This window comes from Osmia bicornis, chromosome 7, assembly GCF_907164935.1.
Source record: "Osmia bicornis bicornis chromosome 7, iOsmBic2.1, whole genome shotgun sequence".
Classification (NCBI taxonomy): Eukaryota; Metazoa; Arthropoda; class Insecta; order Hymenoptera; family Megachilidae; genus Osmia; species Osmia bicornis.
In genome coordinates, this window is record NC_060222.1 from 11,231,919 (window position 1) to 11,304,007 (window position 72,089).

The window sequence follows — 72,089 nt, forward strand, 5'->3', positions numbered from 1 at the left end:
TGAAGAGGAAACGCGCTGATAAAATACATATGGCCTCCCTCAACCGTTTGCCAACTTCGATTTTTCTAACTTCGAAAGCACAGCGCCCAGACCTATCGTAATTTCACCCTGCGGCTTTGAGCAGTTTTTGCAGGCGATTCTGAAAGAACTTTCCTGGAACAAGTCCTTATTATTTAGAAATACGGCGTCGGGCCGCTTGCCTGTTGTAAACAGTTTCCATTCAAACAAGCAATCCTTCGATTCCTAACAGCTGAGAGACCCAACATGGTCATCAGCCATCCTCGATCACCAGGCCTGTTTAGTCTCACTCACCCTCTTTCAAGACCTCACGCAGTCCAAGTCTCCATCATAAAGCGTACGAAAGCAAACTAGAGTCGGGTTAATTGCCCTCGACGACACTTAAAAATAAGCCGTCACTAACTATTTGCGATTTTGCGTGGTCTGAGGAGTCTGAATAAAACACGCCTGCGGAACGATCACTATAACAATGTATTTTATACAAGAAATATTTACACCATTCACGCGTAGTCTGAGTCTGTACAACTATTTACACTTATGACTACTTAAACTAATCTTAACTACAAAAGCACACGCGTGGACTGAACACAAGGTAGAAAATAAAGCGCGGGCTGAAACAATCTGCGTCGCGTGGGCCGAAAACTAGGTCATTTGTACTAATAGCGTTGACAGCAAGAACACGTGTTACTACGTCGAGCGATCGTACAAGAAGGACGAAATCTATCATGGCGTCGATCTTAGTGGTTCCGCGTGGGGAGGGGACCGCGTGGACAAAGTGGGCCCGAGAGGTGCTGCCGCTATCGGTAACGACGCACCAACGAAGTATTTTAGTTGCCAACTTCGTCGCTCTGCGTAGACTTGGGGAATTTCGCCAAGTTAATGCGCCCGCTATAATAAGAGAATCGTCTACTAAACCGTTTCATTCTTCGGAGAGGGTTTCCGGAAGGAGTGAGAAGAGAACAGCGGCAAAAAGAGAGTTTGAAAAGCAGGAAGTACGATGTTGGAATTGCAAGGAGAAAGGTCACATGTGGCGGAATTGCCCGAAAAAGAGAATTTTGAAGATTGGATAGAAGATCAACAGAAAGACGAGGATATTGGTTTTATTTACGAAAGAAAGAGAGAAGGTTGTAACGTCGCGAGTTCTCTCTCTCACTAAGTCCTCGTTGCTTATCAGAACTGTTAGCTAGGTGAAGGTTCTCACTTACCTTTCCCTGGCTAGCAGACGTATTGATGATAAATTGTTCAGATGTTGGAATGGTAGGGTAGATGGTTGTAGTGAAGATCACGCACTTACAAATCACAAGTATGTTTATTCACTAATTTTACAGTCTTGGCTAGTGTTTATAACTACCGAAGTCTTGCTCTGTCGAAGTTCTGGACTTCGTGGCAGAGTCGAACGGTACTTTGCGTATTGTTCGCGGATTTAAAAGAGTGCTTGAGTCGGATGAACTGCGCGCGGCGATGGCTTACGAACGGATCGTAATTTTAATCTGAAGACGAAGATCCGGACTCAGATTCGGACTTGAGTTGAAGACTGACTCGTTGCTGGAGACTGAAGAAGACTCGTTATGGAAGACTCGCGAATGTATTTGGTTGCGTTATTTTATAATAGTGTAATAAGGGTACGAGGTTGATTTGCTAACTCTGGTGAGCTACATTCATTTGGGTTGACAGCATTTTCATAATATGCCGGCCCAAATAAACTGCTCACTCAGAATTGAGAAACGATGAATTTGGATCGTGAAAAGGCTTCTGAAAAATGCGTCACAAGACGTGACACCTGGCCGCGTAGATTGTTGCATATCGGTAAGATATCAACTGTTACATCACGATTCGGTAATTGCTGTTGCCACCATTGATAAAGTATCTGAGATCGTAACTGAGGGGTTCTTGCCACGTCATCCGACTAGCCGCACAGGTGTGCGCCATTAGCATCGGATGAGAGGAGGCATGGCGGGCGGCATGAAATTGAAAAGATAGATAGTGAATGAGAGAGAGAGAGGGATAGGCGTTTCTCGTCTTAGGATCGTTGCCAGACTCTTCAGTGGGGCTATGACAATGATCTCTTACCCCAGACGCCATGGAAGTATAGTCTTGGAACTTCTGTATATATGAACCGAATGGTCGAGTGAGTACTTGCGAGAAGGCCGTACCTTTGTGTACGTTTAGTGCGCCATCTAGGCGGAATTGTATAGAGAGACCGACATTTATCCTGGGTCGGTAATGTAGGGAGGAATCGTACCTCATGTAGAGAAAACCACCATATATCTTTGTTCGGTAATGTAGACCCGACTTGAACCTTTGATCGGCAAGTGGGACGTGATGCGCTGCTGAGCCTAACTCGTCTCCAATCTCCTAGGGGAGGGACACAGTCGAATCGACGTCCATTGCGAAGGTTTTGATTAGAGATCTTGAGCTTTTTCTCGCTAAGTGAGATAAAATAATTTTTAACAAAAAACAAATCCGACTTCGAAATACACTAAAAAATGTCAAATAATTTCTGTTTCATTTATACCAATATTTCATAACTATTAATAATATCTACTTAATCGTTGTTAGAAGGGTATGGGTGAAATATATACTGCATATATATATATATATATATATAAGAATAGGTTTTAATAAGAGATACATTTATTACACGTGCATCCCATGCGTGAGATCGAACAAGACACACGATGGAAGAGAAAGTTCTCGATCACTCCATACACACCGAGGGCGCAGCGATCACACTCATTAGGGCGAATATCTAACAATCGTTAAATAGGATACCAAATACATTTCAAAGTTTTCGGAGGCGGCGCAAAATTAAAAATATCCGATTATACGATGCTGCCAATAACGATTTGATTGCGGTATTGCAAACCTGGTAATTAATAAGTCGTAAGTAAGAAAGAGAATTCGAAACGTTATAGATACGGCAGAAAACATTTGTAATTGTAACGCTTGTATCAGAAGTTGGTAGCAGTTCTGATGTACATGTATACTGCAATTCACGAGAGACCGTACTTAACTTGCGCAGCTCACTAGGTCTAGGGAGAACTTTAATAACGTGTGAGATTCCCCTCTACAGCTTGCTTCTTAATTTACGATCATATAAATGGTGGACAGAAATATATTACATACGATAATTGATAAGGGATGGTGATATGGTAAAGATACACGATATAATGAAATTCCTATTATTTTTCAAAGAAAAAATTATATGTTTAATTTTGCGCCGCCTCCGAAAAGGTTGAAATATAATTAGTATCCTATTTAACGATTATGTAGATTTTATTAATAGCTATTGAATACTGGTATAAATAAAATAGAAATTATTTTATACTTTTTAGTGCATTTCGAAATCGGATTTTTTTTTGTTAAAAATTATTTTATTTCACACTTTTTAGTGGAACGAGCAGTATTTTTAGGATGCCGTAATGTGGTTTACCATTCTTATTGGATAATTACAACAACAATAGTTATTAACAATAACGAATTCCATAAATGTTTGCAAGTGGGATCATCGTAGAAATATCTCCTATTAGATGTGAAAGTTGTTACGGGCAATGTGTTCAACGTGGGCATTTTGTAAAATGACCGGACATTGTGTAGATTGCACATTTTTTGGGGCAATGTATATGTTACCGTTAAAGTGCGGAAATCAGTTATTCTGCAGATTACCTAGGTAATGTGCAGATTAACTAGAGTGATCCGTTAATGTGCGGAAAATCATTTCATTTCTCACATTACCTACTAGGCACTCGTTAAAGTTAAAATAAAATCTTTGTTGGAACAACACCAACGTTTCTATACGCTTAAATTAATATAATGTTAATTACTTATTTTTCGATATCTAAAGAATCCAGTTAATACAATCAAACAATCAACAAATTAGTTGATAGAATCAGTGGTAAATCTACAGAATTACGGCTTCTGTGAAAACATCCCCCACGAGTTGAACTACATATTAAATCCGTTTTGCTGACCGGGGGGCTGAGCTCCCCAGACCCCTCTTATATACTACATTAACTAATACTGATACCCATTTTTAATATAAGGAAATAATAAACACAATATACAAAGTAACATATTTATTTAAATAAAACGATTATATTAAATTACATTATATCAAAAATGGGTATCGGTATTAGTCAGTGCAGCCTTTAGGGGCGTCTGGGGGGCGCAGCCCCCCAGTAGGCGGGGCAAATTGAATACTTTCAATGCTAATAACTTTTTTGCTACGCACTAGCAGCCAACGCAAATTATCAGAAATAAAAACAAATGGCGACGACAAAACACTAACGAAACCAAACTAAAAGTGGTGGGATAGAGGAGAAGAAATGAGGGAAGGAAATGGGAGAAACAAACTTTCGCACTTTAACGATACGGAAGCCGTTAATGTGCATATTACCTAGGTAAAGTGCGGAAAGCTCTTGATTCCGCACATTAACGGAGCAACTCAGTTAATCTGCAGATTAACTAGGTAATGTGCACATCAACGGCTTTCGCACTTTAACGGTAACATATAATGAGCAGGTATTTCACAAATGGTCCGGACATTTTATATAATACCCATGGTTCGTTGACATAAAACTTATTATTATTATTATTATTATTGAAACCATACATAGATGTGACAGGTTAGGATGGGCCACACACTTAAATCCGGCCGCCGCCGTGAAGCGGCCGGCATCGATTTCATTATTATTTAAACAACACTATTGTCTTAGGAAAGTGTTGCCGGCCGCCTTACGGCGCGCCGCGGCATGTATTCTGTATAATGATCGGACATTTTATAGATTGACCGAAACTTGTTACGGACATTTTGCGCAATGTCTTTTCGAACAGGCATTCTACACATTGCCCGGTCATTTTACAAAATGCCCACGTTAAACACATTGCCCGTTACATACGGTTTCATCGCGATTGGTTCATTCCTTGCAGAGTAACACCAAGAAATAAGCTTTTAGCTATAACAATAGTTATTAACAATAATAAATTCCGTACATTTTTGGAAGCGAGCTAATCGCGGAAATATCTCCTATTAGGTTGGAAAGCTTTCATCGCAATCGGTACATTCCTTGTGGAGTAACACCAGCGAATAGCTTTCTTGCTATAACAATAGTTATTAACAATAACAAATTCCACAAATTTTTACAATTGGGATCATCGCGAAAATATCTCCGATTAGATGTGAAAGGTTTTATAGCGATCGGTACATTCCTTGCAGAGTAGCGTTAAAGAATAGGAGTTTGCAATAACAATAGTTATTATATATGTACAGGTAGGTCTCGATTAGTGCGAGTAATAAATCCCAGAAATTGTTCGCATTATTTGAATTCGTACTATTCGAATATTTGAAATATAGGAATTGGTTCTTACAAATAGTTAAAGAAAATATACGATTCAAATTTTGAAATATACCTTTCATACGTATATTATTAAATTATAATAGCATAAACATGTATAGTATTTTAACAGTGTTGATTGCACGTTCTTCTGCTTTTTCATATCTCCGTATATGTGATGATAAACCCGCAGTATTTTATCCAAGTCTTTGTTAACTTGCATGCTTCGAACCATGTCTGAATCGAAAAAAGCCTCGCAAACCTCGCATTAACTGAATTTTTGTTCGCATTATATGCGACCTGGTATCATTTTAAAATTCCCACTAAACCGAATATCGCACTATGTGAACTAGCATAAATGGAGACTTACCTGTATACTGGTTTTTGATCGACGCGATATGTGTATAGAAACAGTAGAGACAGGCGATTGCATTCTGACCCATACACCGCCAGAGTAGGCGGTAGAATACACGTAGGCATACGTAGAATTCAATGTAGTAGTAACAATAGTTTTTCACGAATATCTCGGAAACTAAAGCTTTCCGTTAATTATGCATAATGAAAAAGTTGTTCAGAATCATGTCCCTGACAACATATTAAAAGGTCATTGAAATCGTCCAATCTTGACATTAAAAACTTCTTGTATTTTGTAATAACAATGAAAAAATGAATAATTTTTGTTCAATGGTACCAATCGGAAGACATACCCTACAAGATGCAATAGGCTTCGTTCCGATTGGTACATCAATCTCGGAATAATCGGCGAACACAAAAAAAAAATACATACTGATCAAATTGAGTAACCTCCTCCGTTTCGAAGTCGGTTAAAAAGGAAACCCATCAACATCCAACAAGACGCAGAAACATATCTTCAGATTCAGACAAAGAAACAAAAAGGGAGAAACAATCACATCAATACATTACACGACGAAGAGATACTTCCTCCGAATCTGAAAGAAGTATTACAAGGGGAAAAACCACACATCAGTATCATACACGCCAACGAGATACCTCATCTGATTCCGAGACAGAAATAAAAAAAGGAAAAACTACACGACAATACTATAAAAGACCACATGAAACAAGTAGCAGTCTACACCTAACAAATAAAAAACGTCTCAAAGAAAACGCTACCTCCAGTGAATCAGAGTACATATTGTGATACTGATGAATTTCAGGACGAACAACATAGAAAAAGGAGAAGAGAAATATCAAGCTCTGTACACAAACAGTTTAAGAAGAGAAGACAAAATGGAGAAAAAATTACTGTAGAGATCCATCAACCACCCAGAAGACAACCAATTTCTGAACCCCCTAACCAGCTCAAAAGAAAACGAAAACAATAATAATTGGTAAAGAAATTGAAGATTTTGAAGAAGGAATAACTCTACCTAAACACATATATAGAGAACCACCCAAAATAGGCTCCTCTTCAGGAACAAAAAAGGCATTTTCAGGAGCTAGAAAAGGACATTCAGAGCTAAAAAAGGAAGAAAAAAATGATTCAGAAAACACATCAACAACACGAATAACTCCTATCACAATTATAAAAGAAGAGGATCAACTTACCACACATAAAGTAACACAACCAAGAGTAATCAGTAACTTACCAGTCACATCCAAGATAACAGAAACAGGTGACCACCTCTGGATGAAAAAAGGAATTGTAATTGTATTTAGCGCCTCTTCCTCTAGATCATAGTTGTAGTACCCCTCCCCTCGCCCAGTGTCGCCACAATTTTTCAAAGCTAGGATAAACAAAACTGCCTGCTACGACGAGGTGGCCATGCCCGTGCGTGCCCTCGCGACCATCTTCATTCTTTCGCTTTGTGCCAGTATCGTCACATGGTTAATTATCTTTAAGCGAATAAAAAAGCAATTATGGATGGGAGAAGAAAAGGAGATCGTCGTCGCAGGACGAAGACAAAGAGAATCGAAGGAGGAGACGAAAAATTCGACGTTTGGAGAGGAAATTGGAAAAAGAAAAAAGAAAACACCATAAGTAAAGGATAACCTCACTCGTCGGCGTCCAATGGACGAGGACGCTTGGCGTCAAAAATTTTTCTTTTTGAAAAATTCCCAGAGGAAAAAACCAATAGGTTTTGTGTGCATACAATTTTATTGTTTTGCACGGTGCGCCTGGCGCTTACCAGACGCACCCCTTCATTTTACGAAGGAATAGGAGATCAATGCGATTTACGATTATGCAGGTAAGCGTTCACCGTCTTGGTCATTGTCGGCGTCGCAGATCTCTTCGAGAAGGCCGTCGAGACACAGTTCGTCGAGACGCTCAAGACCTCATTGGTCGTCACGTTATTCATCGCCTGGCAGTTCATACGAACACTCGCAATCTTACTCTGCGTCGAGATCACGAAGCGCGTCAAAACGACCAGAATTATCAAGTCGTCCTCCGTCTTCGTCAGGCCACTCTTCGAGGAGAAGACAGACGCCTGAACGCGTAGACCGAGATCGTCCGAATCAAAATGAGGAGACTGAAAATCAGTCAGAATGTCAGACAGATAAGCCGACAGATAAACCGATCGAGGAGAATACTCCGGCGGGATCGTCGGAAGAGGTACCAAAACAAGTACCTGAACACGAAATCGAGCTTGAAGAAGAGATCATTAATGTGTTAGGCGCGCGGCTCGAGACAGACAAGAAACCCGCAGCAGCGGTTCACAAGGACGTAGCGTTACGCTGGTCAGAAATTTTGCGGAAAGGGTTACCGACAGAAGAAGTAAATAAATTAGTAGAAAAATATCCGGCGCCGGAGAACTGTTCATTCATTGTCGTTCCGAAGCTAAACGCGGAAGCCAAGGCTGCGATCCAGGAGAATGCAATAAAAAGGGATAAAAGGATTGTCGAAAAACAGGAGCGTATCGCGGCCTGTTTGGCAGCAGTCGGTAAAGCAATTGCGATAACCCTCAAAATTGACGATTCAAAAAAGGTGGAATTGTTTGAAAAGTTGAGCGATGGAGGAAGACTGCTAGCATCGATACACAGAGAGGAGTCTTTGGCGCGAAAAGGTCTTATTTTGGCTAATTTAAATTCTTCGTTCAAGGCAACCTTATCCAACACGTCGGTAGACGAGTGGCTTTTCGGCGTCGATCTCGACGAAAAATTGAAGACAGCCAAAAACTTAGAAAAGACGTCAAAGGAATTGAAGCCTCTGACAAAACCTTTACAACAAATTAATGCGCAGAGGAACCTAAAAAACACGAGGGGCCCGCCCCGACAGTCGACGTACGGGAATCGTATGCCGGTGTCGGGCGGGCGTCGACCGACATCATCGAACATCCCCGAGACGAAGAAGAAGCCGTACCGGGAGCTAGCTCACCGGTCGCGGGATCCACTTCGATATCAATACAGGAGGCGTCGATAAATACACCAGAAAACGTAGGTAAACCGGCGGGGCGCTTAAGATTTTTTGTAGAAGCGTGGTCGAAGGTAACGAATGACCCAATGATTAGACAGTGGGTGCAGGGTTATAAAATCCCCTTCGATTCATATCCGACCCAAGAACGCATCCCGGTCGAACCTACGTGGACGAGGGAAGAGGAGCTCTTAATCGATAATCAGATTAGGAAATTATTAGGGAAAGGCGCGATTGAAAAAGTTAAGTCTTCGAAAAAACAATTCGTGTCAAATATTTTTTTGACCCCAAAACCGGATGGGTCATATCGATTGATATTAAACTTAAAGAAACTCAACGAGTTTAGTACGGCAGCACATTTTAAGATCGAAGACTGGAAAGTTGCCAAAAAATTAATTAATTCGCATGATTTTATGGCCACTCTCGATTTAAAGGACGCATATTACCTGGTGCCTATTGATCAGAGCAGTAGAAAATTTTTGCGATTTCGTTTCCGAGACGAAACATTCGAGTTTACGTGCTTACCCTTCTGTAACGACCCAAGAGTTTAACACAATATCTTTTTAATTTCATTTTTCTTTATTATAACCAATTTTTTTTTATACAGAATATTTTATTTTATTCTATTGTTAATATTTAATGTATAAATTTCTGTAATAAACGTTTTCATTTTTTTTTCGTCGATAACCGAGTCTGTTAAATACATCGATAAAAGTTTAGTCGATAAGTCGGACGGTAAAACAGTTTACCGATAAATTATCGACGTCCGACCACGCACGCGCATGCGCAACCCCAGTAACCATACGGTGGGGTAGTATTCTAGAGTGGGGATGCTGGACCACCACGTGACGGGAAAAACCCAGCTACCCCAAGAACTCTATGCGGAAAAAAAGTGCCGACTCAGCAAAATCTGAGTATAAATAGAGGCGTTCCGCACAGTTTCATCGCAGATCTTCTCAGACCTCGGTCTGAAACAGACAACACTCTGATCAGTAGAGAAGAGCTTGCGCTGAACTGTCTAGGCAGCGATAGAGCGCGAGCTACAGCTAATTCCTACTATTCCACTGGTGGCGTGCAGGACTACGGATCAGTGGACCTCCTATTCGCGGTGCGCAACGTGTTACACAGGTGTTACGCTAAGCCAACACTCAAGTGTAAAGAGCTAGCGAGGAGCGGAGCTCCTTGAAAGGCCTGCGTCTAAAACACAGCTCTGGTATAACCAGAAACCGATTGCGACCTATAGGAAAGGTTAACTCGACTCCGATAGTTTCGTACAAACCTCTGGAAATTTAGTTTCCATAATCGTTGTTGAAAACAAGCAGAGTATTGACTGTACAGAAAGATCACGCCGCATTTGCGTTAGCGCTATCAATTTTTACAATTATTAATTTCTACTTACATATATTAATTACTAATTACATATTTCTAATTGCATTCCCAATCTAGGGCGAACTAATTATAATTTCTTACTGTATTCCTATTTCTAGCCGCACTTATTGTGATACTAGCGATTTTGTATTATATTTCAATATTCACTTACCTTTCTATTTTTGAATAAACATATTTTCATTCAGTTTCTAGCACATTAGTGTTTGGATTTCACTCCTTAACCGCACACCACACGAACCTATAATCCTTAACACATTGATTACGAGTCGCCTTCTAAGGGAACCGCTCTCCCTACAAGTCGGTGCAGTAACGTACTCACTCTGGGTCGTTACACTTCGGTTTAAACGTTGCGCCGCTCGTGTTTACAAAAATTTTAAAACCGGTAGCTGCTTATTTGAGAAAACGGGGTTTCGCGTCAGTTATTTATCTTGACGATATCCTTATCCTCGATAGATCAAGAGAGAGATGTATTGAAAACATCCAGGTAACGGCTACGCTCTTACAAGAGCTTGGGTTTTTAATTAACGCAGAGAAGAGTCTCACAATCCCCATGCAACGCTATAAATACCTAGGGTTGATTTTCGATTCGACGAGAATGACGATAGAATTACCAGAAGATAAAGTTCAAAAAACCATAGAACTGCTCGAAAGGTTTAGTAAAATCTGACGTTGTACGGTAAGGGAATTTGCGGCTCTTGTCGGCACTTTGGTTTCACGGTGTCCAGCGTTAAAGTACGGGTTGATTCATGTAAGAGCTTTCGAAAAGGAATTATCTCGCGCACTCGAGGACAGTGGAGATAATTTCGATGCAAACATGAGTATCTCAAAAAATTTGAGTCAGGAGATCGTGTGGTGGAAGGCGAACATTCGGTTAGCTAATGCACCCATAAACGAGCCAATATTCGAACTCGAAATTTATTCAGACGCGTCGCGCACAGGTTGGGGTTGTTACTGCAAGGGACGACGAAGTCATGGTCATTGGAATGCTATTGAATTAAAGTTACACATAAACGAGTTAGAATTACGAGCAGCGTTCTTCGGGTTGAAATGCTTTGCAAAAGATAAAAGACAGAGTAATATATTACTTCGCATCGATAATACGACGGCCATTGCATATATTAATCGAATGCGAGACAGCAAGTTTGAGGGCTTAAGTTGCTTAACCAAAGAAATCTGGGATTGGTGTGAACACAGAAACATCTGGATATCGGCTGCATATATACGTTCTAGCGAGAATACGGAAGCGGATCACGAATCACGCCGATTACAACCGGAAACGGAATTCGAGCTCTCCGATAGCGCTTTTCGGAAAATAGTAAAAAATTTCGGGCAGCCGCAAGTGGATCTATTCGCATTCCGAGCAAACGCAAAATGTAGACGCTACATTTCGTGGCAAAGAGATCCGGATTCGATTGCAATCGACGCGTTCACAGTGGAGTGGAACCGATGGTTCTTTTACGCTTTCCCCCCCTTTTCCGTTATTTTAAAAATGTTGAGAAAAATTGAGAACGAAGGTTCGAGCGGGATAGTCGTCGTTCCATATTGGGTGGCACAACCATGGTTTTCCTTGTTTTTATCGCTGCTCGACGGCGAACCGTTGATTTTTCGACCAAATATTAATCTAATTCATTCCTCCGACAGGGAAGCGCACCCTTTGTGGCGACGCCTTACTCTCATTGCCGGCAGGTTATGCGGGAAGCATTTATCCGAAGAGACGTCCCGTCGGAATCCGTAGATATTCTCATAGCCTCGTTATCAAAGTCATCAATCCGGCAATACGATTCGGGATTAAAAAAATGGTGGACATTCTGCGCGAACAAGGAGATTGATCCGTTTAGAGAATCCCCGAATAACGTGTTGGCTTTTCTCACGCAAGAGTTCAAAAAAGAAGCATCGTATGGAACGCTAAATTGCTATAGATCAGCGATTTCGCTGATTATGGGATCCGATCTGGGTCAGAACGAAAAAATACAGCGGTTCTTTAAAGGGGTAGCGAAGCTGAGACCGGCGACGCCCCGTTACGACTCAACTTGGGATCCTAAAGTCGTTCTCAATTTCTTATCTAAATGGTATCTGAATGAGGATATTAGTTTAGAAAAACTTTCGTTAAAACTAGTGACCATAATGGCACTAGTTACGGGACATAGGATGCAGGCGTTGGCGTTAATTGATTCGCGAAACATTTGTCGCGTTAACGACAACGCGCTGGAAATAAAAATTCCCGACATTATAAAGACATCTGGGATAATTAAGAAACAACCGGTGCTTCGATTACCGTTTTTTGAAAGCGACAAATCTATTTGCGCGGCTTCAGCGTTATTAGCGTACATTGAAAAAACAAAAGGATTTCGCGAATCGGAAGTAAAGTTATTTATTTCTTTCAAAAAACCGTATAAAGCGGTAACGATTCAAACTCTTAGCAGATGGATTAAGTCGACCTTAAAAGAAAGTGGCATTGACGTTAACGTATTCTCAGCATACAGCACCCGTCATGCAGCGACGTCGGCCGCTAAACGCAAGGGCGTTAATATTGATGTAATCAGAAAAACAGCGGGATGGTCGGAAAATTCTGAAACCTTTGCGCGTTTTTATGATAGAGAAATCCCTGCGGAGAACAGACAATTTGCAGAAGCGATATTACAGTAGATACTCTAACAACAGTCCCTGTAAGTGTTAGTATGTATGTTCAAAAAAAAAAAAAAAAAAAACAGCTCCTATTAAGGCTATATGAGTATTTTATTTGAGTTTAAAAAAAAAATGAAAATAAATAAATAAATAAATAAATAAAATACGGCTGTCGTAATTCTCACTTTAAACAGCTACAACTATGATCTAGAGGAAGAGGCGCTAAATACAATTAATGATTAAACGAACTTACCTGAGTGAAGAAGGAAAAGCAACAGACAGTCAATCAAGAGAATTTTTACAAAAGGAAAGAATAAAAGTACACTGTTACGTCGCGAGCGTGTTTTCGGCGCGCGACGTACAAAATATAAAAAGAAATTAAATTTGATGTTTATTTATATTATTATTTCTTTTTACTTTCTGGGTGATTAATACGCGGTTGGGAACGGTATTATCGCTGTCACCAGTCCCAATCGTATTCGACGATGTTAGGTCGGTAACGATTGGAACAATTTAAAAGAATCGAAAATTTAAAGTACAATCCTGGATTATTTATTGAGTCCGTCAATGCTCTGGTCCCATACGGGCCCCTCGTATGAATTCGTGCGAGAAGGTAGGCGTGTTAATAAAGGAAATGAAAAGGTGTTTGAACGCAAATTATTAGAAATTGAATATAGGTAAGATATGTATAATTCCGAGTAAAATAATTACAACAAAATGGTTTGATTAACAAAATGTGCGAGCTGTATGAAATATATGGATAAAGAAAAATAATAGTATGTTAGAACGGATATTAAATCAGAACGAAATATGTGTAATATAAATGTTATGAACTTCTGACAGAAACTGACAACAAAACGATATTATTATTAGAAATCGTGATTCGAACTTCGGTGTTTTATTTTATATTAACGATCGGAAAAGAAGACGGTCCCAGTGGGATACTTCCAAGACTAGCAGTCTCGTAGATCGCCGTTTTGTCCTCACTCGACACCAGATTCGTTGTGTTAACAAAGATATAGAATGTGTAACTCACCAATTCGATGTAATATATAATATATATGTAATATTGCAATGGGTTTCGTATACGAAAAGCTGTGGTGATGGTCTAGAAATCTGGAAAATCGAAGAGAGGATGAGAACTAATTGCACACGCACTACGCGTTCGCGTTTGAGCCTTCGTTACGGTGTTACGGATTACGAAATACGATTGACAATATACGAGAAACAACACGACGCGAAAAAGAATATTATTAATTAACGATCGATTTGTAACATCCCGCAAGAGGAGTAATAAATAAGAAGAATTTCACTATTAGTATTGTAACCGTACATTCGTACAGTTACATAGTATAGTACAAGTAGTATAGATTTTTCTTGGGAGATCGGAACTATAGCGATGGTATGTGCTATCCCTACTTATTTTTCACAGTGGAGCGCGTGCGCGGATCCCCTCCTTCGAACGCCGGATCGAAGGAGCTCAGTGTCGATCCATCGATCGACACTCTGGTCCCAAACGACAAGCAGAACGGATGCTTTCGCCTACGGCTCTCTTCCAAGAGATAACCGTCTAAAGATTGCGATCCAGCAAGTCGTGACTAGTGTTGGATCCGAGATCGATCAAAATGACCCGGGTAAAGGAAAATCGGGAAGAAACAAAAATACTTTTACTATACAATATAAAGCAAACTCTTTATTCGCCAACTTGTCTGGCTTGGTTCGTCTCGTTCTTCCAACTAACTCTGCACAGGCTAGAACGTTTACATTCCAATGAAAAACTCTCCCCCATACTTCGTCCCTTTTCCAGGCCATGCCATAAAACTCGTCACTCATCGACGTTCTCGACCAGACATCACCAAAACCTCTCGAGTATACATGCAATTCAACATCCTCCCACCATTGAGATTAAAATACAGTCCTATTTTCAATCTCAATCATTCATGTATACTCGAACTATTATAATAAGAAAACGTACATTGAAAACACAAAAAAAACATAATCTAAAATTTATCATACTTTAAACGCTCGGGAATTTTTACAGTTCTCCCGCTCCTCGTCGTTCGTTCCTCTCGTAACTTATCCACAGTATGTGTTTCGTTAGGTTCGTCTACAATATGATTATTACTACACTCTTCCGTTATATTCTCGTTGAATCACTCATTATTACCATACGTTAATTCTAACGGATAAACTCTTTGTATCGGTCTTGTCAATTCTCCTGTAGCAGTCATCAATCGAACCACGCGAACATTGTCGTCTATACCTTTAAAAATATCCTTAACTCGCGCTAATGGCCAGTCAATTCGCTTTAAATTGTCGCTACCGATTAAAACAATGTCTCCAATCCTAATATTACGATTATTTTTAATCTTACATTTTTGATAAGCTAGTGCTCCTAAATATTCAGAACGAAATCTTTGCCTCAAATCGTTTTTTATCCGCTGCCTATATGCATATCTTTTATTTAGTTGATAATTTTCAATTTTATCGAGGTCTATTACGCCAATTTCTTTAATTTCTTGCAAAAACATAGATGGTGAATGTGGTACAATATCATGATCATCTTCCGACATAAAAGTTATAGGCCTACAATTTATTATAGCCTCGCAATCCAAAAGTACTGTTAACATTTCTTCATAATCCAGACATGATTTATTTAGCGTTCGTCTTACAATTAGTAAGCGCTTAAGTATACCATTCAAACGCTCCCAGAATCCTCCCCACCAAGCGGCTGTGGGTGGATTAAAAATCCACTGTATTTTCTCTATTGCTACGGTTTTAGCTAACTTTTCAAAATCTACGCGTTTAAACATGTTATTTAAACCTACAAAATTCGTACCGTTATCACAATAAATGACCGCAGGACGTCCTCGCCGCGCGATATGACGTCTCAAAGCCGTCAAGAAGCCAGCTGTCGACAATGAGTTGACTAACTCAAAATGTACCGCTCTATAAACTGCACACGTAAATAGGCAGATCCAGGCCTTTTGACCCTTCTTTAGGTAGACGGGCCCAGCAAAATCAACCCTAATTACTTCAAAAACTGCTGCTTCTCGAATTCGATTGAGTGGCAAGGGAGGCGGCGCTAACTGTATCGACTGTGCGTTATACCTTTGACAGGTAATGCACTTCTTGATTACCGACCTCACTACCTTTCTTCCACCAATAATCCAAAAATTTTCCCTTAATACTCCTAAAGTTATTTCTACACCTGCATGATTTAACCTTTCGTGTTTCTCCTTAATAATCAAAAAGACTATATTATGTTTTCCCGGCAAAATGATAGGAAATCGAAAATTATACGCGTCTTCTCGTAAAATTACTTTTGAACTTATTCTAATTAAATCATGCTCATCTTTAAATGGTTTAAAATGTTTAATGTATTCATAATCTTTCTCACTGAAGCATTCTGACTAAACTAACCTAAGCATGTTTGTCTCTGCGAGTTTTAATTCCTCAGCAGTCAGTTTATTTAACTCCCGTGAATCATTTTCGCCTTTGCAATTCGAATAAAACCTTTTCACCCATGCGAGTATTCTAATCACTTTATTATATGACGAATATTTTTCGTACCACGGTCTCGTACCATTTATATCGCTATTAACTAGCGTAACTAATACAGAGCATGTTTTGATCGCGGTTTTACGTAATTCAAAATTAATTTCTTCATCATTGCACGTGATGTCTTCGCTGGGCCAGCCTTCCATAGGTAACCGCAGCCAATCGGTACCCTCCTACCATTTCGATGACAAAAGCTGGCTGACCGTACAACCCCTAGATGGTAAATCTGCAGGGTTAAACTGCCCGGGCACGTGTCTCCATTGATTCGGATTTGACAATTTCCTTATTTCTACAACCCGGTTCCAAACAAAAGTCGCCCAATTGCATTGTCTCTTAATCCAGGCTAATACAGATGACGAGTCGGTCCAGTAAAAAACATTAATATCTTTAAAATTGAACGCTTTTATAATCGTGTCTGTTAATCGGACACCTATCGTTGCTGCTAATAACTCTAGTCGCGGGATACTATGACGCGAATTACCGTCTTCCCCTTTTACCGGGGCTACCCGATTCTTCGCTTGAACAAAACTAACGGCAACACTTGAATCACGCTCAATACGAATAAATACTACCGTGGCATAGGCTACCTTACTAGCATCACAAAAGGTGTGCAACGTAACTCTATCTGCATCGTTAACCCTTCCCAGCAAACATCGTTGTACACGGACTTCATTTAAATTTTCCATTTCGCGACTCCATTTAATAAATTTACTTTTAATATCGCTGCTAACTTCCTCATCCCACGATAACTTTTTCGCCCATGTTTCTTGTAGCATCAGTCTCGACGCGAGCACCACCGGGCAAATAAATCCCAACGGGTCAAATAATTTATGTGATAAAGACAAAATACTTCGTTTCGTAACCTTTTCAAAATCAACGTCTACGACTCCGGATGCGTTAACAGAGAGAGTATCATTCCGTTTATCCCACACAATTCCTAATACAGCAACTTGACTTTTGGGAGTATCATCAACGTTGTACTCCCACCCACGGAGATCGAAATTAGCTAATTCCATTGCTTTTCTTGAATCCGCTATGAATTTATTCAAATGATCTATCGAATTTAGACTCGTTACACAATTATCGACATAATAACTTTTAGAAAGTTTCACAATATTTTCGCGATCAAGTAAAACATCTGAACCATTTTCAATCGATTTTATGATTTTCTACAAATACATATTGATAACCGCTCCGAGAATAAACGGACTGCAGGAGACACCAAAAACCACTCTACAATGCCTTAATATTACCGTTTTTCCTTCCTTGTCTACCCATAGAAAACGCAAAAAATCTCTATCCTTAGGCCATAAACTTATTTGTAAGAACGCTTTCTTTATGTCTGAAACTACCCCAATGCTACCTTGTCTGAAGCGCAGTAAAATGGACGTTACCAGCTCGATGAGATTGGAACCCTTTTGTAGACATGCATTTAATGAGGGGAACTGCCCTTCCCTGGCTGAGGCGTCGAAAACGGGCCTCACCTCTGTTGTACTTCCCTCCTTGATGACGGCTCGGTGCGGCAAATAATGCCCCCATTGATCCTCTTCTACCTTGGACACGTATTCGACGATTCCTTCTTCTACCCACTGCTCCAAAACACCGTCATATGCTTCAAATTTTCCGTCCAACTGTAGCTTCTTTATTGTAGACTGAAGGCGACGCACGGCGACAGTTTTATTGTCACTCAACGCTGGATGGTTTTCTACCCACGGCAACTCCACTTCGTATCGGCCGTCCGGGTTTATGGTTACCGTTTTCAAAAACACTTGCTTCATGCTTTCCTCTTGTTCCTTCTGAGTTTTAACGTGAATGGGATCCTTAATCCCCAAGATTTCAAGCGACCATAAATCAGCAACATTTTCTTCTTTCACGAACATCGATATAGCTGTGATGACAGGGTCCCGGCGATTTTCAGTTCCGGGTACTTTCCCCATAATAGACCATCCGAGCCGAGTTTCGACAGCTACCAACCCACAGCTCAAATCTTGGGACTCAGCACCCTTGAAAGATCGCTCTACACAGGCATATCCGAGACGACGTTGATTCCTAGGGAAACCTAGTCGAGTCATCCTCGTTTTGCTTGTGCTCTGGCAATTTTACATTGCAATTTGGAGGGCCGTGATCTCGCTCTTGGCAGTCTTAATTTCTTCCTTGAGTACGCTTCGTACAACAGGAAGAACGTTGACGGATTCCGGCAAATCCACGGTTATCGGATACTCTTAAATTCACGTAATTCAATCTGCAAAGGAGTCGAGGGTCGGGACTTAGTGCGCGACTTTCTCATCCTTTGATTGTGAGTGAAATCGTGAAGTCAGTGCCCCTGTCGATCTGAGGTTCGCAGGTGAAAACCTCGCAGGACAGGAAGCATCCTCGGAATCCACTGGCTCGCCATTCTGCGATTTAAGAGGCGCGTAAAAGCTAATATTTCGCTGCACGGTTAATTTTAAACGTTCCTTTTTGGCCTACGCGCTCCACGATCACGCGACCTTCATGCGTCGTGATTTCGGTGTATGTTTCCGAAACAAATCGAGCGATAATAACTCGTCCTTGGCGAAAGACGTTTGAATCGTAGACGACCAACGAAATTTTGTAACCGTCGTGTATATATTACTTTTCGCATTCCGAGCAGAGTCACGATTTTGCGTTCTGAGACTTTGCATTATTCTTTTCATATATATTTTCTTATATTTCTTAAAATGCGTTATTCAACCAGTCATTTTTCCGTATAAATGAAGACTGAGTTTTTTGAGTCGCGTTAAAGTCGCTCGACTGGTTGAGATTTTTCTTTACGTTATATTTTCTTATATTATTTTATATTCTATTATAATTATTCCGCGAGATTTAAGTGCGTTATTCAACCAGTCATTTTTCCGTATTAAAAGAAGACTGAGTCTTTGGGTCGCGTTAAAGTCGCTCGACTGGTTGAAATATTTTCTTTTGCGTTACCATTTTGTATTCCTCTTCCGATTTGTGTATCTCCGATCTGCGTGCTTGGTACGAATCATTGACGATCAATCTAGTCAAGTTAGTTATATATTATATTTTTATAATTAGCGCGTCTATTGAACATCTAGTAGATGAGAATTGCGTTCCGTTGACTGTTAACGCGTAAACTGCCACAATATTTGCGGTGCTTCTACCATTCTGTGATAGGCTCTTTTGCCATACTCCAGTCACTATTTTTATTGAATAAATCAATATTTTGTTACACCGCAAACTTACGTCTCGTTACCGACTTCACCGTTCCTTCTGCCTTCGCGAACGCGCAGCGAACGCGAACCACTCCTTGAGACGCGTAAGGGGAAATCGTACGCTCGTACTACTCGCGTTATCTTCTCCTTCGCATAAGTAGCAAAAGATCTAAACGTTACAGTATATATTAAAACATTCATTTATTTTTTCGTTTTTATACAATTAAAATCTGTAACAGTTCGTTTTTTTAATTTATTATTGTACTACTCTGATTTAAACTGATAATTATATTCATATTTAATAACTAAAAAGAATCTTATATTTATTAATATTTATATTTAACAAAAAAAAATTTTATACTCCCAAAATATACGTCGATAATTGTCGCGTCAATAAAACTACCGCGTCGATGAAAGATCGACACAGCGTGCGGAATAAATAGTTAGAGATAGCAACAACGCGTAGAAAGAGATAGAAACAGAGCGCAGAATAGAAAGAGATAGCAACAGTGCGTAGACAGAGATAGCGATACGCGCTGAGTCACGTACGCGCAGGTCAAAGTCCGAACACTTCCGGTATCAAAAGTACATATAGAAAAAGCTGCTACATCAGCATATCTCTGGTATAAATACGAGCGTGCCGCGCAGAGCTATTTCACTTCGATTCTGATCGTAGTCCGACACGGGTCTTTGGTACGATTTTTTATTCAGTAACATTAGATCAGGAGACTCGGTAGAGCAGGCATGGGCAGCAAGTAGTAAAACGAGCACGAGCGCTCGTCGGCGCTCACGAGCGTCTCGCGAGCCGCAGGAGAGGAAGGCTACGCGAAATGAAACAGGCAAGGCTTATGCCCCACTCCTCAAATCTCTCGACGTTGCGTTCTTTTGTTTAATTACGATGAGATGCACATGTACCCCACCTCTTCCAAGCGCTATGCCCACTACATGGAATAGCGAACGACTAAGTAGAACAAACGCCTTCTCCTCGATCGACGATGCAACGGCAGCTCGCGGCCGTTCGCGAGGAATCGGGAGCGCGCTCGAATGAGCAAAATCTGCCCATGCCTGCGGTAGAGTCTCCACGCCAAGTAGTTTAGTATACTCTACCGAGTATATACTCTGCCAAGTATACTCTACCGAGTATATTATCCCGAAGCAGAGCGTTTTGAGCGTTATGCAAAAAATAATTTGGTGTTACAGAAAAAGTACGCAATTGCACTTCATTCTAATAACACAATCTGCTTCGGCTTGTCTTTCTCTTTCTTTTGAGCCTAATAACACCTCAATCGGTGCATTTATTTATGAGATATTCATTATTTTTTTATCGATAAATTTCGATCAGTTTCATTAGCACCTACGTCATGCCTACGTCAGCGTGGATTACACATTTTTGCTGCTAGAGGCGCTGTTAGCGCTGTGGGTTACGTTACGCACATGCGCCGTTACTGATATTCGCGTTTGTTTAACATTATGGCGTGCGATACTCTAACACATTAAGATCGTATTGCGACGGCGCGCGGCATCAGCCTCGTCAAGGCGGCGCGTACAAAATTCAAAACGGTAGTACATCGGTCGCTTATGCATCTACATATGTGTTTAACGATGCTGGGTAATCATCACAACTGCGACAGAAATGACAACACTTTTTCAAATTATTTTGAATAAAATATTTTCTTCACTTACTTAGAAATTATAATCTTTATAAGTAATCTTCTTTATTTCATGGGAACAGAAGAGCAGTAACAATTGATTTTACTTTAAATAATGTAAATGTTAATTTACACCACAAATTATCACAAGATTATTTCAAACAGTATCCAACTCTGATCATACCTTATGAAAATAATGAACAGTCACTCTATTTACTTTACACGTATATCATGACGCAAGATCATCTTACTATTACACATGTAAAATACTTTTTGTAACCACGATCTCTTTTCGTTGCTTGCCATAACTTTAGGAGTATTGCTGAGAAATTACATATACAGTGAAAACTCGATAAATGCTCACTTGAGTCTATTCGATAAATGATACATTTTTATCCCCACCACTAGGGGGATCCCCCTTCGACCAGCGAGTCGAAGTGTAATCGGAGACGTAGCGGCTTCCTTTAGAGATCTGTGTTGCCTTCGTCGCGTTCGTTTAAATGTCCCGTGTCAGTGTGACCACACTAATGCATATAAAAAAGTTTTTTATTTTATACTTTTTGTTAATAAAAATTTTACTATCATGTGGGGGAGATTTTGCTGATTAAAATGAAGCTAAACACGATATAAATCGGTTTATATTTAGGTTGTAAGATTGAGTGAAAATTAAGAAATAAGAAACATTGCAATTTCACCCTTACCTTAATATGTATGTTTTCCTATGAAGAAGTAAGATCTTGTAATTCTGTTGTTAAACAGCTTGCTCGCATGATGTGGTATTTTAAACACTCTAACTTATATTTTATTTGTTCTTGTGGTGATTGTATGTTGTGTTCGTCTTCATTATCACTGTCCTGTTCACTTTCATTGTTACTGTCTTGATTATCTGCGTCACTTTGTGGAACTTCCTCTTCCTCTATACGGCATGTATTTGAAAAGATAGCCGCTTGTTGTTGCGAAATTTGTCCATCACTAATCACCGATATTGCATCTTCCAAACCATCGTCCTCACTCTCATTTCTAAAATAACTTTGAATGTGCACAGGAGCTGGAATTATTTTATGCCAACTGTGCGGTATATTTTTAGGCGTAACTTCTCCCCATGCCTGTATCAAAATATCAATGCAATCTTTTACATTGTAATTGGCATAAAATTCATTAACCCCTCCTTCATACGTTAAAATGGAGCGGCACATTTCTTTTTGGAAGATTCTTTTAGTTTTAAGGATCACTCCTTGATCCATTGGTTGTAGGAGGGCTGTGGTGTTTGGTGGAAGATATTGAATTGAAAATGTATCATCGTCCTCAGATAATGGAACTTGATGACTTGCGCAATTATCAAGTAATAATATTACCTTCCCGGTGATGCCTTTCCTTAATTGATATTCACGGACGCTAGGCTTGAAGTGCTGTTCATACCAATCCTGAAATATTTCACGGTCTACCCAAGCATTTTTTTGCGATTTATAGCAGACTGGAAGTCTGTGCAACGGGTGCTTCAACGCTCTTGGTTTTTTATATTTGTGCACTACTAAAGGTTTTATTTTATTGGTCCCGGTAACATTGGCACATAACCCGAAGGTAATTCTGTCCTTCTTCATTTTGAATCCAGCTACATTTTTTCCGTCGACAATGTTTTTATTGGAAGCGCCTTCCAAAATAATCCACTTTCGTCCATATTATACACATTCTTTATATCAATACCATCCTGTTCTATATGTCGTTGAAAATATTGAATAAATGATTCTGCTGCATTTGTATCAGCACTTGCTTTTTCACCACACACACTCACCAGACGTATGTTATGGCGCCGTTTAAAATTTGACACCCACGACATGCTCACTTTGCACCTCGAAAACGTTGCACTACTTTGCTGTAATTCTACAGCTTTCTCCTGTAACAGCAAATCGCTTATGCGGTCGCCAAGAGCTGTTCTTTCACAGAACCACGTGTACAATTGTTCTTCTAATTCAGGGTACACTGGTTTCTTCATTCGTTGCTGCTTTTGCCCCGTTTTGCCCTTCGCAGCAAATTCGCGAATATAAATTTCTTTTTTGTGAATTCTGCGAACTGTTTGCGGATGTATACGATATTTGGCAGCAACGATCCGCACAGGTAAAGTTTTTAAATCCTCCAGCACTTGGATGCGTTGTTGCATATTCAACGTCACTTTCTTACTCGACATTGTAACTTATACTAACTCCACAATTCTTTGTACGTCACAGGTAGATTTCAATACTTCGGCGGTCAAGAACTTTCTGCCCTCTTGTACATGTAACTTATTCCACGAGCCCTTTCTACAGACGACAAATTTTCCTACCCTAGGTCGGAACGCTGGTCTTCGCCAATCCGATGGCTTGTTACATTTTTATTACCAGCTGTTCCTTACGCCCTTGGCTTTTTCGGAATGGTAATACGCTTCGGTGGGGGTGTACTTGTTGATCGACGTTTTGGCAATGCTACGGGTTTCCCACCGGGCCCAAGGCTCGCGTCGTCCCTCGACCCTCTGTGGGTCGCCTGACCCGGCCTTGCAAGGCTGAGGAAATCCCTGGTTTATGGCGTGTACTATTTACCCTGCTATGGTCATACATAAAACTCTACGGGAAAAAAACGTGCTGCAGAAATGTAACGGAATACAGCTGTCGAAAATAACTTTGCTGACCTGCGTATCATAAACCCTACTAACCGTTTCCACACCAAAACTTTCTTTTGCACGTGCGAGGTAGGCACTACACTTCAAATTTTGAAAAATATTTAAAGGGTATAGCCGGATTGGGGTACCGTTACGATTGTCGATCGTCCAAATACATGTCGATTGTCGACTTACAAATAGCTTTTCCAGTGAAATGTCTCAGTGGAGTAAGGGAATCGAAATAGGTATTAATGGCAGCTCCAAAAAGTTCGCTCGTATCCTGGCAAGGTCAGCGGCGGTACATTTATCGGATAGAGGTAGCTAACGAAACCTCCTATCTTATAAGTGTTGCCGTTTGTGATCATTTATGGAACAGTGGAAGCGTCCCGTTTGAGAATTAGCTACCTCCTATTCGATAAATGTACCAGTAACTCGAATCCGTCGTTCTTTGATGTTTCCGAACATAGAAAAGGATAGCGCAAGAAGGATAAAGAAAGAGAGAAAGACTCGCAAGTACAACATTTAACTCAATATTATACCACTAAATGTTGACCGATTTATATCGTGTTTAGCTTCATTTTAATCAGGAAAATCTCTCCCACATGATAGTGAAATTTTTATTAACAAAAAATATAAAATAAACAATTTTATTCTGTGCATTAGTATGGTCACACTGACACGGGACGTTTAAACGAAGGCAATAAATTCCGGTCTCAGTCCCTCTTTCGTTTTTAGCTACTGACTCTTTCTACGTTCGACGGTGTCGGCAAACTATAATCAAATTCGCGAAACGATTCTCCTATCCCATAAGAGTTGCGGAGCGGACCCGTAATAGTTACACTTATCGAGTTTTTACTGTACAGTGTAAAAATATTTTTTAACATAAATCGGTTTAATGTTACTTTAATTGTCTAGTAATGATTGATTTCATCAATAAATTGATTAATAACAAAAGTAGTCCGATTTACTTCCTGTTTGGTCTTATTTTCATCAGAAAAATATCACAAATCTATTGATACAAGTTTTAAAGCAATAAAATTATAAATAAAAAAGTTTCATCGTTGCATTAGTATTGTTTTACAGACATATAGTCGATTGTTTTCGCTCCGTCTTCTTTTTCACTCTCTGTCCTTTTTTACGTTCGAAGCAGTCGGGAAACTTCAAATAATGTCGGAATTAGACGATATTCGTGCATCTGTACGACGCAACGGCGAAAATTGTTTCTGTGTGCGATCATAGACTGTGCCCCACCAACTCTCTTCGTTTAGAAGACACAGATTTTGTTCATTTTCAATCCGAACGAGCTACTGTTCAGACGTAAGTACCAAACAAGCAATATTTCATTTTATAATATACATTAATTTCATTTTTAATGGTTGGTGGTTTGGTTGGGTGTAGTTCTGAAAACCAATCACTCCACATTTTTTTTATTTTTTAAAACACAGTATTCTTACGTTTCTGGATACACTGATTACGAATATCATAGCAAAAAATGTGCGACTATTGGGCCATCGTAAGGCGGCCGGAACTGCTTACGCGAAAATATAACAAATTCTTTCAACAACATTATTATTTCCAAATTCTTGTGGCGGCGACGCGACAAGATAAACGTAGATAGATCCGTTTATTCAATTACTTCAGGATATTAGGATTTGCTATTTTCCGGTAGTACTGCTTACGTTTATGAGAAGCAGTTGTATTCACTGAGAAAAACGTAACAAAATTTAATTTCGGTATTTACCATGAAAATGAAGTAGTCGCCAAATTTCACTACCATATTTATTCAATATCATATATTCAAAGCTTCGATGTAACCGTTCACAGCTCGTAAACACAGTTCGATAGCATTGTCTACGATATTCGTAATCAGCGTATAAAAGACGTAACTAGACTGCATTTTAAAGAAATAGGGGGTGATTACTTTTCGGAACTTCATCCAGAAATGCGAACGGATTATTTTCTTTTCATTCATGAAACTTCTTTTTTTTCACAGAAATATGAAAGACATTACGGAAGAAACAAATGATCGTAAGTATAATTGCAACTCCTGTGAAAAATTAATATACTGCATGATTAAAAAACATGCATGTTACATATCTCCTTTTTCTTTCAGAACAGCAAATAATGAATGCATTGCTGGAGCTGCAGCGACATGCAATCCCAGCAGCAACAGCGCGATCAACAAGTACAGCTGCTGCAGCAAGAAACGCCGCAGCAGCAGCAACAGCTGCCGCAGCGACCGGAGCAAGGAGCGCTGCAAACAGAGGCGGATGTGAGGCCGCAGCGAAGTGAGTTGTACACATGTAATCCAGAAAATAATTAACACATTTGCGTCTTAAGTAATAAACAAAATTGATTATAAAATGAGTGAGATATATTAACATATACAATTTTACGTTACAGAGAGAGGAACGGCTGCTGGCCTGAAGCGCCGCACCTACCGCGGAAGATAGCCGCGGGGCGGGAGGGGCGGCCAAAACAAATATTTCTTTACCTTATTTTAATTTTATAGTTTGTATTTAACATATCTATTTTATTTTCATTTTCATACATTATTTATACTTTCTTTTCGTTTTACTTTTGGTATTTATATATTTATCCGACTTCGAAAAGGAGGAGGATACTCAATTCGATGTGTATATTTTTCTTTATTTTTTTCTTTATGTACGTTCACCGATTACGCCGATACGGATGGACCAATCAGAACGAAACTTTTTGCCTCTTATAGAGTATAACTCCCTATTGGTCCTGTAAAAAAAATATTTTGCGTTTTTTCATTCCTAATGATTTTTTCTTCCAAATGTATGTTCGCCGATTACTCAGAGAAGGATGAACCAATCGGAACGAAACCTTTTGCGTCTGGTAGAGTATGTCTCCCGATTGGTCCCGTTAAAAAAATATTTTGCATTTTTTCATTCCTAACGACTTTTTTTTCTAAATGTATGTTCGCCGATTATTTCGAAACGGATGAACTAATCGGAACGAAACCTTTTGGATCTTCTAAAGTATGTGTCCACATTGGTCCCGTTAGAAAAACATTTTATATTTTTTCATTCCGAACGCTTTTTATTGCAGAAAAATGTACTATTTCATGTACGTGCGCCGTACGTTCGCCGACTGCATACTCCGAGACGGATAGACCAATCGGAACGAAACTTCTTGCATCTTGTAGAGTATACCTTCCACTTGGTCCCGTCAGAAAGGCATTTTGCATTTTTTCATTGCTAACGATTTTTTTGCAAGAACGTAATGCTTGATTTACATTTTTCACCGATTACCGCGAGACGGATGGACCAGTCGGATCGAAAATTTTGCATCTTGTAGAGTATATCTTCTAATTGGTCCGGCAAAAAAATTTTTGTATTTTTTCATTCCCAACGACCTTCATCGCAAAATGCGTAATACTTCATTTATATCTTCCGGCGTTTATGCTGCAGGGAATGTACTGATAGCGATGAAACCTTTCACATTTAGTAGGAGGTATATCCGCGATGATCCCACTTGCAAAAATTTATGAAATTTGTTGTTTATTAACAACTTAAATTCGGTCAATTTTCAGTTATTAGCTAAGCTACAGAAATCTAAAATCACCATACACTATCCTACAAATACTACTAGTTCCACTAAAAAGTGTGAAATAAAATAATTTTTAACAAAAAAAACATCCGACTTCGAAATACCCTAAAAAGTGTAAAATAATTTCTATTTCATTTATACCAATATTCCATAGCTATTAATAATATCTACTTAATCGTTAAATAGGATACCAAATACATTTCAAAGTTTTCGGAGGCGGCGCAAAATTAAAAATACCCGAACAAACGATGCAGCCAATAACGATTTGATTGCAGTATGGCAAACTTGGTAATTAATAAGTCGTAAGAGAAAAATTATAGGACCGGCTGAAAACATTTGTAATTGTAACGATTATATGAGAAATTGGCAGCACTCCTGATGTACATGCACTATACTGCAGTTCACAAGAGATCATACTTTACTCGCGCCGCTCACTAGGTCTAGATAGATTTTTAATAACGTGTTTTATTCCCCTCTACAGCTTGCTTCTTATTATACTTTGCGAACATATAAATGGTGGGCAGAAATATATGACGTACGATAACTGATAATCGGTGATGATATTGTAAAGTTTCACGATACAATGAAATTCCTATTATTTGTCGCAAAAAAAATGATGTGAACGCAAAGTAAGAAGCAAGCTGTAAAGGGAAATCACACGCACTATTAAAAATCTCCCTAGACCTCAGTAGGTCACTAGCTGTGCGAGTTAAGTGCGGTCACTCGTGAACTGCAGTATAGTTAATTCGCAATGGGTTTGTTGATTCCCGTTGAGTATTGTTTACTTGAAATTATCAAATGGGTGATTTATCATAGGTTGCCGACGCCGGAGTTAACATCTTCCTAGTAGAGGAAAAGTTTTTAATTTTGCGCCGCCTCCGAAAACTTTGAAATGTATTTGGTATCCTATTTAACGATTAAGTAGATATTATTAATAGCTATGGAATATTGGTATAAATGAAATAGAAATTATTTTACACTTTTTAGGGTATTTCGAAGTCGGATGTTTTTTTTGTTAAAAATTATTTTTTAAATTTTATTTTCATTTGTATGTCTTATTTATAGTTCCATTTCATTTTAGTTTTTTATGTATATTCTAATTTTGTTTATTTCTTTTCATCTTTATATTGTTGCGACGGCGAGAAGTTCCCGCTCTTTCGACGCATCGACCGCTTCTTGATGTATCGAAAGAGCCATCGACTGCCCCGTCCGAAGCTGTCGTCGAATCATAACGTGAAGCTATCCCTTGTTTCGAGCGGAAACACGTCACCGGATGCTTGAAGTCTCTTAGACAACCGCGCGTCTTTTGAATATCAGATTGTATCGGGAAGCCGACCTGTACGGATCTATTGCTAAACCAATTGTGTAACTGAAATATAGACAGTCTAGTTTGCTCCTGGTGTATTCATTTAACTATGGAAAGCGCGAGCTCCACTCCCCGGCGCAACATTGGCGCAGTCGGTAGGACCATAAGAACTCGATCTTCAGCCGGGGACGAGGGTTCTCCGGAGACTTTGGAGACGCTTTTCGAGGGCTTGCAGAGGAGCATCTCGACGCAGTTTAGGGAGCAGCAGCGCGCATTTAACTCTCGATGAGAAGAGAAGGAACTCTCGCGCGGAAGAGAAACAGCAAGAGGAGAGAACGGCTTCTTCAGCGATCCAGAAGCTGTTGGAAGAGCGGATGACAGCGATGGAGAACAATTATCAGGTGCTATCGTCCAATTTCCAACTATTTTTAGAAAAGTTTTCGGCCACGGCAGTCCGTGATGGGGATCGCGAAGCCCTTCTTGTTAGTCCTTCCACTTCTGCTGGTCTCGCGATACCCCAGCCCTCACCTCCAGTCTCTCAACAGGGAATGTCTGGTGTGTCGCGGAACGTTTCCGATTTAGGCTACGTTCTGAAACCACCAAAGTTTGATGGTAAAACTAACTGGGAGGAGTTTAAACTCCAGTTTGAGGCGATTGCAGGGGCGAATCGTTGGGATGAGCCAAGGAAGGCCTTGGCCTTGGTTACATCACTCGAGGGACCGGCGCGGAGTGTTTTGACTTCTCTTTCCGTTGAAAAACAGACTGATTTTTCCGCGTTAATTTCGGCCCTTGCGTTCCGTTATGGAACGAAAAATTTTGAGAACCTCAATTATGTTAAGTTCCAAAATTATAAACAACGGAAAGGGGAATCTATTTCCGATTTAGCCACGGAGATTGAGAGGCTGGCACAGGCCGCTTTTTGCGAATGCCCTTTAGAAATTAGAGACAAGCTTGCTGCCTCACAATTTGTTTCCTCACTGGCTAATGAGGAAATGAAACGGATGCTGAGGCTCGGAGGTTTCACATCTCTCAGGGCTGCTGTTATCAGGGCTCTGGAGATTGAAGCAGTCGAGTCAATGGCTAATGCGCTCGTTACAAAAAAAGAAACATCTACTAAACCGGTTTATTCTTCGGAGAGGGATTCCGGAAGGAAAGAAATGAGAAGACCGGTAAAACGGAAGCTTGAAAGACAGGAGATGGAATGCTGGAATTGCAAGGAGAAGGGTCATATGTGGCGGAATTGTTCGAAAAAGAGTAAAGAAGAATTTTCAACGAAGAAGGGAAACGGGAAGAAGTCGGCGAAGAGGGGCATCCTCCGGTTTCACCTTTGTTCGCCCCCGTCGTACAAAGAGTTGCCGGAAATGTTTTGTCCTGCGTCGAGGGATTCGTCGTAGAAAAGGAGTGCCCCATAGTACTTGACACGGGCTCAATTTTAAATTTACTGGATGTAAAGAAGTTTGGAAGTAATAACGAATTTGGCGCGGCGGGGACGGAAAAACTCTATAGTCCCCAAATTTTCTCCATCTCTGGGGAAAAATTACCGATTTATGGAAAACAGCGATCCTTGGTAACAACCGGAACTCTGAACACCGAAGAGTAAAGTCGAAGAGGTTCTGCAAGAGTGCCACGATGCGTCCTCTGGAGGACATTTCGGAATACGTAAGACCTTGGCCAAGGTTCGACGGCAGTTTTTCTGGCTTAATCACCGAAGAGATGTGGAAGATTGGTGTCGTCGATGTCATCGTTGTACGGCGAGGAAAGGTCCTTCGGGGAAGGGAAGAGGACTCATGAAAGTCTACAACGTAGGGGCACCTTTTGAGAGGATCGCGCTCGACGTTGTTGGTCCCTTACCAAGGTCTTCTTCTGGAAACAAGTACGCGCTGGTTGTGGTGGATTATTTCACGAAGTGGCCAGAGGTGGTTCCGCTTCCGAACCAGCAGGCGACGACAATTTCCACGGCCCTGATGAGGGAGGTGATAAGTCGGCATGGAGTACCGTTGGAGCTTCATTCTGATCAGGGTCGCAGTTTTGAGTCAACTGTCTTTAAAGAATTGATGAAGATTTTGGGGATAAAGAAAACGAGAACTACTCCCTTGCACCCTCAGTCAGATGGACTCGTAGAACGGTTGATACGGACCTTGATGCAGTATTTATCCCAATTTGTGGCGGAACATCAAAAGGATTGGGATGAGTGGATTCCGACGTTTTTATTGGCCTATCGTTCTTCTCGACATGAAATTACTCAAAATAGTCCTTCAATGCTTCTATTGGGACGAGAGTTGCGTTTGCCTTTGGATATGCTCAGAGGAACTATTGCCTCGGAACATAAAGAAGAAACTGTTTACATCGAGGAAACCAGAAAGAAGATTGAAGAGATTCAGAAATTCGTTCGTCATCGTATGCGAATTTGTGCGGAAAAGACAAAATCCTGGTATGATTCTTTTGCAAGGCCAATTTCCTTTATTCCTGGGGACAAGGTGTGGCTTTACAATCCCCGAAGAACGAAGGCAAAATGTCCTAAACTCCAGTTTGATTGGGAAGGACCGTATGAAGTTATGAACCGGTTAAATGACTGAATCTACTGCATATTTCGCTCCCCAAAATCTAAACCTAAGGTGGTTCACGTGAATCGTTTGGCTCCATATGAACATTCACGGGGAAGAAACACCTAAATAGGGAAGGATCCAGAATAGGAGACTGAGGAGGGTGTTTCTGACGTCCTCGTCCTAGAAGAAGACGCTTCGTCGCACAAAGCCAGGGTGAAGTTTCTTTCGGCCACGGTAAACTTGCTGGCTACGCGTGTCTAAACGATGGAGGAAGTGTTGTTCTCTTCGGAGGAAGAGGGCATCCCCTCAGCCGGTGTCCCGTTTATTTTGATTTTTGTATTCGGGGTTCTGGTCATCGGACTGCGTAGTTGTGGTATGCTCCGGACCACCAGTCCATCGAGGAAAGATTTTGCTTGATGGCTGGGGAGCATCCCCCGGTAGAGTGGACCCGTTGGACTGGAATTTCTTCATCCGAGAAGACTTCGAGAGGAAGGCGTGAAGGCCCAGGGAATCAAGAGGAAGGGCGAAGAACTGTCGGGACCTCCTCGAAGAAAGAAGAGTGCTAAGAAGAATTGGAAATCGAAGAAAGAAAAATTGTAAATTGGAGCGGTTTCTAAGTTGACTTGTTCGCACTGAACCGGCGTCTTGCTCAGGGTTTTTGAGTGGTTTTCCCCTGGGACGAAGGACGAATGTCAAGACGTTAGCTGCCTGATAGGACCACTTAGGTAACTGTTACGCTTTTGGTTTTAACCTCCTTTCAGGCAGAGGTACTAGAGAAGAGGTTAGCATCCATGGAAGACTGACAGCCTGACAGCCCGAGGTTAGAGACTTGACTTGAATTGGCTTATTAATCGGCCTACGTGAAGATGGTTACAAGTATGAAGATGCTCGCGGTCGGGTCGACCGCTTATTGAAAGAGGGGAGCAATGTTGCGACGGCGAGAAGTTCCCGCTCTTTCGATGCATCGACTGCTTCTTGATGTATCGAAAGAGCCATCGACTGCCCCGTCCGAAGCTGTCGTCGAATCATAACGTGAAGCTATCCCTTGTTTCGAGCGGAAACACGTCACCGGATGCTTGAAGTCTCTTAGACAACCGCGCGTCTTTTGAATATCAGATTGTATCGGGAAGCCGACCTGTACGGATCTATAGCTAAACCAATTGTGTAACTGAAATATGGACAGTCTAGTTTGCTCCTGGTGTATTCATTTAACTATGGAAAGCGCGAGCTCCACTCCCCGGCGCAACAATATTATCATTTTTTAAATTTTCTATCATATTCAACTAACAATAAAACTAAGAAACATTATTCACATTGTTTTCCTTTATTTCCATACGACATCTTACAGATATTAAACATACCACTAAAAAGTGTGAAATAAAATAATTTGTAACAAAAAAAAACCGACTTTGAAATGCACTAACAAGTGTAAAATAATTTCCATTTCATTTATACCAGTATTCCACACCTATTACTACAATCTACTTCATCGTTAAATTGGTTTACTAAATACATTTCAACCTATTCGGAGGCAACGCAAAATGAAACATAGCAGAATATACGATCCTCTCAATAACGATTTCACTGCCGGATGGCACACTTGGTAATTAATAATTCGTAAGAAATAAAATTCGAAACGTTATAGATACGGCAGAAAACATTTGTATTTGTAACGATTGTATCAGAAGTTGGTAGCACTTCTGATGTACATACATACATGAATACTGCACTTCACGAGGGACCATACTTAACTCGCATAGCTCACTAGGTCTAGGGAGATTTTTTATAACGTGTGTGATTCCCCTCTACAGCTTGTTTCTTACTTTACGATCATATAATTTTTTCTATGAAAAATAATAGGAATTTCATTGTATCGTGTATCTTTACCATATCATCATCGGTTATCAGTTGTCGTACGTCATATATTTCCGTCCACCATTTATATGATAATGATAATTGTGTGGGAGAATTTTGTAGATGTTAGAAAACTTCTACGCATTTTAACATGGATCAAAAATAACAATCCTCTTTACTCCAAAATTATTTTGCCACATTCTCCACACACATTACTTTCCGATGAATTAAAACAAACAGAATTTACAGTAAATAATATTGATACAGAGAATGATGAAACAGGCAAGCATAACGCTATGCTAACGCAGATTACGGATCCAGACTCATATTACGAACATTATACAGTATATCCTATGTATAGGAAAAGAGTAAACAGTACGTCTACTGATTTGTATCAGATGCTGAAAGTCGAAACGCATGCTCTTGATAATCGTTTCAAGAACTTGGATGTTTTGTGCTTCCCGGATTTATATCCTAATGGAAGAAATGGAGTAAATCAGGGTAGATTAATTCCTATACGAAACTTTGACATCGTTAAATCCAGATTAATGTCGAAACACTCGCAGTTTAGATTGAACATTCAATATGTGTTCTTTTTATTAAACGATAAGAATATGCGCTGCATTCAGAGTGGTATTTATCATAAGCTGAACACTGTCAATCCGAAGATAAGATATACTACTTCCGAATTTTTACAATTAATGTCTGCTAATAAATTAGAAGGAAATCTAGATACAATTTTCGGAAAATTGCCAAACACCAGACAGTATTGGCAAAAAGTACGGAACGATGTTAATGTTATGACTCGTGAATATGGACCAGCAACATGGTTTGTAACACTAATTGTAAGTCCGGCTGAATGGCTATGGTCCGATTTAGCTGATTACATTAGAGAAGTTAGTCCTACTCTTCGTTCAATAAAATCGACAAGTGAATTAATCGCATTAGATCCCATTTCGGCAGCGAGATTTATGGAAAACAAGTTTCAAGCAATATTACAGTTTATTTGTTCAGCCGATAATCCAATCGGTAAGATAAAACATTACTTCGTAAGGCGTGAATATCAAAATAGAGGAACACCGCATTGGCACATACTATTGTGGGTAGAAGGTGCACCAATATTGGGACAGTTTCCGAATGAGGATGTAATTAAATTTATTTTGAATTACGTGACTTGTAAGATACCCGACAAAGAAGTATCACCTCAATTACATCGACGGGTCAATACGCATCAACGGCATTATCACAATTCGTACTGTCTACGAAAAAAGCGCATAAAGAGGGTATGCGTTTCGCGATGCAGATTTGGTTTTCCACGTACTGTTACAAAGACAATAGTATTAAGAGATATTATTGTTAGTATAGCAAATAGGAAGCAACTGAGGAGCAAAAATCGATTATACGATCTTCCACGTAATGATCGTGAAAGAAGTATCAATGATTATAATCCGGTTATCCTAACAGCGTGGGAAGGAAATATGGATATTCAGTTTATCGGTGAAAAATCTACTCTGTTAAATTGGAATTGCACAAAGTACACTACCAAAACTGAATGCAGTGATGGTGTTAATACTTTTGATGTAATTAATAGTACGAAATCAATTCGTGCTTGTTTATGGAATATCGCGTTACGTACTTTGAACAATAGAGAATGCGGCGCCATCGAAGCCGCAGATGTTCTTTTAGGAATTCCATTGCATATTACTGATCCTCACACGACATTTCGATGGTTAGATGTAAACCAAATAAGAAATCGAAAACTAAAAACTCAAAGAGAAATTGGACGACTCGATTCTGATTCTACAGATATTTTTTGCCCTTCAATAATTGACAATTATTACCCTAATAGGCCTACAGAGTTAGAAACATGGAATTTGTATGATTTTGCTAGGTGGTATGATATTTCTAAAGTTAAAACGACTCGATGTACATTTCAATTTTATGACTCAAATACCTGTTTGTATTTAAATAAACGTGAACGTCCTTATTTAATTAATCATTATACGTACAAAAGAAGTGTTAATCCAGAAAAGTACTACTATTCCCTGTTATTACTATTTAAGCCGTGGAGACAGTTGGAGGAGTTGAAAGGGTGTTACGATACTTATGCAGAAGCATTTGCATCAAATAAGACATATATTATGAATGGTGTTCAATATCATGAACGTTTGGAAGAACTTCAAGAGGCTTTCAATCATACCACAGAATTAATTACTAAATATATTAAACAACAACAGGATAATGAGATTAAAGATTCCATTTCTTCGAATCAGATGGATCATCGTATACAGTATGAACCGCTTGAGGCCGCAGGAGCGATGCAAGATTTCCGAGAGGTAGGCAATAAAGTTACCGATTGTCATCTTACGCAGTACATAAACGAATTGAATATAGACCAAAAACGAATTTTTGATAACGTAACAAAAATGATTATTAACAAGTCGGATGGTTCGAGTCAACAAGTACTGCGTCTTTATGTCAGTGGAGAAGGAGGAACTGGAAAAAGCTTTTTGATTAAGACAATTCGTTGTTGGACAAAGGTACGGTTACAGAAAGATACAGCAGTAATAGCCCCTACTGGAATAGCAGCGTTTAACATCGACGGTTTAACGGTGCATAGATTATTTCAGCTTCCCGTGGAACATGGTCATACAGCACCATACAGACCTTTGTCTGACATGGCTCTGAGAACATTACGGGATGAGTTGAAAAATACTGTGCTATTTATAATAGATGAAGTGTCCATGATTTCCAACATCACATTAATGTATATAAATATGAGACTAATGGAGGTATTTAATACCTTGGAAGACCAGGACGGATGGTTTAGTGGTAAACATATTCTGTTATTTGGCGATTTGTTACAGTTGCCACCAGTTCGCGAAGAACCAGCGTTTGTTAAGATTACAAATGTTAAAAATGAGAAATACTTGGGATCATTGGCAGTATCGAATTTGTGGGTAGATTTATTTCACTATAACGAACTATGCATAAATATGCGGCAAAGAGAAAACAATGTTTACCGCGAGCTTCTATCGAGAGTTCGTTTTGGTGTTTTTACGGAACAAGATATTGCCACACTACAATCGAGGACAATTCCTTTTTACTCTGAACGTAGTGAAGACAGATTAAATGAATTATGCAATTATGTCCAAAATTTGCCGTTTGACGCAATTTGTATATTTCCTACGCGTTACATGTGTGATGTATGTGACACAGCCATGCTTACAACAATTAACAGTGAGGAAGTGAAACTAGTGTCACGCGACACTCTTGACTGTGTTGCATATTTAAAGAAACGTGTGCACAAACTGTTAGATAAATACGAGGAGGATAATTCGCAAACAGCTGGCTTACATAGAATTATCACTGTCAAACTTGGTGCCAAGGTGATGTTAAGGCGTAATATAGATGTTACATTGGGCCTCGTAAACGGTACTATTGGAGAAATTGTTGGATTTTTACGAGCACCGGATAGCGAAGACATCAACACAGTGCACTTTCGATTATCAACGGGTACTGTGCATTCCTTACAAAGAATTACTTCCAAGTTTGAAATAATGGATAAAGCCTATGTCCTGCGATATCAATTTCCAATATCTCTCAGTTATGGAATCACCATTCACAAATGCCAGGGATTAAGCGTAAAGACAGCTGTAGTCGATATAGGTAATAGTATTTTCAGTTGCGGTCAGGCTTACGTGGCTTTATCTCGAGTAACGACTTTAAACGGCTTGCATATAATTAATTTCGATTCGTGCATGGTGAAGGCAAATACATTGGTTATACAAGAATATAACAGATTGCGAAGTGTTTATAGGCCAGATTTAGCTGCACTGAAATGTAAGCCGGTACGAAGACAGAAAATTCATGATGTACAATGGACTTCAATTTCCAAAACTCGTCCATTCTTTGAACCAGTACATACAGATAATGCGACAACAATCCGTGCAGATGTCTCGGTTAAAGGATTCATTAATGCTGACCACGTCTCTGGATATGCTAATGTTATATTGCAATGTATAGTTTGCTGTGATAGTATGCGCCGAAAGTTATTGACACGTACAAGTTCAGATGCTATGACAGCTGTAGCCCAAGCTTACGTAGCCACTGATGTACAGATACTTAACTCTTTTGCTGTTAGACAACATGCGGGTGGTACTTTCGTACAAGAAATTCCACAGGACGCATCTGAATTTTTCTTGCATATTATAAATAGTTATACTGATATCCGAGCGATTGTGAAACATGAGTTAACTCACACAATACGTTGTAAATGTTGTCATCAAACGTCTGTTAACACAGAGGACAATATAATTTTAACACTACCCTTATCTCAGGTGGAAGGAAAAAAAATAACATTCCAGGATATCATTAACACCTATTCGGAATGGAACACAGTGGATGATGCTGTGTGTACTCATTGTGGACAGAAGGGTATACTTTCAAAAAGTGATATTACGACAGCTGAAAATGTTTTCATAATACAATTACCGCTATTTCACAATAAAAATGGTAAAATTGTGGACATTAAAAGACCTAAAATCGTAGCCGCGCATACAGAAAGCATACACATTGCCCAAAATACATATAGGGCAACAAGCGCTGTATTGTATATTGATAGTAATAGTAAAGGCAAGAAACATTACACATGCTATATAAAACATTCAAAAAAGACGTTCGTATACATTGATGATGACATAATTCAATATAAGAAACAGTGGCCAAGAGGTGCAAAAGATGTATACATGATGTTCTTTGAAAGAAGTAACGTAGGAAACCATCCCATTGCTACAAAAATACATGACACTCAATGCTCCAGAGATTAATTCTAAATACATTTCACACATATAAAGTAATTGAAAAAATAAATATTAACCCACAAAAATTTCACTACATGTACAAAAAAGGTTAGGCCAAGTATTATAGTTTAGGCATTATGAGCGGAGCACCTCTTTGCACTAATACACAATGCATTTCAGTGTGGCCCTGAAAACGTCGTGATATCCCACAAAAAGTACATGACATGTAAGAAAAAGGTAACGCCAAGTAGTTTAGGCATTATGAGCGGAGCACCTCTTTGCACTAATACACAATGCATTTCAGTGTGGCCCTGAGAACGTCGTGATATCCCACAAAAAGTACATGACATGTAAAAAAAAGGTAACGCCAAGTAGTTTAGGCACTATATGGTACATATTTTGTGAATTTTCTAAAAAAGTAATGGATATCATGCAAAACCAGCCAAGTATTGAGTTATATATATTTTTCTAATTATTTATACTTGGCGTTTGGTTGCCTCCTTGCCATTCAACAAAATTTGTTGTATGTTATTCCAAACCTGTGAATACATTATCGACTATATTAGAGCGAACCTCCTCTATTAAACGACTGATAGGCATTTTTTGTGACTTTTTAACTCAAAAACTGGATTATCAGTTCTGACCATTCTTTGCAAGCTGATCACAGTGGTCACTATGAGTGTTTATATAGAATAAAATCAGAGATCGGTGGTGTCCTTCAGGGATGGTCACAGCAACCGATACCCAGGTTAAGGGGGTAAACGCAGGTAATGCAGACATGTGACATTACCGGCAAAAATGGGCCTAAAAAGGGGTTTACGGGAATACACTTTTCGTCCTTATATGAGAAGATTTGGGACTGGGTGAGGGTTCGTTCGAAAGAGGAAGGTCCAATGCAGGGCGCTGTGGTCATGGTTCAACAAATTTTGTTGAATCGCAACGAGGCAGCCAAACGCCAAGTATAAATAATTAGAAAAATATATATAACTCAATACTTGGCTGGTTTTGCATGATATCCATTACTTTTTTAGAAAATTCACAAAATATGTACCATATAGTGCCTAAACTACTTGGCGTTACCTTTTTTTTTACATGTAATGTACTTTTTGTGGGATTCTTTTGTCGGTAAGGGAGCAAAGGTTCCGCGCCGGACCCGGAACGCTCAACTACCGGTCAGGTTCGCAACCAAGCTTAATGAGCGAGCGAAAGCAGAAGCTCCTTGGATGCGGCCTATCAGTGACGGTTAAGTTGCCCAGGAATCGTACTGCGGCCGAACGAGCTAGCTCTTACAGTGTCAGAACGGATCCTAGCCAATTTTCCGACAATCAATCATTTATTTAAATTATAAATTCAAGTTATAGATTTAAAGTTTGATAATCGTATCTAGAGCCGCGTCTACTAATTAATTTATTTTTCTCTGTATTTTTATTTTAGGACAATTTACTTTGTAACTAATAATCTGATTTTCTTCCATTGTATTTCAATTTTTAGCACAAACGCGATTGTTACGTTCTTTGTATTTTCTAATCCAGGGCGTACTCATTGTACTCAACTAATACAATTATTTTCTTTTTGTATTTCAAAAACAGGGCGCAACTTTTGTTATTTAATTACATTAATTCATTATATTATTTAATTACATTCAATACCTTTTTTATATTACTTACCTTTCTTTTATTATTATTATATTACAAACAAACACATCATTTCTTGAATAAATCGACATACTTTTGAGAAAGGAATTAACGTTGGATTTTACTCCTTTACCGTGTGCCACCCGAACCTATAATCCCTCCTTTATTAATATATATAAAAATACGAGTCGCCTTCTCTTAGGGAACCGCTCTCCCTACGCGTTGGCGCAGTAGCGTGCTCGCGAATAACTCCGGGACGTTACAGATTTAAAAGCAAAAGAGGAAAAGATAGGAATTGAAAAGTGTGAAATGAATTTAACGTATTCGTATGAGTCCTTGTCACGACAATCGCGAATTGAAACCCTTGATTACACGATTCAGATCGTTTCATATCATTCAAAAAAATCACTTTCATTCTTTATTGCACTCATTTTCCCGTGGAAGGTATGAGAGGTATCCGCTTGTAAAATAAGGGCGAAAATCGCATTTTCTTTATTCTACGCAGTTAAGCTGGGATTCCTCCATGTGCGTCGCACTGCTTAACCGCGCGGCGAAGGATGTTTATGATACCTCTCCTTGACCTTAACGGTTTCAAATTTCTGTACACTTCTAATACATAGTTCCAACGGCAATCGTCCCAAGGAAGATTAATCTGTATTATTTGAAAGAGCCAAATATAGCCTTCTTTGTGTTCCTCGCCTGGGATACTTCCAGGTGCGTCGCACCGACGAGGCACACAAATTAGGTATATTGGATAGTAACTATTGAGAATAAAATAAAAGAAAAAGGAAAAGGTCAATTTGAATCTCAAACTCCTTTCTCGTGTTCTCGTGTGGAATACCTTCAAGTGCACGCGCACCCGACGAAGAAGCACGAGATCGGAGAAGCGTGAATGGAAAACGGAAAATTTAAAAAATATAAGGCCCTTCCTTGCATCCCTCACGTGGAATACCTTCAAGTGCTGCGCACCCGATGTGGAACGCAAGGTCGGGTTGATGAAAATTCAGCCCGAACGTAACAACACATATCTCACCAGGAGGAAATCATTATACAATTAAAAGAGAAGAATGAAGAAATATTTGGCCTAGTCACACATTCAAGGGAAGTCCTACCTAAAACACTCAAGATACTTTGCCAGGAATTCCATAAAAGAAAAATTCAAGATTGCTCCATGCCAGAACTGAGAGGATTACATAAACTCTTGCAAATAATCTTTGCAGATTCGAACATCACCAGCACACTCTGCAAAGGAACAATAATTACACCACCTAAAGAAGAGAGGATGTTGCCTCGCAGACCCTTCAGGTCCTGGCAAACAACCATCAGGTAAAAATTATACCAAAGGTCATAAAACCAACGTCTGGTCGACTACCCTTGATTGGGGTCGTATACCGTTAGGCGCTCCGCAATTACAAATTAAGGAAGTCCCAAAAATTATGGAAAAACCCACGGTAACTCATCGACTGCTTCACTTCCACTCTTTCACACCTCCCACCACATTTTCTCTGCCAATCAGCAATAGTTCTAGGCATAGAGCATTTTCCTTTTATACACGCACACGAAAATTCGAAAACTAGAACCCTGACAACTCTCGTAGTAACAACACCTCGGAAACATACTCACTGTCATCTTGTATCATACAGTTTGTTATTAAAATATTCTTCATATCAAACCAATCAACTGATTCAATCACTTAACTTAAAAACAATCCCCGAGTATTAATTTATTCGAGGATAGCTGGTACGTTTGAGACTCGAAACAACGGTCTCAAGTCACAGTATTATACAGAGGATGCACATTATTAAAGAAAACCATGAAAGCCCAGTAGGAGGACATAAAGGAATCAAGAAAACTTACCACAGAATTAGAAGCAATTATTACTGGAAAAACATGAAAAAAGAAATGACTGATTATATCAAAACTTGCATCAGCTGTCAGAAAGTAAAACTAGTAAGAATGAAAAACAAAGAACCAATGGTCATCACTGACACTCCAATTGATGCATTTGATAAAGTATCCTTAGACATATTAGGACCACTACCAATAACTACAATAGGAAATAGTGATGTACTTACCACCCAGGATAACCTGACTAAATATTCAGCTGCAATACCCTTGGTATCAACTACATCTGAAGAAGTAGCAAAAGTTTTTACAGAGCACTTCATATGCAAATTTGGTAGTCCAAAAGCTATACTTACAGATCAGGGTACATGTTTTACAGGATCATTAATGAAGAAATTAGCAAAAGCATTCTAAATAAAATCATATAGGTCATCCTCATTCCATCCACAATCAAATGGATCACTAGAAAGAAGTCATCACGTTTTAATTGAATATTTAAAACATTATATTTCAAAAGAAAGACATTGGGATGAATGGTTACCACAAGCGATGTTCTCCTATAATACCAGCATCCACGAAGGAACAAAAGTTACACCTCACGAATTAGTTTTCGGGAAGAAAGCTCGACAACCATCAAGTATTAAACCGATTGATAATTTAAAAACATACCCCGGTTATATCGAAAAACTGATTCAAACACTGCACAATTTACGAGAAATAGCAAAATCGAATTTAGATAAAGAAAAAAACTATGAAACAGGTGAAAAAGTTATGCTGTTAAACTCGCCTAGAAGAAACAAATTTGAAAAGGAATACACTGGACCCTATACTATACTTCGAAACATAGAACCAAATAACATAGAATTGGCAATAGGACCCAATAAAAAGCGAATCGTTCATAAAGGTAGGCTAAAGAGGGCCTATCTACCAATCAACATCATAGATCAAATATGAAGATCCATGCAGAAATCCATTAGGTTCATGAACACGCGCATGCGCACTGACGAAAATCCAAAAAACCGCTGGAAGCAAGTGGAAGCACTCCAAAAAGAATGCTACTGTATAGGAGCAACCGTCAGAAACGGAGTGAAAAGTTTTCTTGCTAATAAAGGAAGAAAAAGTGTTAGAAAGAGAAAATTGTGAAGAAAGTGAAGAATTACGAGGAAAAGTAAGCATAAAATAATTAAAATTCAGAGAAATTATTAATAGTAATAACTTCCATTTATATTTAAAGAAAAAACAATGCGTCTAGAGACACCTGCCGTTAACGCAATGTGTATCCGGGATACGATCCCAGCGTTTGTATATATATTCAACCCAAAAATTGGCAGAATGTGTCTTCGGTGTGCATTAAGAGCACACCCAGGAGTCCACGAACAATGGGTGAACATAGGCACCCATCATTTTGTGCAACAGGACGCTGCAATAAAACATTCCACCTGCATAGCATGCAGGCAAAGATTCGCAAATTTCCAACCGGCGATAGCCTGCACTACCTGCCAACGAGCCATCAGAGAAATGGATGAGGAACAGTTGGAAGCATTCCACACGGAAATAATCCTCCCAGCTAATGAGCCAAACATTTTCTATTTAAAAGCAATGTTTGATTAATAAAAATAAGTATAAATAACAATTATTAAATAAAAATCCTAATTTTCATTTCAACAAAAGCATTTTTATTTCATCGAACCTTTAAAACGCCATTATGGTCTTTCCTAGAAGAGAAAAGACAGAGAAAGAAAGATAAAGAAAGAAAGAAGGCGTAAAGCACCATCTAGGCGAACGCCATATTTGTTTTCAAAAATTTTAACTGCAACTATGGTTCGACGCGCCGGTAAACGTCAACAATTAAAACGCTTAAGAAAAGCTTTGAAACGACTCAACGAGGTACAAGTATATTTCTTTTTCTTAATCCACAATTTTACTAATTATTCTGAGTATTCTCCAAAAGGCTCCAACACAACATGAGAAAAATGAAGATACACCATGAAGGTTAAGGGAGTAAACACGGGTAATGCAGCCAGGTGACATTACCGGCAAAAATGGGCCTATTAATGGGTTTACGGGAATCGGTTATTTGTCCTTATATGAGAACACTTAGGGATAGGTGAGGGCTCATTCGAAAGAGGAAGGTTCAATGCAGGGAGCTCAACCGATGGTTTAACGAGATTGTGTTGATATCTAATAATATGAGTGTCCAAAGTAGAGGAAAAATCGAGAAAATACGCCCACTGAATCCAAGTATATTTTAAGTAACTATAAGAGTTTTGTGACTAAAACGATTTGTTGAGCCCCCTTCATTGAACCTTCCTCTTTCGAATGAGCCCTTATTCAGCTCAAAATCTTCTCATATAAGGACGAATAACCGATTCCCGTAAACGCATTCCCAAAGACGAGTTCCGCCATAATCGGGATATTACAGAGCAAGTCACGTGACAAATTTAGTTCAGCTAGTAGTTATAAGGTGGCGTCTAAGTAGAAAGGTTGCCGATTTGGAATCGTAGTCAGAATCAAGCGTTAGCTTGATTACGTCACTCGAAGTGTGCTGCGAAGGCAAGCGAAAAAGGCAACATCGCCCGAACGCTCAGTGAGATGCACTACAGTCATGCTGTCCTTCTCTCATTCTGAATGTTGAGTTTGTCCCTTTTCGCTAAGATTTGACTGCCGCCCGCCTGGATTCTTCACAGCGCCCCGTAACAAACCTCGCCCCATTCAAACTATATCGTGTTTGGTATCATTTTAATCAGAAAAATTTCACCAATGCGCTAGTAAAAGTTTCAGTAAAAAAAGTCAAAAATAAAAAAGTTTTATAATTGAATTAGTATTAGTCACACCGATACGTTTCGGCTCTTTCCTTTGAACATTGGACTCTCTCTCTCTCTCCTCCACTGTCTGTCCCTTTTTACGTTCAAGCTTGGCTGGTCGTCGCATGTAATCAGAGATTCGACATCTCGGCTGGATGTATGCAACGTCTGGTTCCATGTCTCTGTTGCATATATTCAGCTTTTACTGGATAGACGCAAGGTCCCTCCATTTATTAGTTCTAATAGTACCATAGTATTTTTTTATGCAGAATGTTTCAAGGAGTTGACACAAGTAAAAAAAAATGCAATTCCACTTAAATAAAAAATGGATTTGCATTTTTTGAGTGCATCGTTGCATCCACGAAGAAAATGAAATCTGTGGTGGAATGAAGGAAGAAATAGTTGGCGATTGAAAGAAGAGCTGATAAGAGGCTTGATCAGTTCGTTTCTCAGAACTCAAGAGTAGGCCCAGGCTCTCGGGTTTCGTTGGTGGGATTTTCGTCAGTCGAAGTAACAACACGTTATAACGCGGAATAAATATCTTAAACTAGTTTTGTGTTTTATTCCATTCTTCTGGCTCTTTTATTCCTACAAATCAGAAGTGGGATACACACATATGCTTGTGAATTTGAACTGTGTAGTAAGGTGCAAAACAGGGACTGTATAGTAGTGCAAATAGTAAAGTGTATTTATTTTCGGACTAATTGAGTAAGTGGACACTCAGGAGAGAATAATTATCAAGGATGTCATCGGGGAAAAGGCGGCATCGCAGCAGGAGTTCGTCAAGGAGGCTTCCGCATCGCAGCGGGGGTCGAAGCAGAAAATCGAGTTCTCGAAGTAGATCTTCGACACCAAAGGTCGAGAGGTGACAGGCATCGTGGAAGTCAGGACAGAACGCGGTCTGGATCGCATGCTTGGGAGAGACGTTTCCTAAAAACTTCCGAACCGACCAGTCAAGCTAGTGGTGAGTCCGATTTTGTAAAATTGACTGAAGTGCTAGCCGGTATTCTTAAAGCGGGTCCAAAGGGGCCGAGTCGGTATGTTAACGAAAAAGTATTACCGGACTTTGATCCGGCAACTGGGGATTTGTCAGCAGGGGAATGGCTGGAAAAGGTTAATATGTTCGGTGTGATGTATGATTGGGACGAAACTTACAAATTGTATTTGGCATCTCTGAAATTACGGGGAGACGCGAAGGCATGGTACGACAGTCTGCAAACGACACCAGTTGTTTGGGAAGCGTTCGTGGTGGCGACAATGAGACAATTTCCGGGGGAAGAGAATTACGGGAAATTGTTTGAGGCGGCAGCTTCACTCAAAAGCACACCGGATCAAGATTTACAAAGATATTCATTCGAAAAGGCAAAAAGAATTAATAAATTAAAATTAGATATTCCGGAAGGCAAGGTGGTTGAGATGGTCGTGCATGGTATTCATGACGAAAATATACGCATGAACGTAATGGCGTCAAAGAATAAGACGCTCGCCGAATTATACCAATGTTTGAGCACGATGCCGGTACACAGAGATAAGGTGACTAGGGATTTTAAAGACGTGAAGAAGGCTAGAGGTTCGGCTAACAAGAATCGGGGTGCGAGCCGTGAGAGAAAGCAGAGGAACGCGAGTCATTGTTTTGCGTGTGGCAAACCAGGCCATAAGAGGGTAGACTGTCCGGAAGTAATTAGGGACGGGGCTAAGAAGGTCGAGACTAACTCTTCAGCGAAAACGGCAGTTCCGATGGGAAAAATAAAACGTAAATTTTGCGGAATTTTGGGTCACTCAGAGGTCGAGTGTTTTAAGAGGAAGTATAAGGAGAGGCTTGAAAAAAGGGCATGACTAACTGCCGAAGGGGCGCAAGCATTGGAGGTCATAGAGGTTGAGACTTGTAAGATAGCTAAACCCGTTAAAAGGTGTCAGGTGGAAGAGGAAGACAGGATGTGTATGGTAGACCTCGGAAGTGACTGTCGGCGTAGCCCGACACTTTAATTTAAAACTAAAACAAACGAGTAAAACATTATCGGGATTCAATCGGTCGACAGTCGTTCCGTTAGGTTGTGCAAAGATTAAAATATACATTGATGGAATTTTATTTAAAATTAAGGTTTTCGTTGTACCTGATAATGAGCTTTCTAAGGAGATAATAATAGGACGAGATGTGTTAGAAAAGGAAGGTAGCGTTGCGTTATCAAACGCTGGGGGAGTAACGTTTGCTATAAATAAACGGAAATCAGATGGAGGAATAAGATAAGTGAATATGATAGGTGAGATTAGGTTGGAACCTTTTGAGCAGTCGGATGTAGTTTGTGAAGGGACTGAATCTGAATTAGTGGCACGATTATGTTCTTTGCTTAATAATTATCGGAGAAACGTTGCGTTCAATATGGAAGAATTGGGGTGTACCATTGCAGGGGAAATGCAAATAGAGTTGATTAGCGATGAACCAATCTATTGTAGGCCATATCGGATGTCTCAGGGTGACCGAGATAAAGTTAGGGAGATTGTGGAAGATTTGGAGAAGAGCGGGATAATTCGAGAAAGCACATCACTTTACGCCAGTCCCATAGCATTGGTGCGTAAGAAAGATGGAGGGGTTCGTATGGCGATAGATTATCGGGGCCTTAATAAGAGCACAAAACGTATTAACTATCCGTTACCAATAATAGACGATCAAATAGATCAATTGGCTGGTAAGAATATTTTCATATCGCTTGATTTGAAATCGGGGTTCTATCAGATTCCAATGCACCCTGAGTCTATAAAATTCACTGCATTTATCACTCCTGATGGGCAGTGGGAATTTTTAAGAATGCCATTCGGTCTCACCAACGCTCCGGCCGTGTTTCAGAAAATTATGAACAAGATTTTGAGGGGATATGCGTTAGTATATATCGATGATATATTAATAGCAGCTACAACCCGGGAAGAAGCTTTTGAAAGGTTAGAGGCGGTATTGAAGGTTTTGGAAGCTAACAATTTGACTCTTAATTTAGCGAAGTGTAGGTTTTTCCAAAGGAAAATTGAATACTTGGGGCGAGAGATTTCGGGTGAAGGGGTTAGACCTAGTACCGTTAAGATTGAGGCAGTTTTAAAAGCAACAGATCCGCAGAATGTGAAACAGGTGTGGCAGTTTTTGGGTTTGGCTGGATATTTCCGCAAGTTTATTCACAGGTTTGCTCAAAGAGTGGTTCCATTAACGAACCTATTAAAAAAGGATATTCCTTGGGTGTGGAGCGAAAGGGAATCCAAGGCGGTAAAGAAGATTAAGGAAATTTTGGTGAATAGGCCAGTGTTAATGCTTTATGATCCGTTGCGTGAGACCGAAGTTCATACTGACGCTAGTGCATTGGGGTTGGGAGCCATATTGGTACAGAAGGACGGTAAGGCGAAACGAGTAGTTGCATATTACAGCCGAAAAACGTCTGCAGAAGAGCAAAAGTATCATTCGTATGATTTAGAAACGTTGGCGGTAGTGGCAGCATTAAAGGCGTTTAAGGTATATTTGATAGGTATTAAGTTCACTATAGTTACCGATTGTAGTGCTGTCAGGGCGACTGCTAGTAAAAAGGACATCCAGCCTCGAGTTGCTCGGTGGTGGGTGTTGTAGTATATGTACGTGTGTGGCGGGCAAAAGGACGATCGGTGCGGTGGCCTGGTGGGGACGGACGGAGAAGTCAGTTGTATTGTATGAACGCCACGAGCAAGGGATTACGAATAAAGGTTAATTGTTTTAGGCTACGAGCCGGGAGTTTCATTTATTACATTTGGCGACGAGGATTAAAAGTGTGAAGTGCACGATGAGTGGCGAAAGTTTACCCACGTTTAACCCGAACGAAAACGACGGAAACGTATACGCAGCATGGAAGCGGTGGCTCAGAGCCTTCGAATTATTTGTGGCGAGTAAAAACGTTACAGACATTAACGGGAAAAAAGCAATGTTATTGCACCATGGTGGACTCGAATTGCAGGACGTTTTCTATACATTGCCAAACGCAGATATTGTCGAGGAAGGAGAAAACGCGTACGAAAAAGCAATGGACGCTCTGACGACGCATTTCAAGCCGAAATTAAACATGGCGTATGAGAGGCACGTGTTTCGTCAGTTAAAACAAAAGGAAGGTGAGACTATGAACCAGTACATCACGAGGCTAAGACAGCAAGCGAAGAATTGCGAGTTTCCAGCGGAGGAAATAGAAATTTGTGGGCAAATTGTGGAAAAATGTACGTCGAACGAAATTCGGCGGCGCCTCCTTGAGAAGGGGGCTTTCAAGTTGAGTGACGTCATAGAAGTTGCTAGAACGATCGAGGCGATCGAGCTAAAAACAAAAGACATAGAAAAGTCAACGGTCGCTGCGACGCACAGCGTGAAGAAAGAGAGAAAGTTCGAGAAGGTGACAGAGAAGAAAAAACACATTCAATGTTTTCGGTGTGGATACACAGGACATACGTACAAGGACGAAAGGTGTCCGGCAAAATCGAGAACGTGCAGTAAATGCGGAAAAAGGGGTCATTTTGCGACGGTGTGCAAATCGCAGATGACGTCGAGCAACGGAGGAAGGCGAGAACCACCACGCAGAGTGAGGGTCAGGGAGCTGGATGAAGAGGCCGGCGCGGTACAATCGAGATATGCATTTGGTTTACAAACGGATTGCCGGATCAGTGCGATGCAAGAGGGACAAAGTATGGACGTTAAGATAGGCGGTATTATTTTAAATATGTTAATTGATTCAGGGGCACAGTGTAATGTGGTCGATGAAAACACGTGAAAGTGGTGCAAAGACGGGAAAATCGTCTGTGAAACGAGCAGGTACGTAGACAAGGATATATATCCGTACGGACACGACACCGCGCTCGAGTTATTGGGACAATTTCGGTGCGATGTTGAAGTTGAGGATAGGAAAGTGCGGGCGAGTTTCGTAGTTTTAAAGGGTAAGGGGCGACCGATTTTAGGTTATAAAACGGCAAAGGAGCTGGAAATTTTGAGAATAGGGTTACAAGTGAGCGAAATAGAGATAAAGCGGAAAGATAACGATATTTTCTGCGGGATAGGGAAGTTGAAAGATTTCAAATTAATGATACCCATTGATAGGTCGCATCCACAGCCGGTGCGAAGGTTACCGTTTAAATTACGTGATCAAATTAACAAGCAATTAAAAGAGCTGTTAGACTTGGATATTATTGAAACGGTCGAAGGCCCGACAGAATGGGTTTCGCTGGTAGTCCCAATAGTAAAGAAAAACGGTGAGGTTAGACTATGCGTTGACATGCGCCGAGCAAACGAAGCGATTTTGAGGGAAAGGTATCCCCTGCCGGTAATAGAGGAAATCTTAGACGTCGTACGCGGATGCGAATGGTTTAGTCCAATGGATGTAAAATCCGCGTATCATCAGATCGAACTAAACGAGGAATGCAGAGACATCACGACTTTTATAACAGAAGCAGGATTATTTCGATATAAAAGTTTAATGTTTGGTATAAGTTGTGCGCCGGAAATGTTCCAAAGAATAATGCGGACGGTATTAGCAGGTTGTGAAGGGGTGATGAATTTTATAGACGATATTGTGGTGTGCGGGAAAACGAAAGAAGAGCACGATAGAGACTGACGCGGGTTCTTGAAACGTTGGCGCGGAAGGGATTAACGTTAAATAAGGAAAAATGCGTTTTCGGAAAGAGCGAGATTGTGTTTTTGGGATTCCGAATTTCTGGAAAAGGGTATAAACCGTTGGAATCGAAAATAGAGGCCGTAAATAAATTCCGCGCGCCGAAAACCGCGGAAGAAGTACGCAGTTTCCTGGGGCTTGTAAACTTTTGCGCGGCTTTCATTCCAGATTTAGCTACGATAAGCGAACCGCTGAGGCGGTTGACGAGGAAAAGCGTTACATTTACATGGGGAATAGAGCAGGAGGGCGCATTTAAATTGTTAAAAGCAAAACTAACTAATGCCGGAACCCTCGGTATATTTAGCGTTCACGCGAGAACACGAGTAATAGCGGATGCAAGCCCTGTAGGTTTAGGATGTGTATTAACACAATTAGATGATAGGCAACAATGGCGAGTAATAAGCTACGCGAGCAGAAGTTTGACAGACTGCGAAAGACGATATTCGCAAACGGAGAAAGAAGCGTTAGCGTTGGTATACGCGTGCGAGCGGTTTTATAATTGGCTGTACGGTAAAGAATTTGAGTTGGTGACAGATCACAAGGCATTAGAATACATATTCGCGCCAAAATCGAAACCGAACGGAAGAATCGAGCGATGGGTATTACGATTACAGTCGTTTAAATATAGGGTGGTCTACGAAAGAGGGAAGACAAATATTGCAGACGCGTTATCACGCCTTTGCGCCGGGAATGGAGGAAAAGCGGAAAGCGAAAGAGACAGGAAGTATATCGCGTGGTTAGTGGAAGAAACAACACCCTGTGCAATGACTACAGAAGATATAAACAGGGAATCCGGAAAAGATAAAGTGTTGACCGACGTGAGGAAAGCGCTCGAAACAGGCGATTAGAGACCCTTAGAAAAGTCGCTATTTTATGATATTAAGGGATGAATTATGTGTTAAGGATAACATTGTTTTAAGGGGCGTGCGAATAGTGATTCCGGAAGTTTTAAAAAAGAGAACGCTAGATTTGGCGCATGAGGGTCACCCGGGTATCGTAGCGATGAAACATAGGTTGTGGAGTAAAGTGTGGTGGGAAGGGATCGATAAAGACGCGGAAAAAGCGGTAACATCGTGTAGGGGGTGCCAATTGGTACAAAAAACAGTCGAACCACCACCTTTGAAGCCAAATCCGTTACCACAAGGACCATGGGAAACGCTAGCAATGGGCCTGATGGGACCACTGCCCAGCGGGGAAAGCATTTTGGTAGCGACGGATTACTATAGTAGGTATTTCGAAACCGTGATTCTAACAAATACGAGCGCGATTAGTATTAAGAAACACTCGTTTGAGATGTTTGCGCGGTTCGGTTTTCCCAAAATAGTAATATGCGACAATGGACGTCAATTTACTGACGCAGATTTGCGAAAGTGGTTAAATGGAAATGGGGTAAAGATTTCGCACACAGCTCCGTATTGGCCTCAGGCAAACGGCGAGGTAGAAAGGCAGAACAGGAGCATATTAAAAAGATTGAAAATAGCGCACGCGGAGAAGAAGAACTGGCGCGAGGAATTGTTAAAATTTTTGTTAATGTATCGGTCAACACCACATACTGTAACAGCGGTTTCACCAGCGGAATTGATGTTTCGTAGAAAAATAAGAACGAAATTACCGGAGATAGGTAGGAGTAGATTCGTAGAGGAAGAAGTAAGAGAGCGAGATGCGTGGAAGAAACAGATAGGGAAAGATTATTACGACGAAGTGCATCATGCCAAAGAGAGTAGGGTAAAACAGGGGGGCAGAGTATTGATAAAGGAGCCAAAGAAACATAAGTTAAGTACGAATTTTGGAGCAGACGAATTTACGGTGGCGGAACGAAAAGGAAACACAGTAACGGTAAAAGCAAAAGAGGGGAAAGAATACAAAAGAAATTTAACAGAGGCGAGAAAGATCATAGATTCGGAGGAAGAAGAGGAGGTAGGAGAAGAAGCCCAAGACACAGCTGAGGACGGAGGCGATATAGACGTGGCGAAGGAAAGTGGTGACGATAAGGAGGGGGAACAGATAGATGTAAATAGCTCAGGACGGCCGAAACGAAATAGAAAGGTACCGGAGCGATACGGCGAATATAGAGTTCATAGGATTAGGTAGACGTAAGAACAATGTATTAGGTATTATTATCACTCGTTTGTATTTAGTCCATAAGGTGTTTATGTTACAGTTTATACTACCAGTTATTTGTATTTAGTGAGTAAGATGTTTGAAAAGCAAAATATTAAGGAGGAAAGGGAATGTAGTATATGTACGTGTGTGGCGGGCAAAAGGACGATCGGTGCGGTGGCCTGGTGGGAACGGACGGAGAAGTCAGTCGTATTGTATGAACGCCACGAGCAACGGATTACGAATAAAGGTTAATTGTTTTAGGCTGCGAGCCGGGAGTTTCATTTATTACAGGTGTATATGCAGGATTTTGATTTTGAAGTAGTCTATCGTCCTGGTACTCAAGTGGCTCATGTGGATTATTTGAGCCGCAATCCGATAGAATGTAATGTGATTGATATCACCGAAAGGGAGTGGGTTAGAGCGGCACAAATGCAGGATTCAGATATTGAAACCATACGGAAAATTCTCGAGTCAGGTGATATTCAACCAGATACTAAACAATATTTTGATAAATATGTGTTGAAGGGTGGTGTGGTTTTCCGTAAAACCGATGAAGGGAACAAGTGGTTGGTACCACGAATGTCCCGATTCAATGTGATAAAATTATGTCATGACGATCAAGGCCATTTTGCTCTGGAAAAGACATTGGAAAAGATAAAGGAAAATTACTGGTTTAAGGGAATGAGAAAATTTGTTTCAAAGTACGTCAAATCATGCCTGAACTGTCTCTATTATAAATCTGCTAGTGGGCGGAAACCTGGCTTGCTATCCCATTTCATACAGTTCACTTGGATCATGTTGGGCCATTTATACGTAGTAAACATAAGAACACTCACATACTTACAATCATTGATGGGTTCACGAAATTCTGCGTGCTAGAGCCGGTTAGAAATACGTCCACCAAAATGGTAATTAGAGAACTTAATCAGTTATTTGCACTATTCGGAGCATCAACTCGCATAATCAGTGACAGAGGAAGTGCTTTTACCTCTCATACCTTTAAGACTTATTGTAGTGAGTACGGAATCAAACACATCCTTAATGCGGTAGCAACTCCACGAGCTAATGGGCAGTGTGAGCGTATGAACGGTATCGTACTAAACTCCTTGGCGGCAACGTGTGCAAGTTAACCTGAGGATCTATGGGACCGACAAGTGAAGAAGGTTCAGTCTGCAATTAATTCTGCTGCTAACAGAACCACGCGAATGAGTCCTACGCAATGCTTCTGGGTTATAAGGCTCGTAGCCCGGCAGATGCCAAATTGTTGTCGGGGATACAAGAGATACTGGACGAGGTCGATCTGAGGGAATTACGTGAGCAGGCTAAGGCAGCTATGGACGTTGAACAAGTTGTTCAGAAAAGGTTGTTCGACGCTCGTCGATGCAAGGCTCCCCAGTACGCGGTAGAAGATGTGGTGATGGTGACTTCTGAGCCCCCATCTACAGGCGAAAGTCGGAAGCTGGCGGCTAAGGCTAAGGGGCCATTTAGGATAGTGGCGGTACTATCAAACGATCGGTATGAGGTGCAGGACCTTCGGGACTTGAGGAAGTCAACGAATCGGCGGAGTGTGGTAGCCGTAGACAGGTTGCGGAGATGGGTCACATTCGACGCTACTCAACGAGATTGGTAAGCGAAGCTAGTTCTAATTGTTTGGAAGGAATCAGTCGGAGTCCGACTCACTCTGCGTCTTCTGGTCAGAGACGTGAGAAATGAGTTGAGTATGGGCGAGGCTGGGACCCCAGTTTAGGCCGAGTCAAGGGATGCTCGCGCATGAGAGTGGTCAACTCATACGATGTGATCCTTGGGCGGAGGCCAGTACCCCAGATTAGGTCAAGTTAACAGGTTTCGCGTGAGAGAATGGTCGCCTCGAACGATGTAACCTGTTAGCAGAGGCCAGGACCCCAGAGTGAACTTTAAATTGTCTCTTTAGCTGTGGTTACACTAGTAATATATATATATTTCTCGATTCGGGACGAAGAAAAGTATACAAGTATCACGTGTGAGAGATAGTCCGCTTGTAAGTTGATGGTTGGTTAATCAGTTGATTTGTATATATTTCAGAAAATAGCCGAGGACGACTACATGGTCAGCAAGGCCGAATGTGGTGGAATGAAGGAAGAAATAGTTGGCGATTGAAAGAAGAGCTGATAAGAGGCTTGATCAGTTCGTTTCTCTACGACGAACTTGCCGAGGAAGCTGAGGGCACTTGATTTTCATCAGTCGAAGTAACAACACCACGTTATAACGCGGAATAAATATCTTAAACTAGTTTTGTGTTTTATTCTATTCTTCTGGCTCTTTTATTCCTACAAATCACAGAAAAATAGACATTATCATACCATTGAACTTTTACATAAACAGCTTTTTCCTATCTCTTACCAAATTCAAGATATAACCCGTCCCAATTGCATGACGTATCCTGTATACAGTATAGACTCGTTATAAGCAAAACGCTCGGGACCGGACTTTTGCTTATAACGTGTAGTTCCACCATTGTTTGATATTTGCCGATTGCTTCGAACGTAGAAAAGGACAGCGAGTGGAAAAGAGGACGGAGCGAAAACAAACCGTTCTATGTCAGTGAGACAACACTAATGCAACAACCCAACTTTGTTATTTTCTATTTTTTTTTTATAAACCTTTTTCCATGATATTTCTGACATTTTTCTCATTCAAATGATACCAAACACGATATAATTTGGACCATATTTACTTGAAACAACTTATTATGTATCATTATCATTTCTATTAAATTAGAAAAAAGTTTTATCTCAAGTATCTGTTCAATCAGCTACAGTATCACAATAACCAGTTTTTATTAGATTATATAAATATTTTCATTTCATTATGAAATAATAGTTTCATTTTATTAATAAGAGTACCAATAAAATGAAACTATCATTTTATAATGAAATGCAAATATTTATATAATCTAATAAAAACTGGTTATTGTGATACTGTAGCTGATTGAACAGATACTTGAGATAAAACTTTTTTCTAATTTAATAGAAATGATAATGATACATAATAAGTTGTTTCAAGTAAATATGGTACAAATTATATCGTGTTTGGTATCATTTGAATGAGAAAAATGTCAGACGGTAGTAACTCTGGCCAATTGAATTATCTTTGTTATTTTTAAAGGTATGAAGAAACTTACGAAAATTGTACAGTATCGGAAGGGCCATAACATAACACTAATAACTTTTAACACATGAGGAATCTTCGGAAATTTCAAAACCAACTCTATTTTTCAAGTGATGTAATTATAAAATATTTCACAAATTACTGATGATTTTGACATTGTACTCTAGTACTTTTTTCTACACAGAATGAAACAAGGAACCTTGTTTTGAATGTAATTCCATTAAAAAAGAAAAAAGTACAGTTATATATATTTAAAATTCTTGTATGAAATATGTCATTTTTGAATTTAAAATATTTCATGAAGCGTTGATTTTTTAAAGATTATATCCTAATAACATTTATTACTTAAAATGTTTTGAATAATAGGTAAAAAGATCGGTAGGTCCGTAGAAAAAGAAAGAATTGACTTTAAAGTTTTTGAACATCCTCTACAAAGAAAGTGATTACTGATATATTACGATACTTTCGATACCGTCTAATTGTTGTGTATGAAGATTTTTCATAAAAATTGTACAAAAATAATGGAGATATTTTATGTGGTCAGAGTTATTGTACCACCGTATATAGTGAACTATAAGTTTGTAATAATGTATTGATGTATTCAATATACGAACAACAACTTTCGCATTATCATGAAGTTTGATCATATTCATAAAACGTCTACAGTCGAGTGTTAATTGTTTAGTAACGACAATCGTCTATTATTTAATGATCTTCTGGTGTTTACCACGCATTTCATTATCGTCACCTTCCATTACGTTAACGCAAATTGTGTGTAATAAAAGTATTATTGCAACATGGCCCGACAATTGTCAGTGCTATCAGAAGGGATTGTACGATTGGACCTTTTTAATGTGTGGCTAAGTGCAGATAGTAATATAAAGAAAAGTGAATTGGTTTTCAAATATTTAGTTGAAAATACAGAAATGAGAGATCTGGATAACTGTATTACAGAATCAATACGGAAAAAGGTGCAAAATTTTTGTGGACAGTTACAATTAAAATGGAACAGATGTCACCGTATAAAAAATAAATTTTTGTCGGAAAATCAAACATGGTTACATGGAAAGGTCATATTTAATGATATTTGTGAAAAGGCATCCACAAGTTTCGGTGGTCGTCCACAAAAATCATTTTGCGAATCAAGTGAATCGTCTAAACGGAAGAAAGTGCAACATTTGTTGAAAAACTATCAACACGAAGAGCTTCAGTTTGCTACTGAAATGAGTTTACGGTCACACGGCAAAGGAAATGTAGCAGAAATAGTAAAAACCGTTTCATCGTTTTCTTCGGAAGGTGCAAAAAGAATGAAGAAATATATGTCCTCCCCTGAAAATTGTTTACCCATAAAACTAACAATAGAAGAAGCTTTGGCCTTATATGTTAATAATAAATTCACCGCCAGACAATATATTTCAATTCAACAACTTTCAAAATCTCACAAGGCAGATATATATCTAAAATACTATAAATTACTGGAAGGGAAAAAAAAGTGTTATCCGGAAAATATATTGATTGCCGAAGATATTGCTGAGATACAGCTTCAGACTTTGTTAAACCATACCATTTCGAGACTACATGCTTCCCAATCCGAGTTTTGGGAAACGACCAGGTTGGAAGAAAATATTACAGTATTGTTTAAATGGGGTTGTGATGGTGCATCAGGGCAAAGTACTTATAAGCAAGTTTTTACAGACAATAGTACAGCGGATGACAATTCAAGTTTTATTATTTCTTTAGTTCCATTAAAAATAAGTTTTACCAGTAATGCTCAAGGAGTACACAAAGAAATTATTTTGTGACATAATCCCATTCCATCTTCAACTAAATTTTGTCGGCCAATTAAAATTTTGTTCAGAAAGGAAACAAGCGAATTAGTTACAGAAGAAATTCGAAAAATTGAAGAACAGATTAAGAAATTGGAGCCGTTCAAAATTAAAGTACAAAATCAAGATATTCGATTTCATCCAAAATTAATATTAACTATGATCGATGGCAAAATTTGCAGTAACATTACAAAGGAGTCGCTTCAAAATTGTTATATATGTGGATGCAGTCCAAAATATATGAACAATTTAGAATTTGTTTTCCAAAGAGAAAGGAGGGAGTGGACTTTGTCATTTGGCATTTCCAGTTTGCATGCATGGATTAAATGTTTCGAGTGCATTTTGCACATTGCATACAGACTACAAGTGAAAACCTGGCAAGTGAAGAAAAGTGACAGAGAGCAGGTAGATGCTAGGAAAAAACTAATTCAAGAAAGGTTTCGAAAAGAAATCGGTCTGTTGGTGGATTTACCAAAACCAGGATTTGGTACTACCAATGATGGTAATACCGCACGAAGATTTTTCTACAATTTTTCATTGGCAGCAGATATTACTGGAGTGGATGAGGAATTAATTAGACGTTTCGGCACAATATTACGAACAATATCATCAGGGTTAGAAATCGATGAATATCTATTTGAAAAATACTGTCTAGATACAGAAAAATTATATATAAAGATATATCCGTGGTATTATATGCCTCAAACTGTGCATAAAATTTTAATACACGGAGCAGAAATTATTAAGAATGCATTATTGCCCATTGGAAAATTATCCGAAGAGGCACAAGAAGCAATAAATAAAAGCACAAAATATTATAGACAATTTAATACAAGGAAGTGTTCTAGAGCAAAATGTATGGAAGACTTGTTGCACATGCTTTTGCTATCTTCGGCTCCTGTGATAAGTAATTTACGAATTAAAAAGGAAAAAAAAGATGGACAATTTTCCAAAGAAGTATTAACTTTAGTAAAAAATGTAAACATCCAAAATAGTTCCAGTACTTTCAGTTAATTTAATTAATTTATTATATAGCAGTTAGTTAATGTATATAGTTCAGTATTATTATTATTGTATTTATTATTGTATTATTATTATTTTATTTTATTATTATTATTATTTTCTTTTATTATTATTATTATTTTATTTTATAATTATTATGATTATTGTATTATTATTCTCATAATAATTTATAAATTGTTACGCCCCGGCGGAAATTTTGAAATTTATCCGCCTTGCGTCCCTTATCAAGCCCTTTGGGGTTCCGAGGATTTCTCATGTAAGGGTCGTGAGGTGGGTGTTTCACTTTTCCGTCAATCTTTTCATTCCTCCTCTACCTTGTACATACTTGACAAGCCTTTCGAGGTTCCGAGGATTTCTCATGCAGGGGTGTACAAGGAAGAGTTTGAGTTTAATTCTTTTCTATTTTTGACTTCTTCTATTGCTTTCTCTTCTTTATTCTATTCTACCCTGGAATCGTGTATCTTGTCAAGCCCTTGGGTTCCGAGAATTTCTCATGCGAGGTACACGAGGAAAGGTTATTTCTGTTTCCTTCTTTACAATAGTTTACGTGACCCTCCTTGAAACTATCGTCGCCAACCATAGATATATAAGACAGTTTACAATCGGGTAACGCACAAAAACTCGCGTTAGCTCGTAAGAGAGAGAGAGAGCCGTTAGCACAACACCAGCGCTACGCAGTTATCCAGTGCTTCGCATTCCGGGAATTTCCCTTGGTAACTGCGTAGAAACGGGAAAACCGTAATAACTTCCTTGTCGAGGAAACTCTTTCCCTTTCATTTGCACAAAGCGTCAGCCGGTCCGATCAGGATCATTATTACCTGACCGAATGATAGCGTGAAAAGAATGGATGGATGAATATGAATTTAAACGACGAAACTAAAACAAATGAGAACCCTTACAAAGCCTAACGTCGCGAACGTTCGACCGCCGTTCGAAAATCAAGGGTCGTTTGAAGCAATAAACATTATTGTATTCGAAATTCTAAGAACTACCTAGCGACAACGACGAATTTTGAATAAAGGAATGTTCTGGTAGAAATGTTTAAATTCATTGCTAACGAAATGTCGATTCCACCGAAATAATTATGCGAAAGATTGTAAATGAATGCATAATCGGCATTGCGATCATCGTAAATGCATCGTCCGCTTTTACGCTGATAAGATCTTATTATAAATCAGGAAAGATAAATAATTCTGATCCTGCTAAGGGAAAATAAATGGATAACGGTTTCAATTGTTAAATTATATATTTCGATTTCAAGATCATTCGTGTTTTAGTCAAATTAATAGTATCATTTAACAGTTCAACATTTGGATATTCAAATTAAATCAATAGCTGTAAATTAGCAATAATACATTTGAAGGAAATACTGCGTAGTTTCTAGAAAACCGTTGAAACTATCATGGCGACGTAGTAGAAAGAAAAAGGAACACCAAAGAAAGGGGATGAAGAATCTTCGTCTAGCTCGCGCGTCTTAACCAATCACCGGGCACGCGACACTTCCGAGCACGTGCCACGATTCGTCAATCCGTCCCCTCCAAGGACGATGATCGCGCGACGGGCCCTTCGCCCGTCGATCTCGCGCAAATTTCGACACTCTTGATCGATCAATCGTCGAGGTACGTGATCTTGAGCCCGTGTGTCCGAGAGACAGAGTTGTTCGGAAATCGCGACAGTTTTCCTCTGCGGTAAAGTCCTCCGCGTAGCGAGGCAGAGTGCCGTGCGAGTTGAAATCGCGCGATTCTTAACAAGGACTCACTGACGCGCACGTAAAATCTTCCTTCTACCTAAATTTTCTATCTTTTCTTTCCGATTTTAAATCGTTTGCTCGCGTATAATTCGAATTAGCTTCATTTCGGGTAATAAAATATTTACATATTCTTTTCCGTTCGTATTCGTTTATCTCTCGTCGACGTACTCGTTCGCTTAATTCATTATCGCCGCGACAAGTGCAGTGTTCACGATCCTTACCGTTCTTTGGTGTTCCAGAATATCCAGCGAGCATAAAGATCTCTACAAGCAATTTGTTATCTTGTATTATATCAAACAGCGTTTCGGTAAGTCGATCCGTTTACCATTTTTGAACACGACGACTATTTATTGGCAAAACGGGCGATCTGTCCAGCCCTTCTTGGGTTCCGAGAATTCCTCCGGTCAGATCGTTCCAACGTTTGAGGTATCGATAAATACGTACAACTAAAACTTGTGTTACGATTCCGTTTTCCACAATTCATTCTATATTCTATAAAAGGGGGCACCTTAGTCCTGCCCTTTCGAGGGTGCCGAGAATATCTCTGGCTAGGGTGTATCCTCACGGCGGAAATACACCAAATTTCAAATTAACACAAGGGAAGACGGGATCGCAACAATCATCTCCCGCGATTGTTATAAAAGCGTGAATCTTCAAGTGTAATCTCAGAGCGTGCATTTCGTTATGTTTTCGTTACTTTCGTAAATCATCTTTACCCTTGTTAAACGACATTTATAAACTGGTATTATTCAGTAACGAGTTTCAAAATTTAAACATCTTCAATTTCTGACTTCTAAAATCCGTTAATTCTTGATTATTAATTCTGTTAATTTCACATTCTTGGTTCTAATTCGTAATTAAATCAGTTTTACCAGTTAACCAGTTTCAAATTTATTTCAAACACACCAAACACATTTCTTTTAATTATACACGCCTACCATTACATACAGATTCAAGGAGGGACCCGTACGGGACCTAAAGCGCTGAACGAACCCAAACGAAAGATCAAAAAGTTCAAATTCTAAATTCTAACATCTTAATAATTATCTTTCGTCTTTTAATTTGTCGAGAGCGTTAACCCGCTCGAGACTGATGGCAGCGATACCAACCATCGCGCTCAGAATAGGGTAAAGGGTATAGGGAATTGCCTTTCAATCTTCTAGTTGAAACAGCAACCCCTTTTCCTCTCTCTTTTTTTTTATTATCCTTTTTTACGTTGCGCCATCGCACGCGCAACGTAACAAAATCATATTAGTTTAATATAAATAATTTAGTTTCCATTTTAAATATTTCAATATAATAAATAAAATACCGTAAAAATGTCTGAACTATTAATAATCTTACTTATCCTTAGTAATTTCTACACTTTTAAACTGAAAAATAGTTTTCCGCGGTCAGACGGCTGTTTTAACACATTGTGCGCTGTCGGTGCTGCTTCCCGCATTCAGCATTCATCTTTTTTTCTCATACACTCAAACAAAATACCACCCGGGCAGCGCCGGGTAAAGGTCGATCCCACAAAAAGTACATTACATGCAAAAGAAAGGTAACGCCAAGTAGATTAGGCACTATATGGTACATATTTTGTGAATTTTCTAAAAAAGTAATGGATATCATGCAAAACCAGCCAAGTATTGAGTTATATATATTTTTCAAAATATTTATACTTGTACAACGACCCGCTGAGAAGACACAGCACCTTTTTCGTTCCATTTTTCTATTATAATTAATTTTTATGTTTCGTACAAAATGTTTTATTTAATTTTTATTGTTAATATTCAATATTTAGTTTAATTTGTATAATAATTTTTGTAATAAATATTTTTCATTTTTGTCGATAACTGGGTCTGTTAAATAAGTCGTGTCTGAGGGTACCGTACAAGCCACTGGAGTATAGTTTCCAATACTTAGCGTAGTTGGCAATTGTATAGAGTGTTGGCTGTATCCGTAGATTAAGCCGCGATATTATTTCATATACTAATTACTAATTCCAATTTCTAATATTAATTACTAATCATATTATTTTCATTGTATTTTCTAATCTAGGGCGTACTTATTGTAATTTCTTACTGTATTCCACATTCTAGCCCGCACTTATTGTTATACTAACGATATTATACTCAGATCTAGCAAATTCAATTATCAAGCACTTACTTACTTGAATAAATCATTAGTCTAGCACATTAATGTTTGGATTTTATTCAACCGCACACCACACGAACCCATAATCCCAAATACTTAATACGAGTCGCCTTCTTAGGGAACCGCTCTCCCTGTACGTCGGTGCAGTGACGTACCTATCTCTGGGTCGTTACAGAACAAATAAACACTTACTTTACATCATCCTGATGTTTTGTTATTTTTTTGCGTGTCTCTTCTTCGGTAGAACTTGGGTGTTTTCTTTTGCAAAAAGCTCTTTGAAACTTTGAGAATACATATTTCACTCTTCACAATACAATCTCGCGAACGATGCACTTGCGGCGATGATCAATTTGGTTTTGCGTATGCTTTAAACTTTAGCAAAACCCCTACCTTCTATAGTCACGAATTGCAGCGTCAGATTTGTTGCGTCAACAAAAAACCTTATTTCCAAGACGTAGAAAAAATTTCGTTTAAGGTGGGAGGTGTCTTGTGTCGTCTTCCGATAAGAAGAAATAGTTCAAGGTCATGGGTGTCATATTTCTACTGACGGCAATGCCAAAAATAGTTCAAGGTCATGGGGATGGAGGTCTCATAGGTGTCAAATTTCAGTTCAAGGTAATGAGGGGTGAGGTGGGGTGTCATATTTCTGCTGACGGTGACGCCAAAAATAGTTCAAGGTCATAAGAGTCCTAGGCCGGTTCTAATTCACTGGCGTCAGCATCTTTTTTGCTGACTCAGCAGAAATTTGACACCCTCAGCAGAAATATGATACCCCCCCTCCCGCGAAGGTGTCAAATTTCAGTTTGGGGGGGGGGGGGGTATCATATTTCTGCTGAGTCAGCAAAAAAATGCTGACGCCAGTGAATTAAAACCGACCTAGCACCATTACTTCACTCAAGTCGCTTAGAATTAATGGCGGTGGCTTGGGCTTTACAAAGACTTAGACCGTTTCTAATCGAAATGACATTTACAGTGATTACACACTGTCAAAGTTTGATCCATGTTAGTGCGTGGAAAACAAAAAATCCGCATATTGCTCGCTGGATGAATGAAATATCAGAGTTCCATTTTCAGTTAAAGCATCGACCTGGGAAGTCAATGCAACACGTCGATGCGTTGTCGAGAGCCCCTGTAAATGTAATTATCGAGCAGACATCGACGATCTTTCAAATAGTGTCCAACGAAGATGAGGTTCTGGTCTTCTAGAGATCAGATTTAGACATTCTAAGATTAGTTAACATACTACAAAAGCGAGAGATTGATCGTACCAGCCACGAGAAAAATCTAATTAAAACATTTGTGTTACGTGACGGACTCTTATACAAAAAAGTAAGCGGTGGCAATCGAGAGAGAGAAGTATTTGCAGTGCCTAAGGCGATGCGAAAAGCTCTAGTTATAAGGTACCATGATTTGATGAGTCACCCATTATGGGATCAGAGAAGTAGTGACCACCACAACCGATTTATCTTAGATAAATTATGGGAGGAAGTAGCCGTTAAATTAAATACAACGCGTAAGTATAAATTATTACTATTCCTATACTACATTAATTATAATTACACATGATTTTTATTGCAGTAAATTTTTGGAAGTATTTTCAAGGGTATTATTTACAAGTATTTACAGTATTTACATAGGGTTGTGACATAAATATATTTTAAATAAATTACGTACGTTTTGAACCACATGGGTTGGCCTATCAAAATCATGCCTCACACTTAGTTCTCTTGCAACTGATAAATTCCGTAAATGATGCTCAATACCTTCTTTATCAATAATAGCGTTATACAAGACGCAAATAGCTTTAACAATATCGTCTGCTACAGTTACAGAAGTTTCTATGGCTTTGCTTAAAATTCTCCATTTAGAGAAAATAATTCCGAAAGCGCATTCAACGGTTCTTCGTACTCTTGACAATCTTGCATTAAAATATTCTTTGTGTGCGTTTAACTGTTGTCCACTGTAAGGTTTTAATAAATTTTTCAAAAGCGGATAAGCTTCATCTCCTATAAATACATAAGGTGCACTAATTTCTGAATTCGGCAGTGCAGTGTCATTTGGAATATTGAGACGTCCATCTGACATATATATATAAAAAAAAGCCGAAGATCTTAATGTTCCACCATCGCTCTGTTTTCCATAACCACCAACATCAATGTTTATAAACTTATAATTTGCATCTACTACTCCTTGAAGAACAATCGAAAAAAATTGTTTATTATTATAAAACATAGAACCAGAATGTGGAGAACATTTAATTCTAATGTGTTTCCCATCAATAGAGCCGAGACAATTGGGAAAATTCCAAATATTATAATAGTCCTTTGCGATATTCTTAAAATCAAGTTCCGTTGGCACTTTCATATGAATTGGTTGAACTATGATCCATATTATATTTACCATTTCGCTTACAATTTTTGAAATTGTTGTAACTCTGCAACGACAGCCGCATAAATGTATTTTTATGTATTAAAAAAACGTTAATGCATTAAGAATCAGAACTGAAACCGCAAAATCGGGATTCGAACTGATTCTCCTGGTTTCTTAATTCAGCCATATTGCCATGGACGAAATTATATTATTTTGTCGATTCGTCGATGCTGCTGCCACGTGCTTTAGCGGTTTGAGCACCGAGCCGATAACGTAGAAATGACGAGAGCAGCCGAACTCTGCTAAACCCGCAGAGCTCACACGGACACGTGGGACAACGCGCTTGTGTTAGATGAAACAACGGCGGTAGGGGAGTCACTGGGACGTCGTGGGACGTCGTGGACAGGGTAAAAATTTGTCCCACGTCCCACGGTTCTGGCATCACTGGCCTCGGCCCCGAGGAGACCTCCGAGGAGGTCGGACCGGAGCACCGGCAGATCCGGCGTCGCGGTTTGTCCAGGCGACGAGTTTACCAGCAGTCGGACCGTGACGTACGTCACGGGCTGGCAGCTCCCAATCGGTCCAGCAGCCGTAGGCGCCTAGCTTCGTCAGTCCCGAGGTTTGACCCAGGATGACCAAACTAGTGCGCGTCCGCAACATCCGCCGGTTTGTCCGCGGGGTTCCGAACGCTAGCTTACATGGCACCGCATCCGGCCTATGGCAATCGATTCCGTCCCGTCCCGAGGCTTGACCCAGGGCGAGCCAGGATTGGTCGTCGCCTCGTTCACTGCTAGATTTGACCAGAGGAAGACAGCCGCGTTAGGCAAGTGGGCAGTAACTCCACCGCAGCGCGAAACACCGCAGCGCGACTTTTGAATAAAACACCGGCGGCCCGAATGGGCCATCCCTTTCCTAGTCTTCGACGACTCCGCGTCTCACGCGTGCGCCAGAACACCGCGTCTCTCTCTCGTTCGCGCTCGCGCTCTCACTCCACGCCGTAGCCTGTAATGCCTTGTCTACACTAGTAGACAAAATCGCGCGACTGTCTATAGACAAATCGAGAACTTTGTCTATAGACAGTCGCGAATAATTTGCAACACAGTCGATCGATTTTGTCAAGCGTCCACATCTACAGTTAGTCGCCACTACACCATGACACAGGTCTGGACATAGACTCATTTGTTTCTGTCTATGAACACGTCTCCACTACGAGATGTAGCGCAATTTGTCTCAAGTTTTCCATTCGAGATGGAAGACAATAAACTTGCGATTTTCGTCTATGGAACAGTCATAGACACCCGCTTTGTTCTCCATTTGTCTATAGACAGTTGCGGAATATTGTCTATAGACACGAGTTGCGCGATTTTGTCTACAAGTGTAGACAAGGCTTGAGACCGCGTAGCAACAGCTACGACCTGCGTTAGTACGTAAGACTGCGTAGTAACAGCTACGACCGGCGGTAGTTTGTAAGACCGCGCGACTTCTGTGACGGGCCGGGTCCCGACCGTAGTTAATAAGCCCATGTACAACTAGGTTTAAGCGCGACACGGCTCCATCGCCAGCTCACCGGTAGATTTTCTGTTATAGCGAGCCCGGCAGGGGATACCGCCGCAACCATCTACGGCTATGTCAGGGGCCGCGGCCGGCGGCCCACCGCGTCCATTATAGTAACCTACATTATCTCCATTAATTCTGAATAAATATTTCTATTTTTGATATTAACACCGACTCGTTATTTCACCGAACCTGTTCCCAAGCGAACCCTGGCACGGGGAAACCGACCGCGGTGCACAACGCCGTGCGCACCGACCAGACCGCCCCGTTACAAGTATCACGCGCTACACCAGTAGTACACCAGCGGGCGTACGCGCAAGTCATAAATAATAAAAATCTGTGGAACTGTAGGAGGGAATTTCATAAACATATATATCAATGGATATGGAATGAAATGCTCTACATTTTTTGTCATTACATAAATTTAAATAAGTTGGAAAATAATGTTATAAACTTTTTTTTTGTTATAAACAAATTGTATTTTTGACAATCTGTTAACATCATATTATTGTATATAAAAAATCATTAAATCCGCCCATTAGAAGTTTTCACGTATATCTTTTGGTTTTCGAGATAGCAGTTTCAGGTCGAAACTTTGAGGGGTGGTTTCACCCCTTAAAGTCGCGTCTCAGCAGATATAAAAAAATACCTGTCCCTTATTTTTACCTGCTTAACAAATGTACGAAGTTTCATCAAAATCGGAGGGAGACACTTCCGTGCCTTTCCTTTTTAGTTATATTTTGAGACAGTGACTCTATTAGTTTTTAGTGACATTTTTTAGTTATAGTGACCACGTAGTGCAACGATTAGTCAAGTGCTCAGTGACACTCAATCGATTGACTAAAAATGCCGAAGTCACGCGATCCGTCGCATGGACAAAAATCTGAAAATGAAGAATTTGCTGGGGCAACATCTAGCACTGTTTATGGTTGCTAAGCAACCGCATTTATTTATAGTTATATGGCTACCTAATCGTAGCATATTATTACGTTAAGTTTCAGTTCGCAGTTTACGACAATACAATTTACTTCTTTCTTTTCACTTAATCTGTTGTAATATTCATTGCACATAGCTCATTTTTTCTGTCATGGATTCCACTATTATGGGTATGTTTATTTCATAGCTGTTGCCTAAATTAATAATCTACTGATTATTAAAAAAGCTCCTTATGCGCGTGATTCAAAATTATATTTTAAAATAGACTTTTAAAAAAAATATTAAAAAATGTATCAGTGATTCTTTTATATTTGGTTCGTCTCACTTTATATTTCATGGAAACAAAGCCCACTTCTGCTACTACCTGCTAATATTTGAGAAATAAATTTTTTTAGAACGAGTTATGAAAATCAAGAACATCGAACTTGCTGAAAAGAGTCCATAGAACAAGGTAACAAAGTTGGCAGAACCTGTGATTATATTTTAACTCTTTTAAATATTGAGGACTTTAATGAAGTGTAAAGACGCGAGTTCTCTCTCTCACTGAGTCCTCGGCGTACTTTATGTAATTCAATCTGAGTTGTTAGTTAGATAGCAATTCTCACTTACCTTTCGCTTGGCGAGTAGAATCTGTAGTGGTGAGTCGTCCAGGTATTGGAACGGTAGGGTAGATGCTTGAGTGAAGATCACGCATTTCCGATCACAATGTATGTTTATTCGTTACGAGTACAGTCTTTCGATTCGCGCACGTTTTACAATTGAAGTTTTACAGAACCTTGCTCTGTCGAAGCACTGATCTTCGTAGCAGAGTTGTATGGTTTAGACTTGATTAATTTATCAATATTACCGGAATCTTGCTCTGTCGAAGCCCTGAGCTTCGTAGCAGAGTCGTGTAGATTCTAAAGTACAGTAAAACCTGAATACAGTAATCTCTCTCACATTGCCCGTTAGGTAGGAATCGAAAGTGGGCAACTTGGGAAGACTAGAATCGTTTTTCCAGCCTCGCAGCTCGCCTTTGTAGTTTGCCAAACAAAGAAAAGGACAGCGAATAAAAGAGAAAGACAGAATCAGAGTCGGGCAAATGAAAGATTTAAAAACTAGTACTACATGTAAACTTTTTTATTTTTAACTTTTTTAATATGCAATTACTTTTATCATATTGGTGAGATTTTTGCGATTAAAATGAGACCAAACACAATATAATTTGGATCACGTTTACTTATTAATACCTATTAGGTCATTCATTTCATCATCGCTTTAAATGAATTACAAAAGCGGATTTCTAGAAAAAATACACAAAATATTTGTACACATTATCTGTTGAATACGTAACTTGTGTCTGGATAATGTGGGAAAAGCTTACATTCGAGAGACAATGTGGTGGTACATCCTACATTTTAGGGACAATGCGGTGGTACACCCAACGTTTGATTTATAAAATATATTGATGTATAAAATATAATACATGTTTACACATGTGAGTTATTTAATAAGCCTTAAGATATTAGGTACACACTAAAACAAGAAGAAAGTCGTAGAGAAAAGAAAAAGGAAGAAAGAACTGGAAGAGACCATGAAAGTGTAAGATAGGTGAGAGAAAGATCAAAGAGTGAAACGTATTGCTTTAAATGTGGAAAGAAAGGGCACATGGCAGATGAATGTTATAGTAGATTGAGATGTTTCAACTGCCAAGGATATAATCATGTTGCAGCAGAATGTAAAAAGCCAAAAAGGTTTGTATCAACACGTGGAAGAGGAAATCGAGGTAATAATCAAGGAATGGGTAGAGGAAGAAACAATATTCATGCACGAGGAAAAGGAGAAGTAATGATGCGAACTGATACTGAAACTGTGCTGAGAGTAAATGAAGAAATATCAATGGAGGAAAAAACAGAAGAAGATTTAGAGTGGGTGTTAGACTCAGGCTCAACGAGTCATATGGCAAGCAGTGCAAGAATTTTTGAAGTGATGGAACAAGACAAAAGAGAAGTAAGTATGGCAGATAAAGAAGGAAAGAACTTGATTTCAAATGGAATAGGAGAAGTTGTCATGAAACAGCAAGAAATTCAGAACAGAGTAAGATTACAAAATGTATTGTATGTTCCCAATTTGAGTGCAAATCTACTATCAGTGGCGAAGGTTACTGATAATGGATATAAAGTGTTATTTGACAGAAATGGTGCAATGATATATAAAAATAAGGAAGAAACACAAATGATAGCTGTATGTGAAGGGAATGCGTATTATGTGAAATCAAAGAGTGTGAATGAAGAAATAGCAGCAACAATAAAGGAAGATGATATTTGGCACAGAAGGCTTGGGCATGCAAATAAGAGAATAATAGAAGAGATGAAAAATGAAGACCTAGTTGTGGGAATGAAAGAGAAAGATAAAACAAACATTCAATGTGATTCGTGCATTGAAGGAAAGGCGTGTAGGAAAGTCCATCCAAGAATCGAAAAAAGAAGAGCTAATATGATAATGGAACTATGGCACATGGATTTAATTGGGCCCATCAGACCCTCGACAAGAGGCGGAAGGAATTATATATTTACGATAATTGATGATTATTCAAGAGTAATTTTTGTATCATTGTTACAGGAAAAAAGTGAGGCAGCAAATGAGTTGAAAAAATTGATTGTGTTGAAAGAAAACGAAACTGATAAGAAATTGAAAGCAATTCGTTCCGACAATGGTGGTGTAGGAGGTGATCTAAGAAATGTACACGTTATTCAGATATAAATATAAGAACGTTTATTTTAAAGAACTGCTCTCTAAGACGCCTGGTTACTAACTGCCTTCTCCGAGTCCCGAAGGGTCAAAAGACAGGGCCCACTTTAGGGGGTACATGACCGTGTAGGGGGTGGGCCGAAAAACAGACGGCCTCTACGCGTCCTGTGACCTTGCAAAGGTCTGGTTTATATCCCGAGTCCCAAACAGGCTAACGGGAAAGTCAAACTAATAGCCTACAGTTCGGCCATTCCTGACATCGGTGACCGTCCTCGGTCACGTGCGTACAACATGTTAAATTTTTGATATACAACGAAGAAAACGTACATAAATTACAAAATACAAAGTGAAATATAAACGAAAATTAATGAATCCGATAATAAACGCAACATAAAATACATAAAAGTAAAAAAAACACATATTCCAAAAAAAGTAAACACAAATGTAGTAATAATCACAAGTCATAACGATATACACTTTTACTAATACACATCAATTATACTAATATTCTTAAACTATAACGTACATACTAATTCGAAATGCGCACACTCTTACAGAATTGTAAATGAATTTAAAATTTTATCATCGTTCGCTCGCTAAAATTGTTATCTAATTCACTGTTCATCATTGTCCGATCGAATCCAAAATTTCATCTGGTCGGGACCTACAATTCCTGTGTATGGTATACGCGTTACTTGGAAACCTTCAATATCGGTAATAACATATCTATCTCGGTCTAAGACTTTTTTGATGACATAAGGACCTTTAAATTTAGGTATCAACTTCTTATTTACCCCAGGAGTGACATCCGAATTACGGATCATTACGTAATCACCGACTTGATACGTTGTGGCCTTTTTACGTTTCCGGTTATATACACGTTCGTTCGCCTGCTGACATTTGCTAATTTTTTCCGCCGCTTTTTGGCGTGTCGTGGAAAGATCCCTAACATCCTCGCTATGAGTTTCTAAAACTAGTCGTAAATTATCTGTTACGGTACCCAACTGATTTATTCCGAACAGCAATTCCGAAGGACTTTTCCCCGTTGACCGGCAGATTGTATTGTTCAGTGCAAACTCTACCGACCCTAAAACACGGTCCCATTTTCCGGGTGTTTCCGAAAGTTTCGCCAGCATCGGTGCTATAACACTATTGAAGCGTTCTACCTGCCCGTTCGCCCGAGGAGTTCCGGTCGCAACTAATATTTGTTCAATTGATTTATCAGCTAGAAATTCTTTAAATGAGCTAGACGTAAAACAAGTACCTCGGTCGCTAACTAATCGTCTAGGCTTACTGTACATTCTAAAATAATCTAGCAAATGCTTAATAACTTCCTCTGTTTTTGTCGTTTTGCAAGGATACAGTTTTATAAATTTGGTAAATCCGTCTACCACCGACAAAATATACCTGTATCCCCTGCCACACTTTTCAAGGGGACCAAAGTGGTCAATATGTATTGTTTGGAAGGGTAAATTGCCTTTATCTACATTGTGTAAATAACCTTCGATTTTACCACTAAAAGGGGAGAACTCGATGCACTTAAGACAATTATTGATATATTCTCTCACTTTTCGTCGAATCTGTGGAAACCAATAAATCCTAGTAATGTTTTCAACAACTTTATCAACCCCTAAATGTCCTAAATCATCGTGACATGTCCTAATTACATTACTTTCTAAGCACGCGGGTACGTAAAACAATAGTTTATTATTTTCCACCTTCCTATATACAAGACCATCTCGTAATTCATAGAATTTATGCTCGCTTATCTCTAGATGATTTCGCAATTCACGGATCGTGTTATCTTGACTTTGTTTAATAGAAAGTATGTGCTCAAACGTAGTCGGTTCTAAAACAAGAATTGAATGATAGCGGCTAAGCGCATCTACATGCGGCATTCTACTTCCGCTTCGATGTCGTAATCATAACTTTGGAGAAACATTGCCCACCGAGAAATTCGTGGATTCACATTTTGCTTGCTCAGCGTTAATCTAAAGCTATCACAATCTGTGATAATTTTAAAGGCTATACCCGACAGGTATACATGGAACCGTTTAATAGCATACACCACTGCCAAACATTCAAGCTCGAAGCTATGATATCTCGATTCTTGTACCGTCGTCCTCTTACTAAAATAAAAAACTGGTTGGAAAAATCCATTGGGTTGTTTTTGCAACAAAATCGCGCCAAACCCGCTGCTGCTCGCATCACAATGGAGCTCGGTTTTTAATTTAGGCGAATAAATCGTTAACACCGGCTTAGTTACTAAACATTCCTTTAGAGTGGTGAACGCGTGATTCTCTTCTGGTCCGAAACGGAAAACCGCATTTTTCTTTAATAACTCATATAGCGGTTTCGCTATAATAGAAAAATTTCGTATAAACCGACGGAAGTAACTTGCCAAACCCACAAAGCGGTGTACTTCTTTAGGGTTTTTAGGAACAGGATAATCAAATACGGACTCTAAATTTTCTCTAGCAGGCGAAATTCCGTTGTTAGAAATCAAATAACCTAAATAAGTTATTTCCTGAAACATAAACGAGCACTTGTCTAATCTAAACTGTAAATTGTGCTGTCTCGCCAACCAAAATATTTCGCGAAAAATTTCTAAATGTTCTTGGACGGTTTGAGTTGCTATCAGAAAATCATCAATATAAAGCAAAAGCTTGTTTTGTTGAACTAGGTCACTAAATATTTCAACTAAAAATCT

General features: G+C 39.5%; 3 protein-coding genes across 3 annotated transcripts; 1 reads left to right on the forward strand and 2 right to left on the reverse strand.

The window, feature by feature from the left end:
* Nucleotides 1–21,861: 21,861 nt before the first annotated feature.
* On the reverse strand, nucleotides 21,862–22,743 carry LOC114881741 (jerky protein homolog-like). The gene has a single exon (XM_029198594.2). The coding sequence runs from the start codon at nucleotides 22,741–22,743 to the stop codon at nucleotides 21,862–21,864; it is 882 nt and encodes a 293-aa protein (XP_029054427.2).
* Nucleotides 22,744–22,754: 11 nt separating this feature from the next.
* LOC123987961 (jerky protein homolog-like) lies at nucleotides 22,755–23,327 on the reverse strand. Its single transcript, XM_046286387.1, has one exon. It carries the CDS (start codon nucleotides 23,325–23,327, stop codon nucleotides 22,755–22,757), a length of 573 nt encoding a protein of 190 aa, XP_046142343.1.
* Nucleotides 23,328–47,935: 24,608 nt separating this feature from the next.
* On the forward strand, nucleotides 47,936–48,904 carry LOC123987962. The gene has a single exon (XM_046286388.1). The coding sequence runs from the start codon at nucleotides 47,936–47,938 to the stop codon at nucleotides 48,902–48,904; it is 969 nt and encodes a 322-aa protein (XP_046142344.1).
* The last annotated feature ends 23,185 nt before the right edge of the window (nucleotides 48,905–72,089 follow it).

Bases quoted from the DNA above. Each gene is read 5' to 3' on its own strand.
- LOC123987962 (XM_046286388.1), top strand. From the start codon at position 47,936: ATGAGTGGCGAAAGTTTACCCACGTTTAACCCGAACGAAAACGACGGA.
- LOC114881741 (XM_029198594.2), bottom strand. From the start codon at position 22,743: ATGAAGAAGGACAGAATTACCTTCGGGTTATGTGCCAATGTTACCGGG.
- LOC123987961 (XM_046286387.1), bottom strand. From the start codon at position 23,327: ATGTCGAGTAAGAAAGTGACGTTGAATATGCAACAACGCATCCAAGTG.